Consider the following 72,089-nt stretch of genomic DNA (forward strand, 5'->3'; position numbering starts at 1 on the left):
GGAGTTGTCCCCAGAAATCCTAGCACAGGGTAGCTTTCTCATCTCTGAAAGTTAATGGCCAATTAGTCTCATGGAGGAGCAGTGACTGCTGTGTGCATGGCATCCTACAAGCTCAAAGTAGTCCTCTGTGCATGGAAATAGCCATCTTCTGGTCTAACTAGCAGAGTCCAGCTGAGTTGCAACTATTTACATTTGCATGATTTCAACCTCCATTGGTGCAGAGGTAACATTGGCTCCAGTGGGGATTCTCAGTTGGAGATGAGCTACTCAGTTCGAGGGAGCTCAGACGCAAGCAATTACTTGGTAAGTTGCCTTCATTTCAGTGTTTCTGCTAGCTGCTGGTGAAATACCAGAGGTAGCAACAGAATGAGAACCTTTCTACCATGAATTAAACAGAACAGAGACAGGAAGCCAGCAGAATCTCCACCCTGCAACTTCCTGCCCAATCACCCCCACCTCTGAACACCAACCCACCATCCTGAGATTGCATTAAATTGTACCCATGTCAATTAAAGTCTGTATTAAGTAATACCTGGAATATTAGATTAGTATGTTATGTATGTAATGGAAATTCTAGTTGACAATCACAGGATGGTCAGCACAAAAAGCTATCTAGAATATCGATTACCCAACTACGGAAATATAAATGGTATGAAAGCTAAAAGTCTTTCTCCTGAATTTTTAAGACTGAGCATTATGAAATAGAAATAACACCACTTTGAATTATACAGCAAACTTTATTTTAACCAGCTCCTTATGAACTGGCACTCTTGATAAACCAACAAAAATTATCTACCTCAAATACTGCAAAGTTTTCCATATTATTCCTTCCAACTATTATAACCTTTTAAATTTATTTACTTCAGTGTAAACATACTTGTTCAATTAATTGGCCACATAAAATATCAACAACTGATTCAATTTTGAGTCAAGTTCTCCTCAAATCTGTGATCCCTGCAACGTCCAAGTAATCCGTTGAAGGGAAGAGTGAAAAGGCTGTCTGATGGTAAGTTTCATTTAAGGCAAAGTTGCATTATTAAATGATTTGTGATTTACATAAAGTGTAACAGTAATATGTATACCCCCTGCATTATGCTTATATTATTTGGTGCGTGCTTTTACATTGATTGTGTGGAACTCTTGATTATCCAGCATATTTGAACAATAGGCATGTTCCTAGTCTAATAGATGCTCGGTAATAAGAAGTTTAAGATACATGGTTTTGTTACTGATTTTAATGCTGACTTGAGAATTGAGATCATTCAAATTACAGTGAAACATTGTTGGGTGAATCTAACAAATTGTTAATAAGACAAATAGCAATTATTGTTAAATAAGGCTTGTTGTGCATGATATATTTGAAATTCTGATGTGATAAAATTTGGGATGTTGCATTATAGCAGCGTAAAACTGACACAGAAACAAACAACAGAATCAAAGAGGTAAAATAGGAATCTGTAAAGAGGTAACAATAATGTTATCAAATAATTTGTTTCTCTTGCGTCATATTCTTCAAGTAGAGGTGCAATGTGAAACTGGAAGTTATGAATAAATAAACTACAGAATTTCTAATTCTGTTAAATCTTCAAACCAGTCTTCTGTTTTAAGGGTAATTTGATCTTGACATTTCCATTTTTGGTATTTTAATAAGGTTTAGTGAAATAAAGACCTCAATACCTTACTGAGTTAATGGCTCAGAGTTCAACAGATCAGCATGACCCCATGTGTGATCCTCCTTAATGCTCCATGCTTGCTGCAGTCAATCAGCAGCTTCCAAAGTAGACTGCAGTTGAAATCAATATCTGTAGGCTAAGGTGAAACTAAATAACTTGCTCTGGCACTTCTTAATGAGTCCCCTAGGTATCCCAATGTCTTTTGGGAATGTAGGAATGTTTAAGTGATCCTTTAAGGACTAGCCCCAGCCTTCAAAACATACCACATCCTACAATATTTTCCATGCGTTAGTTAAATTCCCCATTCATGGACATTGTACAATTCAACTATAGTTTGAGTATTCGTATTAAAACAATATTATTTTATGTATTTTCTCATGAGGTGGGAGTATTTCATAGGATGCTACAATGTCGCTGTGCTGACACAGTTCAATACTTAGATTCAAGAGAATCATTTCAAAATAGCTAAGAAAGCACAAAGCAATGAAATGTTTACATCATAAAATACATCTTTATCTGTTAACTTCTGTACAGAGTATACAATAAATAAAACAGCAAAACATGGTTGCAACAGCAGAATAGTCATACAGACCACACACAGATGAGCATGATTAAACAGTTTGTGTCCAGCTAATTCTGATTGGAGCTGCCGGCGTTGGACTAGGGTGGACAAAGTTAAAAATCACACAACACCAGGTTATAGTCCAACAGGTTTAATTGGAAGTACTTCTAAATAAACCTGTTGGACTATAACCTGGTGTTGTGTGATTTTTAACTTCAGCTAATTCAGCATTCCATGAATTTTGAAATATGCAGCTTAACTAACATTCGAAGGTTGTTTCGAGTTTTAGGAACATTCAATTGTTTTATTTAGATACACAAGTTATTGTAGTTTTTTAAAAAACAAAATAAAAAGAGGTTTTGATCTGGTCAGTGTGAAATGATTCAGTTGAAGTAAAATCAAATAATCAAAAGTCTTCTCTGGAAAAGAAACTCAAAGGTTGAAAATGAAAATAAATCTGACAGTACATTGTGATTTTGTTGAATAAAAATTCATGCAAAGTGTTGCAATTCTCAGGAAAGTCTTGGTATTTATCATCTAAAACCTACCTCGGCAGTTGTGAGGTATTTTCAGATGTTTTGAGGTGGTGAAATTTTTTGTACATTTGTTCATGCATTTCTACAAATTTACTTTAAAAATCAGATTTTTTAAAATGAATAAATCTTCTTGAGTTGACTTAACGTCAATAAGAACATGTTCCAAATTATTCATTTGGATGCCCCTGTTGAAGTAAAATCAATTGATTAAGACATGTTAATGGCCCAGATTTTGCAGTAAAGATGATGGGGAGGGAAATATGATCCCTCCCTTTCCAGAGTGCATCAGACGGCAACTTCCCCATGAGACTTCGGATGAATAAAGTTAAAATCAGGACATTTCTGCCTGGTCGGTTCTCCTCCCTGACAGGCGTCACTGCCTCAGTAACTTGTCAAGAGAATCATCATTCAAATATAGGAAAGATGGGCTGTTGTGGCACTTAGCTTCTGGATAACAAACAAATGTACATTAAACAGAAAAAAATAGAGCTTGCCCAATGGAAATGAACATGTGGAAGAGGATTTGGTTAGTGGTAAAAATTGTAGATCAAAGCCATGGAAGATTGGGGTATCCGGAACGGAGGTGATTTAGAATGGAAACAAGCTACTTGAAGAAAACTTACAGAATATACAGGAAATCAGAAGCCAGAGGCAAGTGAGAATAGTGAGAGATTGGAGACCTGAAGCAGTTTGGAGGCCAGAAGCAAGGTCATGTAAGGTTAACACCACAAAGCAATATTGCATCCATGTTAAAATGCTGACAGGCTGACCACTGTGCGGAAGATGAGCTAAAATTAATTTCAGGTTTGCAACAACAGGAAGAACTATTACATATCCCACCTGGGAATAGATGCTACTTTAAACTATGTAAAGAGACTTTCATCAGCAGATTAACAGCATTGCAGTAACAATTGTGTGGTACGAGAAAACTGGAATACCTAATTGGGGTATTCACCTCTGTCCACACAGTAAACATTATAAATCTAATGGGAATACTCAAAGTGGTTTGATACTGTCTCAACATCAGATGGCTTAATGCAATGATACAACTCAGTTGTTCATACAAAAGCTGTTAAGAGAAATTAGGAAAAACAAATCAGGGCAGGACTTATACACTTAATGTTAAAGTCCTAGGGAGTGTTGCTAAACAAAGAGACCTTGGAGTGCTGGTTCATAGTTCCTTGAAAGTAGAGTCGCAGTTAAATAAGATAGTGAAGAAGGCATTTGCCTTGTTTTCCTTTATTGGTCAGAGTATTAAGTATAGGAGTTGGGAGGTCATGCTGTGGCTGTACAGGACATTGGTTAGGCCACTTTTGGAATATTGCGTGCAATTCAGGTCTCCTTCCTATCAGAAAGATGTTGTGAAACTTGAAAGGATTCAGAAAAGATTTACCAGGATGTTGCCAGGGTTGGAGGATTTGAGCTATAGGGAGAGGCTGAACAGGCTGGGGCTGTTTTCCCTGGAACATTGGAGGCTTATAGAGGTTTATAAAATCATGACAGGCATAGATAGGATAGATAGACAAAGCCTTTTCTCTGGGGTGGGAGAGTCCTGAACTAGAAGGCATAGGTTTAAGGTGAGAGGGGAAAGATATAAAAAAGTCCTAAGCAGCAACTTTTTCACACAGAGGGTGGTGGATGAATGGAAAGAGCTGCCCAAGGAAGTGGTGGAGGCTGGTACAATTGCAGCATTTAAAAGACATTTGATGGGTATATGAATAGGAAGGGTTTGGAGGGATATGGACCAAGTGCTGGCAAATGGGACTAGATTAGGTTAGGATATCTAATCAGCTTGAAAGAATTGGACCAAAGGGTCTGTTTCCGTGCAGTACTTCTCTCTTACTCTAGGACTCTAAGAGAATCCAGAGGAATAGGAGAGGAAAGTAGAACTAATTCAGGATGGAGTACAAAGATGGTGCCACATATACAGAAGGCAGGCACAAGTCAGAAAGTAAGTAATTACTTAGTTTTTAGTTACTTGAAAAGAATGATGATATACTGATAATAAAGGTAACATGACAGCTCTGCTTAATCTTCCCATTGTACTTGGAAACAATGTCACCTTACATACAGTAATCAAGTTGACAAATTACTGCATGACTAATTACTGCATAAGAAATTTGCTGTTGTACAGGAAGGCATTCACAGTCATCAAGATTTGTTCTCAGATTTGATGACATTTTAACCCTATAAAAGGTAATTAATAATAAAGCATGTCACATAATTAGTGTGCATATAATCAGCATCTTTACTGCTCACTTGCAACTATATGAAACAATATTTACCAACGTCCAAAAATCACGACCAGAAATAGACCTTCAAACCTGCCTTCTCTTCATGTTGACTGAAGCATTCTAACTGGACACTTGACATTTCCTATGCCCACTACCATGCTGTCCCGTTCCCACCCCCAGGATCTTACCTGCAGCCAAACCATCTCTTCAGGGAAGAGACACATGGAAGAAATAGGGTCAATCAGGGAGAAAATCTGAAGAGCTCCCCATCGCTACCTGCCTTCCCTCCTGAGGAAACCATTGCCGATCCTGTGGATTACTTAATTGCCAATAGAAGGCTGGAAAGCCACACGTTTGTGACAGTGATTTTGGTTTATTGCGGACTCATAAGCACCCAGAAAGTGGCATTTATTTCCTCTGAAAAAAGACTCTTCATCAGCAATGTGTTACCTTGTTATCAATGACACTCTAGACAGGTTCAACCTTCTGAAATTTCAGGGAAGTACCTCAGCTCATCTCAAATTTTCTGCTAAGTCCTGTCTGAAATAAGGGCTTCACCATGGAAAGATTTATAAATATGGAAGGATTTCTGATACATCATAAAAAGGCACAGCCATCAAACAGATGGTGTACTCAACAATTCATTTATTTTTGCATAGTCCTTCAAAATCAGATTAATGAAATCTGGTGAATGCTAATTTTGGTATTGTGTTAATAGCACCAAATTGTGCTGGGGTGGCATGGTGGCTCAGTGGTTAGTGCTGCTGCTGCACAACACTAGGAACCAAGGTTCAATTTCAGTCTCAGGTGACTGTCTGTGTGGAGTTTGTGCATTCTCCCTGTATCTATGTGGGTTTCCTCCCACAATCCAAAAGGTGTGTAGATGGGTTGGCCATAGTATCCAGGGATGTACAACCTATCTGGATTAGCATAGGAAAAGCAGGGTTACAGAGGTGGGATGGGTTGGTATGGATTCAATGGGCCAAATGGACTGCATCCACACTGTGGTGATTCTATATTATATTTCTTTTATACAGCAAGCAGGTCAATAGGAAAATGAAGATAATATTGGCATTTAAGAAATATTTCTGTATGAAGAGTTTCACTATAACACTAATGGATTGAATATACAGGTCTACGAAAGCAAGTCTAAAAGACTGAAAACAATTACAAAATCCATAATTCATCCAGCTTCACTGGAATGGCCATTGTGCAACAAAGGCTCAGCCAGTAAAGGAAATTACTAAGAAGTCATTAACAAAACTGAAAACAAAACTTAATCTAATAACAATAATGAACTCAAATTCTTGTATTCTACATGGGTTCTACACATCAAGGTGTTTTCTGCTGAGCTTCCTCCATACCTAATAATCTTTTGTGTTACAAAATCTATAACACCTGCACCCTTCTGATAGTTACTGTCTATGTAAATATCATTCTGAAGCAATATGCTCTGAAAATAATTGGGTTAGTTCAATTAACAAAACAAGAATTAAAGGCAGTAAGTAACAGCAGTGTCTATTATTAACCATTTATTGAGCCTAAGATGCTGACAGCTTTCTCACGGTGATTATGATCAGGCTGAACAATACAGACACTCCAAGGACTGCAGCAATTACAATGGCGGATATTGCCCCAGGTCCCAGTGATCCTGCAAAACAAAAGGAAGCATCATTTCAGCATAGATGAAACAACATGCCTTTAGTTAGCATCTATCACAGTGTTAGGACACCCCAAAGTGCTTTACAGGCAATGAACAACTTTGGAAACTTTGTCAATGTTGTAATGTAAAAAAGGTGGCAGCCAATTTGTGCATAGAGAACTCTAACAAGTAGCCAAATCATTATGTTTATATGATTTCAGATGTTGATTGAGAGACAAAATATTGGACAGGCCAATCTTCTTAATCTGGGGACATATGGGCATTGGTTTAATACTACATCTAAAAAACAGCACCTCTTACAACGAAGCACTCTTTCAGTTCCACATCACAGTGTTCGCCTCTCTGGGGTTTGGACCCAAAACTCTCTCACTCGGAGTGCTATTCAGTGAGCCCGAGCGGGTACATGGAACAATAATAATGATAAAGCTGTTGGACTTAGAGGATTATTGCATTACTGTTTTTTTCAGTCTTGGCACTGTTATATGAATTACTTTCTCTGACCACCTTCCACTTCTAAGTTGTTTCTTTCGATTTTTGCATCTCCCACCTTGTCAATACTTCTCTGTGATCAACTGATGAGGAGTAAGATTCGAGCAAGCTCAGTTAGAAAGGTTATTTTCATCACTTCAGTACTCTGGAAAGGAATTTGCCCTGGGGGAAAACTGTAAATTCCTTCCCAATTCCAGTTGATAACACACCTAAAGTAATCTCAGCAAAGGCAGTTTCAAGAAGTACTATCTTAATTGGAAACTGTGTCGCCAAATTATTTTCTCCTAAGGCAAATAGAGCAATAGAACTGTACATCATTTTGACAATGTTATTACTCACAGGGAACATGTGCATCATCTTTTTATTGTTGCAATATTATGTATTTGCAATTAGATAACAGTTTTGCAAACCAATCTTAATTAAGCTAACTCTCCTCTACTTGAATCTTCACTGTAATCACCAAATCAAGCGATTTGAAAGATATTGTATTTTTATTACTTATACAGAAAGATCAATAATTTTATTTATTGTGCCATTTATTCATTTATTCTGCAATTAGTACTAAGACTACATTCAAAATTCATTCAGATTCCAGGGATATCTTGTATAGTACTCCAAAACTCTTGGGTCATGATTTACTGCAGGAGTAGACACGGTGGCTGACATGAGCTTGATTTTCCATGGCATATTTAAGAATGTTGCCAATAGTCAGAACTGATGACATTGCAGTCGGAGAAACTGGGCAAACAACTGTATATGTCTCTAACCAAGCTGATTTTGGGGTTGTGAAATTAACAACACAAAGAGACAAGTTTCTATTAGAATGAATGAATTCCAAATGGAATGGAAGAAATATGGAGAGAGAAAAAAAAACTGGATTCAAAGAAAAAAACACAAACATAAAATAAAATAAAAGCCTATTTTTACAATACAAATCTATGATTAAAACATGAATTAGTGAAATTTCAAAGTTTATAAGGTATAATTTCATTGTCGGGGTCGGCATTAACACATATGACATTATTAAACAGTACGTGGGGTGAATTGGACAACCCACCTTTCTTTCATAAGTTCAGTTTATTTCTAACATGGAAGGAGCTTTTTATAGGTTGATATCTGGCTTCATAAAACTAAGCAACATATTTCTGACAGTAACTTTTACATTTCCACTTTAACTTTGCATCTGCTCTTGTCTGAAGCTGCTAAAGCAAAGTTGGAGAAGCCACAGAGGTAGAAGTAGTTAGTCTATATCTATGACATTTGTCCAGAATTAATTGAGCACCATTAACCCCAACGTTATTTTGACAGCAAATTTTGGACTATTATACTCTACTATTTTTTAATTTATTATTCTAGATTACTACCTCATCTTGTAACACCAGAGGTAATTGTACAAATGTACAACTTGCGCTAGATATGTAAATTTGCAAAATTATTCATGTTGATTCTGTGGAAATGTACATGTTGTGCCTTTAACAACAGTAAATCTCTCTAACTGATAGTGTGTTGACAAAACATGATCATTTACAACCTTGATAGTAATAATCGTAGGACCGAGTGTTGCAGAAGCTTAGATTTACACTTCCAAGCCCTGAGGTTGCAACTGCACAGAGTGGTGAAATAAAGTCTTCACCATGTGCTAATCTTTCAGAACCTACGTAAAAATGGTTTAGGGAAATTTTAACAGTTTCCATCAGGTAAAACAGGAAGCACAAACTGTTTCCAATTGAACAGTAAATTAGCAAGATGTTGAAGTGAAGTTAAAAAAGATCACATGAATACTGTAAGGAGTTTTTTTCCCCAAGGTTGAAGTCGAGCCATATTGTTGAATAAATGAAGCAGTTTTTTTTCAATATCTAGTCATTCTAAACCTAAGCTGAGTACTCAGCTTTGGTACTGAATTATCAAAAAAGGAACTGAAATTGATCTTTTCTACTTGCTAACTTTGAAATACACAAACTTACTGTTAATATATTGCAAAAGATTACTGAATTAGATTTGTTACTAAATCCAAACAAAAATTTAGACAAGCTTCTCAGCAAATAATGAGGACTTACAGTACTCCAATTTTAACTAGCACATAATATTTGAATCCCATCAAGGGGTCTCTCAAGATAGCAATAAAAATATTGTGCACATCAAAATATGGGAATGAATGCTAATAGTTTTAGGACAGGAAGAAATAACAGATGGGGAGAACAGAGTGGAATGTGTTCAAGACCACGAAGGAATTTAAACACAAAAATCTGAGTTTTAACGTTGAGGCATTGGATGGCTGGGTACCAAAGGGCCAAGTAAGCATTAACATGAAAGAATGTAGACAGTAGAATTTTGAATGTGCCCTAGGGCCTGAGAGTAACCCAGGGCACCGAATGGTGGCCATCCAAGTAAACATTACAGTAGTCTATCATGGGGCTGGCAAACATTCTGGGCGAGAGTTTCAGTGACAGGTGCACTGGAGCAAATGTGGAGAGGACAAGGCAACAGAGGTTCTGGAGATGGAGATGATTTTGTCTGAAAAGCTTAACTTGGGACCAAATAGCATTCCATGGCTATAAACAGAATGGTTCAACCAGATGTTGTGGTCTGGAAGAGAGAAGGAATTGTTGGCCTGGTGACATGTTTATTCAAAGGGTTGAAGATGATAGCTTCAGTTTACATGTGCCAGCACGTGTGTTTGCGAGAGTGCGGTACTCAACAAGCAAACGCTATTTGAACTATCTGCACCAGAGATTGTATCAGAATTTTTTTTATTAACAGTTACTGATTGAATCCATCCCTAGATCCACATTCGAGACAAGTATCAACACAATCATCTTCAGTTTCATAATTTAACAAGGTCACATCGTAGATGCACTTTTACATGCTGCAATCTGGCAATTTTTTTTAGCTGCTGGCCTAGATAAGATTTGAAACACAGAAGTGAGGTTCCATTAATACAAACTCATGCCCAACCGCAGCAATATGACAATTGGTGCAGCGATGCACTCCATACAGATGTGTGGGCACTGAAACGAAGTGTATTTCATTATGACTGGCATAGTTTACACTACTAGCTGCTCACAGTGTGGTTTCTTTTACATTGGGAAGACCAAACACAATCTGGGTAATTGTTTTGCAGTACACCTTCACTCTGTCTGTACCCACCTGTACAACTTGCTGCTTGTTTGTCATTGTAATTCTGCATTTTAGTCTCATGCTCATTATTCAATCTTCAATTTGAATGCACATTTCAGGAAATCCATCTAATCTTCCATTCAGAAAATTTACAGCCTTTTGGATCAACACTCAGTTATAGAGTCATAGAGGTGATCAGCACTGAAACAGACCCTTTGGTCTATCTTGTCCATGTCTACCAGATATTCCAAATTAATCTAGCCCCATTTACCAGCACTTGGCCTGTATCCCTCTAAACCCTTCCTATTCATATATCAATCCAGATGCCTTTTAAACGTTGTAATTATACCATCCTCCACCACTTCCTCTGGCACCACATTCCATACATACACCAACCTCTGCGTGAAAATGTTGCCCTTTAGGTCTCTTTTAAATCTTTTCCCTCTTACCCTAATATATGCCCTCTAGTTCTGAATTCCTCCACCCCAGAGAAAATAGCTTGATTATTTATCCTATTCATGCCCCTCGTGATTTTATAAACCTCTATAAGATCACTGCTCAGCCTCCCTGTCCACTGTAATTTTTGCCTATTGCCAGTATGTTTCTTGGTTTCGTGCTTTTGGCTTTAGACAGATTAGCTCTTAATTCTACCATTGACACTTACGCTAGACTAATACCTGTCCCTTTACTACAACACCTAACTTTGCTTTTTTTCCCAATGACCTATTTGCCATTTAACCTTTCCATTCTCTAACCTGCCCTTCCTTTTTGTTCTACTTGATCATTCCTCCATTTTTTGAACAGCCTAAAATATTGCTAAAATGTTTCTACCTCTCTTCAGTTCCAAGGAAGTCATATGGGACTTAAAATGTTAATTTTGTATCTCTGTCCTTAGATGCTGAGCTTCCCAAGCATTTTCTATTTCTATTTTGTATTTCCACCATCTGCAGTATCTTAATTTCACTTCTTAATATTGAACATAATCATTGCAAAAAGGAGACATACAGTCAAAGCCATGCATCTTGCACTCATCAGGATAAGGATGCAAGAAAGCAGTCTTGGAAAAGGAATGCTAATTCAAACTACATGAAGAAAGAGCCCTAGTTAGTTTAACCAACTTAAACACAGAAATATAATAAAATACTTAACTGTTTGTAGGTAGACTCTGATTGGTCAAGGTGTTGCCATGGGGAGTAGAGCACAGACTGACATTTTCCCTAACCTTCTTTCCAATGAAAAATATGCAATGTTCATACAAATTCATTTTGCTTATAACAAAGTGGGTCCTATTATATATGGCGTATGTAACTAATAATAATAACTAACCGGGTTTCCTGTGTTACTCGTGGCACAGATCACTGCGGCCCAATGGCAGAATCATACCTAATATTGAACATGATGTTCTGAGTCTTGAAAGCACCGACTTACTGAGCACAATCAGCTTTTTAGATTAGATTCCCTACAGTGTGGAAACAGGCCCTTTGGCCCAACCAGTCCACACCGACCCTCCGAAGAGTAACCCACCCAGACCCATTTCCCTCAGACTAGTGCACCTAACACTATGGGCAATTTAGCATGGCCAATTCACCTGACCTGCACATCTTCGGACTGTGGGAAGAAACCCACGCAGACAGCCGCCTGAGGCTGGAATCGAACCTGGGTTCCTGGTGCTGTGAGGCAGCAATGCTAACCACTGAGCCACTGTGCTGCCCTTGCTGCCTTCTATGAATTTTGAACAGGTTGTGTTGCTACCAGTTGGTAGATGTTTAGCCTGTATACCTGGCATCACACAGGTACTGAAACACATATCACATTACTCATTTATGCTGGATAAAATGTGCTTTTTGGCACGATGGCAGCATCCTATTAGCGGAGATATTCACTTGTGGGCTTACTGCAAGACAGCTAACTTCATGTTTTCTGCAGATGTTTGAGATACCTTCTCCTTCCAAGCAATCTGAGCAAGACTGGGCACCATTCAGGGTCAAAAGTGGCGGCCAGCTGCCCTTTTATGGATATTCATGATACACAGACAGAGATAATTTGATCAGGGTCACAATTATTACACAAGATGGTAACCATGAGAAGTGTTTCTTTGATTAACTGACTATTAATCTCCTACCCCTTGCATACATTTGAAAAGTGAATGACGTTAATGCAACATTGAATCTGCAGCTGCATCAAAGAATGTCCTTGTACAGTTTGATAATCTCTATCCTGTGTTTATATGTTCCACTTCAAGGGTTCAATCAGTTAAGTTCCTTATTCATGATATATCAGTTGAGAAGTTTTCAAATGGGTTCTCTACTACTATCCAATTTCAGCATGTGTTTCACTAGTCGATATACGCACTGAAATTCCTGCTACTCCATGCACTCCAAGATCAGTCTTACTGGCAACCTCATGAATATGGACATAGTCATCCGTTCACCATGTAAGCTTGATGCTAAGTTAGACCACGTGAAAACCACACATGACATCACTTCCACCCCCCACCCCACGGCAGTGCTAACGCCACCCACACAGTGACTTCCGCACCCCCTCCCCCCGCGCCCCCACTACTGCCATTTAACCCCACATGTGAAAACTGTCCTGCTTCATTCCAATTGCATCAGGCAAGGCTCAATCATTCTCAACCAAGATGTGAAGCAGCCACTGTTGAACTGGGATGGACAAAGTTAAAAATCGCACAACACCAGGTTATAGCTCACAATCACCTGATGAAGGAGCGTTGCTCCGAAAGCTAGTGTGCTTCCAATTAAACCTGTTGGACTATAACCTGGTGTTGTGTGATTTTTAACTTTGTACACCCCAGTCCAACACTGGCATCTCCGAATCAGGTTATAGCTCATACTTGGTGCTGGAAATGTGTTGCTGGAAAAGCGCAGCAGGTCAGACAGCATCCAGGGAACAGGAGAATCGACGTTTCGGGCATAAGCCCTTATGCCCGAAACGTCGATTCTCCTGTTCCCTGGATGCTGTCTGACCTGCTGCGCTTTTCCAGCAACACATTTCCAGCTCTGATCTCCAGCATCTGCAGACCTCACTTTCTCCTTCGCTCATACTTCCAAATAAACCTGTTGGACTCTAACCTGGTGTTGTGTGATTCTTAACTTTATCCCCAACCAAACCACACTTGCAAACCTCTGAATGCCAACATTAGATGTGATTCTGCTATTGGGCAACATTTACTAAATAATATAGACCGTGCTAAGAATTAAACAGGAAACAAGTTTAAGTCTACCAGTTGAGCTCACAGTCTGATGTATTAATACATGCTAGAGGCTATATTTATTAATACAGAGGACCCCATTTCATGTAGGCAAAAGGAATTTTAATGTATATTACACATTGTTAATTGGAAAAAGGGGTCAGGAAGACTGCAAATCTCTGCTTTAACCCCCATGGCAACATCTTGACCAATCAGAGTCTACTTTGTTGATTAGCAAATTAAGATTGACAGTTAACTGTTGTGTCTCCAAGCCAATAATAGCCCAACAAGTCAACATTCACTCCTCATGCTAGACAAATTGGTGTTCCTTCTCCAAGACTGGTGTCTTGACTCCTCATCCTGATAAGTGCAAGACATAAAAAAAATTGACTTTGTGTCTCCTGTGTGCATTGTTTGTTTTGCTTTTATTACAACGAATAACCAATTTAAAAAATGTAAACAATGATTTCCTATTCTTACCTCTCTCCACGGGTTCAGAGTCATCTGGAAAATATCCATAATCTGAAGTCATTGAACTGTCTTCTACAGAGTTTCCAGGAGTAACCGTCTCAACCGCACCTGCTCCTGAAGATATCTCCAAGGCTTCGTTAGGAGGGACCAGAACAAGAGGTCCCTGTACTTCTGAAGCGAGACCTGCAAGCCACAGTGTTTTTGCAAATTCAGTTTAACATTTCAAAGATGCAACTTCTCTCAAACCTTCACCTTGCTGAATTGAAAAGTGTCTGCTACCACCGATTTGTACTTGGCAAACATATTTACCTTTATATTTCATTATTATTCAAAAAAAACCTTTACTTATGACACACTGTTTTTAAAAGGAGAAATGTCTCTTTGTAAACAGAGTTGTTTTGATAGGTAGGAACCAGTGTAGAAATTAAGTATCTTGATGTTCATTAAGTTCAAATGCTTACGTCTCAGAATTCCTCATTAGTCATGAAGAGAGTTAATCTCCCTGCACTGAGTGGTAAATTAAAACTTATACTTTCCCCTTTGAATTAATACACATACAGAAGCCTCTGAGCTGGCTCACTGTATTTTTCTAAAAGGAGTTTAATGCATCTGAGCAGCTAATCAAAACACATCAGCAATTAGGTTGCTGAATCCCTTTATCAATTGTACATAGAGTTAATCGTGTAGAATTGCATAAGAGCAGAAACATCCATCCTAAACTACACATGAGCCTCCTCTACACACTCAAGTTCAATAATGGTCCATTCCCCTTTCCCATTAAACCTCCTTTTGAATTCATTAATACAATCTGCCTCACCCACTGTCTGTGTCAATGCATTCCAACTTTCTATTTAAATAAATTCTCTCTCAATTCTTTATTTGACCTGTCAGTGGGTAACTTGGGCCAGGTTTTCTGAACAATGGCAGAATTCCCTTTTATACAATAAAAGAGCTCCAGATTTGTGACAAGATATTCCTGTCAGGGGTCCTTCACAAATGGAGACCCACCCTTCTATTCTGATAGCTCCCTTTTAGGGTAGAAGGGTTGAAGGAAGACAAACCATATCCCTTTCTCACTGCAGTCAGTTGCTGCATTCTGAAATCTATAAAGTTCACCGTCACAGACACTCACTTTGACAGCACCCAAGAAAGGCTGAGTACATTAGGTAACAGCATTTGGAAGGTAGGGTGCCAGGTTGGTAAAGTGCCAAGGATTTAGAAAGCCAGGTGAGTTGAATGACAAGTGGGTAAGTGGGTATGCATGCCAGAGGATGCCAGATAGGCAGGGTGTCAGGGTACAAAATGTGGCAGATGTCAAGAGCAAAGCAGCAAGTTTAACTGAAAAACTATTTGAAACGTTAGCATGGGGCAATGGGCTGAGAGTCCTCCTTATGTGCGATATACATTAATCCATAAGATCTCTTGATAAATCAAATTGTCCTGCAATACCATAAAGTGATGCAGTTTATGTAAGTCAGGTAGTTGTCAGGTATTGGATCTTTTGGGGTTTGGGGTGGGAGGAGGTTGGTATCTGTTCTCGGGCTGGAGGGAGGGCATTAGTCATCGGATGTTGGAACTGCGAGGGGCGAGTGTGGTGGTGATAGAAGGGGCATTGTGTCTGCCAGTGGAGGAAGTTGGTGAAGTCCAGGATTGGGGGACAGAGGAGGGGTGGGCTTAGGTCTGGAGGCATTGGTAAGGTGTCAAGTTCTGCACTGGGGAGGAGCGTGGACATTGGGTCCCAGGTATGGAGGGAGTGGGTTCGGGAGTACAGCATTTTTCAGGTCCTAGGGTAGCACTGGTGTGGCACTCAAGGTCTGGGTGTTAGGGGACTGCAGAAAGTGTCATTTTGAGAGGAGAACAGGTGATGTGAGGTAAGTTTTGGGTCAATTGAATGGTCAGTTGGTGTTTAACATTCTAATACTTCCTGAGTAATTATTAGCTGCAGAAGTCTCTGAATTCTCCAACTTAAGTGAAGAATTTAGAAGGGTTCCTCTGTGTATGTTCTGGTGGGGACTCTATGGGGTCACAATTTGACACTCCCATCTATACCTCAGAATTAAGTGGCCATTGGAAAGTCCAGACCCTTATTGTTATGACTTCATGTTCTGAACTCAACAATTTTAAATAATTCTTCACAACCACCCTACTAAATTCCTTCATTACATTAAGGACCTCTGTCTAGTCTGTCCTAATGCTCTGATTTTGTTTCTAGAGTAAAGAGTTCCTGCCATTCAATCACTCCAAATACTTTCATCCTTTCAGTGACAATGTAAATTGTCCAAAGAATTATTGGCCAAAATTCATCCACTCCAGGAAACATCATTCACACTCTCATACTTGGCAGATGGTGTCAAGCAGTTTGAAATTCTGTTCCTAAGAGCTTAATTTGCTGGTGAACAAACACAATTCTGTCAAGGTGCAGCCCCATTCTGGAGTCAGTCTCCCAGGTCATCCACAACCTTGGTTTCTGATAAAAGTCCCTCACAACCACAATGCTATGTTCACTATATTGTACATAATCTGATGTAAACCACATTTGGAACAATTAGAATTAAAGGAATAAACCATTTTTTCTATGCTACCTATGGTTGATCAAGAAATACACATGAGAAACAGGAAACTGGAAGTCGGATATTCTTATATAGAGTCATACAACACAGAAACAGACACTTTGGTCCAACCAGTCCATGGCCGAACCATAATCCCAAACTTAACTAGTCCCACCTGCCTGCAGTCAACCCACAAATCCTCCACACCTTTCCTATTCATGTAGTTATAAAAATGAATCAAAATAACATCTTATACTACTGAAATGTGATAACTGTACGAAATCTAGAAGTAAATCTAGAAATAAGCCTGGATCTCAAGACCCACACTACTTTTAGTCCACCATTTTAGAATTTGATACATGAAGAGATCTTATGGACTAACGTACATTGCACACAAGGAGGATACTCAGCCCATTACCCTTGTGCTAACTTTTCAGTTTTTCAGTTAGTCTTACTGCTTTGCTCTTTATCATTAGCCACATCTTTGCTGCAGTTCAATCAGTGAGCTGAGAGTGATTTAAAATGATTGCCAACCCTGTATTCCATTCCAATGATCATCCGACAATGATTTGTATAATTCATACAAGAGAAACTGCAATTTAAACCTAAAGAGAATTCAGCTGTCCATCTGTATTCCCAGATCGGATCTATTTTGCAATGTGCTGCAGCTAGGTCTCTATTTCATGCAAATGATTTACATTTACTCAATAATAAAGTTTATACACACATGGACAGCTCTATAGAAATCCTATAGACACTCCTACTCCTTATAGTAGTGGTAAGCAATCATTCATTGTCGAGCACTTTTCTTGCAAGCAAATATATTTGTGGTGCTAATGCATCAATGCATTCAATCTTAATAATGATGACAGTTGCTTTTTAACTGAACGCAATGTGGAAAATAGGTACTTGCTGAATCTTTCACATACATGCAAAGCATTCAGATTGTTCTTTTCTAGTACTGTCTGTCTTAAATAAATGTGAACAGCAAACATGTTAACCACAATAGAACAGAAGCTAAGAAGTCTCCCATCAGAGTACTAACCAGGTCTGACAATTTAGCTGAGATTAAATAAAATGAACTCTCAAAGTATATTACAAGCAACAAGTTGTATTCTGTTATATCTTGACCATATCAGATTATAGTCTGAAGCACTCTCAACATCATGTATCAGCTTTCTTTAAGATGGGTATAGCATAGAGAATATGATTTTCCTGTTAAAAGTAAATCTGGTACAGAAATTGGGTATTGTCAGAAAGTTAAGGTCACGGTGATCATGGGGGACTTCAATATGCAAAAGGACTGGGTGAATAATATTGCCAGTGGATCCAAAGAAAGGGAATTCATTGAATGCTTACAGGATGGCTTTTTGGAACAGCTTGTGATGGAGCCCACAAGCAAGGCTATCCTGGACTTAGTGCTACGTAATGAGCCAGACCTTATAAAAGATCTTAATGTGGTAGACTTCCATCTATAGTTTGAAAGAGAGAAGGCAAAATCAGATGTAATGATGCTACAGTTAAATAAAGGTAATTACAGGGGCATGAGAGAGGAACTGATGAAAATTGACTGGAAGCAGAGCCTAGTGGGGAAGACAGTAGAGCAACATTGGCAGGAGTTTCTGGGTGTAACTGAGGACACAGTACAGATGTTGGAAAAAGAGAGAGCCTATAAAGTGGCCAAGAGCACTGGGAAATCAGAAGATTGGGATGACTACAAAAACAAACACAGAGGATAACAAAGAGAGAAATAAAGAAGGAGAGGATCAAATATGAAGGTAAGTTAGCCACTAATATTAAAAATGATAGCAAAAGTTTCTTTCAATACATAAGAAACAAATGAGGCTGCTCCAAATTGATGCAGGAAGGCTAGTGATGAGAGATAAGGAAATAGCCGAAGAACTTAAGAAATACTTTGTGTTGTGTCAGTCTTCACAGTGGAAGACATGATAAATACCCCAATAATTAAGGAGAGTCAAGGGGTAGAGTTGAGTATGGTAGCAATTACAAAAGAGAAAGTACTTGAAAAGCTAAAAGGACTAAAAATCGATAAATCTCCTGGTCTGGATGGGCTACATGCTAGAGTTCTGATGGAGGAGGCTGAAAAAATAGTGGAGGCGTTGGTTGTAAACTTTCAAAAATCACTGGATCAGGGAAAGTCCCAGATGGTTGGAAAATCGCTGTTGTAATCCCCTTGTTCAAGAAAGGATCGAGACAAAAGATGGAAAATTATAGGCTGATTAACCTAATCTCATTTGTAGGTAAAATTCTAGAATCCATCGTTAAGGATGAGATTTCTAAATGCTTGGAAGTGCAGGGTCGAATTAGAGCAAGTCAGCATGGATTTAGTAAGGGCAGATCATGCCTGACAAACCTGTTAGAATTCATTGAAGAGGTAACAAGTAGGTTAGCCCAGGGAAACCCAATGGATGTTATCTACCTAGACTTCCAAAAGGCCTTTGATAAGATGCCTCACGGGAGGCTGCTGAGTAAGGGGAGGGCCCATGGTGTTCGAGGTGAGCTACTGACATGGATTGAGGATTGGCTGTCTGACAGAAGGCAAAGAGTTGGGATAAAAGGTTCCTTTTCAGAATGGAAGCTAGTGACAAGTCGTGTCCCGCAGGGTTCAGTGTTGGGGCTGCAGTTGTTCACTTTATACATTAATGATCTGGATGAAGGGACTGGGGGCATTTTGGCGAAGTTTGCTGATGATACAAAGTTAGGTGGACAGGCAGGTAGTACTGAGAAGGTGGGGAGGCTACAGAAAAATTTAGATAGTTTAGGAGAGTGGTCCAAAAAATGGCTGATGAATTTCAATGTGAACAAATGCCAGTTCTTGCACTTTGGAAACAAGAACACAGGCATGGACTATTTTCTCAATGGTGAGAAAATTCATAAAGCCAAAGTACAAAGGGATCTGGGAGTGCTAGTGCAGGATTCTCTAAAGGTTGATTTGCAGATTGAGTCCGTGGTTAAGAAAGCAAATGTAATGTTGTCATTTATCTCAAGAAGGTTCGAATGTAAAAGCAGTGATGTGTTACTGAGACTTCATAAAGCTCTGGGCCACATTTGAAACAGTATGGGCTCCACCCCTCAGGAAGGACATACTGGCACTGGAGCGTGCCCAACAGAGATTCACATGGATGATCACTGGAATGGTAGGCCTAACATATGATGAATGGCTGAGGATCCTGGGATTGTATTCATTAGAATTTAGAAGATTGAGGGGAGATCTAATAAAAACTTACAAGATAATGCATGGCTTAGAAAGGGTGGACGCTGGGAAATTGTTTCCATCAGAGGGGAAGACTAGGACCCGTGGGCACAGCTTTAGAATTATAGGGGGTCAATTTAGAATGGAAATGAGGAGACGTCTTCAGCCAGAGTGTGATGGGCCTGTGGAAATCATTGCCACGGAGTGCAGTGGAGGCCGGAACGTTAAATGTCTTCAAGGCAGAGATTGATAAATTCTTAATCTCGCAAGAAATTAAGGGCTACAGGGAGAGTGCAGGTAAGTGGAGTTGAAATGTCCATGAGCCATGATTGAATAGTGCAGTGGACTCAATGGCCGAATGGCCTTACTTCCACTCCTATTTCTTATGGTCTTATATTTTCTGGTTCTTGATGGTGAAATAGTGCCACCTGCTGACATTGCCATGCAATATCATAAAATGGACAGCACATTCTTTCAATACAATGGGGATTGCACAAGCCCACACTGCCAACAGGAGCTTTAGACTATCCAGGTGCAAATGCATTGTGCCATCCTGACTTCCCCACCTTGTTCTTCCATCCTGTAGCCCCACCACCATCCTCTCAACACCAACACCAAACAATGAGCAGAATAAGTCAGATTGCGTTATAAAATAGATCTGCCTGCAAATGTTTAAACAAAACAAAAGTCATTTGAGAAGAACAATGTGCCTCACATTTGTGAATTGATAATATATTGGAATACTAAGGAACTATACTGTCCTGTGCATATTCATGTAAGTACATGTCCATGTTGTCACATGACTTACACTGCACAACAGGCTCTGTACCAATCTAAAAACCTACCATTTCTGCAGCTTGGGGAGATTTGTGAAATACATTCAGTATCAGTTCCAGCATTTGTGTCTAAATATGTTGACTATTTCTAAACTCTAGGAGCTGTAAGATATATCAGAATGTATGTGAGCTAAAACTAAGCATTACAAACAAAATAAATGCTGAATTAGTATGAGAGAGACAACCTGAAACCGTGGTAGAGGGAAAGAGAAAGTCGAAATCATGTGAAAGTGAAATTGCCACCACTAAGGTGATGAATAAGTAGCTTCAACACAGAACAAATTCGCAGACTGATGTTGTGGAGGCTTTTGAAAACTGTAGCCAATAGTGCAAGTTAATATTCAGAACCTTTCTAAGTCAGTGAGGAAGGAAGGCCTTGGTACTCCTTTACTGGGCAGCACAGAAAGGTTTCAGTTGTTTTAGTAGCTGCAGCATACATGAGGCTGATATCTAAAAGCCCAGACAAAACCTTTGAGAAAGTCAGCACATATAAACAGCCAAAGTTAAACCGGAGGAGCAGGAGAATCGATGTTTCGAGTGTGAGCCCTTCATCTGAAATTCCTGACCAGCTGTGCTTTTCCAGTCCTGCACTCTTGACTCTGATCTCTAGCATCTGCAGTCCTCACTTTCTTCAAAGTCAAACCTGGTCCCACTGATACGAATTTCAAAGCCTATGGTAGGAACCAAGTGAGCCTGTAGACATATTATTTACAAGATTGAACAATATTGGGTGGCATGGTGCTTCAGTGGTTAGCATTGCTACCACACAGCACCAGGGACCTGGTTTTGATTCCAACCTCAGACAACTGCCTGTATGGAGTTTGCACATTCTTCCCATTCCTGTGTGGGTTTGCTCTGGTTTCCTCCCACAGTCCAGAGATGTGCAGGTTAGGTGGGTTAGCCATGGGAGGTACAGGGCAGGGGGTGGAGGGAAAATGTTTTCCCTGGTTTGGAATCTATGATCAAGGGACCCAGCTTCATGAAACAAGGAAGACCCTTTTGGACTGAGATTATGAAAGATTTCTTCAAAGGATCGTGACCTTGTGGCATTCTCTACCACAGAAGACTATGGAGGCCAAGTTATTGAATATATTCAGGAAAGAAATGGATAAGCTTTTTTAGATTTGAAGGCATCAAGTGGTATGGGGAGAAAGCAGGAATATGACATTGATATAGAGGATCAGCCTTGATCAGACTGAAGAGAAAAGCAAGATCAAAGGGCCAAGTGGCTTATTCCTGTTCCTAGCCTCTGCTTCTATATTTCTAACAAAGGAAAAACGACGGTGAATGAGTTCCCAAAGGCAGAGCAATAGGGTGAATACCAAAGCTAAGACACCAAATCACGCGATGAACCTGAGGGTACAATAGACAAAAGATCCATACAATTGACGGCAGCACAGTGGCTCAGTGGTTAGCACTGCAGCCTCACAGCACCAAGGTCCCAGGTTCGATTCCAGCCTCGGGCGACTGTCTGTGTGAAGTTTGCAAATTCTCCCTGTGCATGCGTGGGTTTCCTCCGGTTGCTCCAGGTTCCTGTGCTCCACAGTCCAAAGCTGTGCAGGTCAGGTGAATTGGCTATGCTAAATTGCCCATAGTGTTAGGTACATCATTCAGAGAGAAATGGGTCTGGGTGGGTTACTCTTCGGAGGGTCGGTGAGGACTTGTTGGGCTGAAGGGCCTGTTTCCACACTGTAGGGAACCTAATTTAATCTAATCTAAAAAAAACTGTATGAAACATCTGAACACAACAATTCTCTCCCAGAGAAAGTCTGTTTCCCAGGGATCTATTATCTAGTGAATGTAACACTCAAGCAGAGTCACATTAGGTACACTCTCAGCAAGTGATCCTGGGAGTAGTGTGACATGACAAATAAGACAGCACTGATGTATCTGAAGTTACATCTCACTGGAAGCCATAATGTGGAGGTGCCGGTGTTGGACTGGGATGGACAAAGTTAAAAATTATACAACACTAAGTTATAGTTCCTAATGAAGGAGCAGCGCTCCGAAAGCTAGCACTTCCAAATACAACTGTTGGACTTTAACCTGGTGTTGTGTGATTTTTAACTTTATCTCACTGGAAGATAGTGTTCTGTTGTCAGATCCAGAATAATTAGAGCCAAACTATATGGATGGAACTTCGCCAGATGGTATATGAAGGCCACATGGAATGGAGAATTATAAATTCAGAGCCTGATCAGTTCTATACATGACAAATATCATCAAAGAGATATGGTGTCTACACACAACTAAAATACCAGAGATATAGAAATTCACAGCAGAAAGAGAATTTGATTTCAAATATTTCCAGACATTGGGAACTGATCCATACACTATCTAGAATGGTATCACATAGTTGCAATCTATTATTCGAAGTCCTCTTGTATCAACTAGGTGCTTCAACAATCAGGGTCATCAGCATGTTTTGCTTTCAAAGCACGGTTTCCTGGAAGAGAAATAGGAGACAATGGAACCCAATAAATGTTCAGAGAATTTAAGGAATTTGTTGCGCAGCGTGGGTTAAGCATCATTCCCTCATCATCACATGAGCTAAGGGGGCATGGTTTCTCAAAAAACATGTCCAGATGATTGAGACAATCCTCGTACAGTATTGAGAGACAAAGGAGATCCAAACTTTGACTTGTTATTCCAAATATACCACCCATAGAACTAAATACCAGGCAGTCCAAGTTTGCCAAGCAAGATATGTTGTGGGAACAGCCAAGAGAAATAAGACAACTCACAGATATCCCAGTAGAAGGTTACCTCAGATTACAATGGGACCTTGATCAAATGGGCTGAGGAGTGGCAGATGGCATTTAATTTACATAAATGTGGAGAGCTTCAATTTGAAAAAGCACATCAGAGCTGGACTTATACACTTAATGGTAAGGTCCTGGGGAGTATTGTTAAATAAAGAGACCTTGGAATGTAGGTTCACAGTTCCTTGAAAGTGGAGTCGCAGGTAGATAGGATAGTGAAGGCGGTGCAGGGTATGCTTTCTTTTACGGGGCAAAGCACTAAGTATATTGCAGCTGTATAGGACATTGGTTAGTCCACTTTTGAAACACTGCTTGCAATTCTGGTCTTCTTCCTATTGGAAGGATGTTGTGAAACTTAGAGTCATAGAGATGTACAACACAGAAACAACATTTAAAAGACATCTGGATGGGTATATGAATAGGAAAGGTTCAGAGGAATATGGGCCAAGTGCTGGCAAATAGGACTACATTATATTAGGATATCTGGTCAGTATGGATGAGTTGTTTCAGTGCTGATCACCTCTATGACTTCAATAAACATATTAAGTTCTTGCACATGTACTGGATCCAATCCTGTGAATCTAGAATCCAGATAGCGTTGTTGCTCAAGCAGAAACTCCAAAGCTTTGCATCTGACCAAAGAGGTCAGCAGATGAGAGGAAACTGAGTCTGTACTTGACCTACATTCTAGCTGGTAATGAAGAAAAAGTCATCAGCAACACCATTGACAACACATACAAGCAAGACAACATGAACAACACAGCCACCAGACAATGCAAGATCAACAACATTGTTAACATCAGGAGCAAGATATAAAACATCGTCTGAACAGTGTGCCAAATTATCACAAGGGCAGTGTATATTGAATCCACAAATCAGAGGCCCATATCAGACATAATGTTTTTGAGAAAAGAGTACAAAAGACTTTTTAACGCAGTTAGTTTAATTATAAAAGTCAATTGTTAATCTTTCATTTAATCACGAGATGTACAGAAACATTAATGACTGTAACAGTTATATTGATATATCTAAAGCACATATCTCTGGATATGAGGCCATTTTTAATGTAAGCCAAGTTGGTTTTCTTAAGGGATTGAGCACATGACCATGTTCTGGGACTGAGCACATGTGATCACGTTCTGGCACTCATTACTTCCATCAGTTCTGGCACTCCATTACTTCTTCCAAAAGAACCCAAAGACAGGTATCATGTTATTAGACCTCATAGTTGCCTATAATAGAGTGCAGCACACTGGTCTGCTTCTAAACCTGCCCAGAGTCATGAGAGTTATTGAAATGTTCCTTCTCATCAGGTGATTTCCAGTCCAGCTTAGACAAAGAAGAAGTGCATGAAGAAGATTGGCTGATAGACTAACGCCATGGGCTAAATGCTAGCCCCGACACTGTGCAACATACACAGCAACATCCATATCTGACATGTTCCTCTATGCTGTTGACATCAATTGTGCCACTCAAGGTGTTTACTCTTGCTCTCTAGACTAGACTAGACACAGTTGATAAACTATTGTAACCATATGATGTCCCACATTGAACCCCTGTAAAGCCATATCCAGTGCAGTCCATCTCCACGATGTCAGTACCAAAGAATAATCACATATCTACGCTGATGGTCTGAGACTAAAGTAAGATTCCAATCAAACACATGATGGAATGACACTAGCTCTTCAAGGAACAAAGAGCAAATGTCAAAAACAGAAACAACTCAATAACCTAACTTGCTTGATACAAATGAAGTGATGTTTTGCCTCTGGAGATCTGCATTCACTAAATAAATTCAATTGTTAGATAGAGACATTTCTTTTAAATAAAGAGGGATGCTATCTTGCTATGTTATTCAAAATGAATAAGGAACTAAATTGTTATGCATATATATATACACCGAAGTATCCAGAATGCCACATTACTTATTACTACAGTCAGTGTACTGAACAAACAATGTGTCATTCCACAGGACATGGCACGATCTGGAAAATACATTGATGTCAGCTCCTCTATCTGGATAAACAGTGTGATTATTTCAAACTTCTGGAAACATTACAACCATTTTTAGTTGGTAAGACTCACCCGGGGTTGTGTGGGCTAGTAACAGTGATTTGTCTTGAATGGAAAACATTTCTTTTTATAAAAACAAAGGTGAGAGGCATGTTGACTATTTTTCTCCAGATTTCATTTCAAATATGGAATAGAACAGTCTTTGTGGTGTTATGGTCTTAACCATTGTCACTTGTTCTGACAAGGTGAAAGACCCTCAAGTAGGAGTACTGGCATTCGCAAAATAATGGAACTGACCATTTGGAACAAGCTTTTTGACTGTCTACATGAAATAATCTTTTCAGTGGCAGGCAGTACAACTTCTGATGGAGAAAAGATGATCTGCTATACAAATGAAGGCAGTGCAGATCCACAGTCCATAGGAGGGCGAGAGGTGACTTTATAGAGTTTATGAAATCATGAGGGTTATAGATAGGGTGGGGAATTTCAGGACTAGGGGGCACATTTTTTAAGGTGTGAGGAGAGAGATTTTAAAATGAGGGGCAATTTTTTTAGAGAGAGAGTAGTTCGCATGTGGAATGAACTTCCTGAGGAAGTAGTGGATGCAGGCACGGTTATAGCATTTAAAAGACACTTGGATAAATACATGAATAGGCTAGGGATATGGGCCAGGACAGGCAGGTGGGGCTAGTTTAGTTTGGGATTATGATTGGCACGGACTGGTTGGACTGAAGTGACTGTTTCTGTGCTGTATGTTTCTATGACTGTGACTCTATGAAAGAAAATGGTATGACAGGACCACACTTACTAGGCCTTATGTCAGAGGAGGTCATTCAATTCAACGTAGTAGAGTTCAATTCTGATCAGTTCCTTCACTGAGTGACACTAATACTACCAAAGATCAGGTTTGGGAGAAGTGAGGGAGAAGATGGCATAAAGAGATAGCTTTTAACAGAAACCAAGGCAAGAAACTTGAAACATCCAATCCAAGCACTGGTACTCAGCAACAATTGACCCGAAAGTGAACAAGAGCATGACGCAGCTCACTAAAGCTAAGATTATCCACTGGTAGGATGAAAGGTGAACAGACATTACTGAGAAGTGTCACTATTCGCTGGGTTTATGTCTTACATATGCAGAGTGGAACTTAGGAAACTTAGAAAGAAACACTATCAATTCTACACATATGACATCTAGAATATAAATCATTTTGAGAATTGATTAGCAATATGGAGAAAAACCCAGGAGTTTAATTCAGATAAAGGTGAGGTTCTGCGAATCAGGGCAGAACTTATACAACTAATGGTAAGGTCCTGGGGAATGGTGCTGAACAAAGAGACCTTGGAGTGCAGGTTCATAGCTCCTTGGAAGTGGAGTCGCAGGTAGAAAGAGTAATGAAGAAGGCAGGGTTAGAGGGTTTGAGCTATCGGGAGAGGCTGAATACGCTGGGGCTGTTTTCTCTGGAGCATCGGAGGCTGAGGGATGACCTTGTAGAGGTTTATAAAATAATGAGGGGCATAGATAGGAAAAATAGACAAAAGTATTTTTCCCAAGGTAGGGGTGTCCAGAATGAGAGGGCATATGTTTAAGGTGAGGGGGGAATGATTTAAAAGGTACCAAAGAGACAACTTTTTCACAGAGGGTGGTGTGTGTATGGAATGAGCTGCAAGAGGAAGTGGAGGTAGCTGGGAGAATTACAGCATTTAAAAGGCATCTGAATGGGTATATGAATAGGAAGGGTTTAGAAGGATTTGGGCTAAATACTGGCAAATGGGACTAGATTGGGTTAGAGTATCTGGTCAGCATGGACAAGTTGGAGCGAAGGGTTTGTTTCCGTGCTGTACAACTCTATGACTTTGTGACATTTGTTTCCATCTTATAACTGGGACAGAGCAAAGAAAAAGGTCACAAAAAAAAGACCTCTCTTTAGGCACTAATCTTCCTTGTGCTTTCGCCTGGAGGTACCCCACTGTACAAAGGGTAATAAAAGAGAGTCAGAAGGGGAAATTAGCAGATTAGAAATGGACAAAATAATTGCATGCTACTTGGCATGCTATCAGTTTTTCCTTCTTATTTTTAGTGCAGACATGTAAACCGAGTTGTTTATCTGTTTGTTCAGTCCAGCTGCGAACCAGAATGAAAGACTGGGTGACAAAAGCAGGTCTGTCCAAGTTCCTGGCAAAGGTTGTCTAACATCTTGAAGCTAGATTCCTCAGTACAGGCTGGAAACCTCAACATATTTCACACTCACACAGTGGCCATCAGATGCAGAACTAGAAAAACAGAGGCTCAGTTCTGCTGCTCTTGAACTCAGTGTAGCATGAGACGTCTGAAACCAAGAATGTTAAAATTACCAAAGCACAGTTGGTACTTCTATACACTTCCCAAAAGAAAATATACTTACAATATATGCTAGTCTATTTGAGTAAATCAGATTCAACCTGAAGGCTGGAAACATACTAGAATATGTGGGCCCCCTTCCTGTGTATTCAGCTAACCCACATAACCCTTTCTCCAATGATCCACCTCATCCCAAAAAGTCCAAAAGTTTCCCAAACTGCTTTGCTTGTCCCACAGTAAACAGTTTCACCAATGCTAACTTTCAGCAACTTCAATACCCTGACTGTACATTTCAGCCCTTGTTAGACTTCCCGCCAAATAGAGATTTTCCTTTGTACATGGGCTGACGTCTTTATGGGCAACTTGATTTAACCAGATATAACCTCTCAGACAAAAAAAAAATTAGTAAAACATTCTACCAGGCTAGAAATTTCTATTTCCAGGGTTTGTCCTCGCAATAGAAATCTGACGATTATATTTGCGCTGTGTTTGAAGTGATGTGTCAGAAGACAGTATAAAAATTGGTCCATTCCATGCCAGATAATTAAGTATCTATTAAAATATAAAAGCGGCCAAGCATTTGACGGCTCCATTGTGTTACTGCAGGCCATACAGCTGAAAAAGTAGTACTCACAAGGTGAATTTTCATCCCTGAACTTGAATACTACTGAATGGCAAAACACCACTTTTCACTTCTTTGAAAGGTTTTTTTTCCTTGAAACACGACCGGTGAACTGTGAAAATGTTCCTTTTGTATCTTTTCATTTCTCTCTTAAACAGATGGCCCATTATCCAGATGACCTTCTTTCCTCCTGTCCTGAAACTAGCTGTGAAAGATGGAGTCTATCTATACAGATCCTGGGAGCCTCTAGTATCTTAACCATCCCTTTGTTTGAACTTAGACATGGAAATTTTCAAATGCAACTTTGAGTGGTACCTGAGCACCAAAGTTCTTAACACTGAGTTGGCATTAAAAAAAAATTGCCTGAGAGTTTAAAACAGTGATCAAACCAAAGAAAGGCTGAACCTTTTGTTTTAATGCTGTTTCCTAAAGTTTGCAAATCTGATTCACATTCTTTGCATTGGAAAGGTCTTCAGGTCAGGAAAACAATAGCTCGGCAAATCTCCACAAGGACTGTGAATAATGGCTACAGTTATTTTGCAGCTACATGTTTCATAACGTAGTGTGTGAAGTATAACCAACAAATGAAACAATCTACTCACTGCAAATTCCATGCAGATATCTAAGAACATAGCTACAAATAATTGCTACATGTATATGCTTGAAGATCTGTGCTGAGCTCTGCTCTTCAAGTAGCCCAGTGGATAGCACTGTTGTTTCACAATGCAAGGGACCCAGGTTTGATACCACCCTCGGGCGACTGTCTATGTATGGTTTGCACATTCTCCCTGTGTATGCAAGGTCTGGTTTCCTACCATTGTGTAAAGATTAGGTGGATCGTTCATGCTCAGTTGCCCTTAACGCCCAGGCATGTGCAGGCTCGGTGGATCAACCATGGGAAATGCAGAGTTACTGGTGTAGTTTTCCAATATTGACTCTCAAGGATAGAGTAGGGTAAGCCTGAGTCTGGATGGGAAGCTCTTCAGAGAGTCAGTGTGGACTTGATGGGCTGAAAGGCCTGCTTCCACACTGTAGGGATTCTATGATCCTAACACCTCAATTCAATGAAGCAAGGAGTGAGATTCCATTTTCTCCCAATATTAAAATACAGTATTCTGTAAACGTTTAAAGAAAATCAAGCATATTGTTAGGCACATGGGTGGCCCCATCTTGGGCTGGATTTCTATTCATTTGGTGCAAACGCACGACAGCTTCAGATGCTGCTGATCTGCACATGTTCAGGCATCAGGTCAGGGTCAAGTTTAAGAGACTGATGACAGCTTTTGCTTTAATGTGTCCTGAAACTATTCACACATGCATGAAAGTTAAAAATATGATCTACCTGAAATTGTTTGTTAATGTTACCACAGAATCCCTACAGTGTGAAAACAGGCCATTTGGCCCAACAAGTCCACACCAACCCTCTGCAGAGTATCCCACCAGATCCATTCCCCTACCGTATTACTCTACATTTCCCCTGACTAATGCTCCTAACCTACACATCCCTGAAAACCACAGGCAATCAAGCTTGACCAATTCACCAATGCACATCTTTAAGACTGTGGAAGGAAACCAGAGCACCCGGAGGAAACCCATACAGAGATGCAAGCTCCACACTTAACAGTCACCCAGGTTGGAACCTATCCCTGGTGCTGTGAGGCAGCAGTGCTAACCACTGAGCAATCATTTATGATTAGCTTTGAACATCTAAAAAAAATACTTGTACATGCTTTAATGCAGAAATACTATTTTAACCTGTGAAAAGTTATGCCAGTAAATTACTATAAACACTACTGTCACGAAAAGCAAGCACCTGCAGATGCTGCAAATCTGAAATGAAACCAAAAGGTGGTGAAATAATCAATAGATCAGGCAACATCTGTGGAGAGAGAAACAAAGTAAGCATTTCAGTCTGATGGTGTTACATTATACCTGGAAGATATTAGGAAAGTAGTTTTTAAGCAAGTGCAGATCTATAGAAAAAGGGACAAATATAGAACAAAGATGAAATAAAACCAGAAAATACTGGAAGCAATTCAAGAACTTCAAAGAGAAGGAAAGTATGAAACAAGAGGAACATTATGTGCTAGGGTGGAAGGGAGTCGTGATTAAATGACAAAAATGATAATCGTGCAGGGCAAAAGGTAGTGATGACAAATCTAGACAGAATGGAGAAATATAAATGATAACAGCAGAACAGCAGAGGAAAGACACATGTAAACTCTAGCAAAGAGAAGTCTTCTAATGTTCAAGAATGTGACAGGTGAAAGGTAAATAGACCCCATGGCTAAACACTCCATTAAGCCCAGAACCTCCTGTAATTCCAGTGGCTCTGACACAGGGATTCTCTGTGTCTGGCTGAAATAAAAATTGGAGCAGTGGTTAAGGTCTAGCACTTGGCCTTGAAAAAAAAATCATTGCCTGTTTGTAGTTTATTTCCCCACTCCTTGGCCCAATATGCCTTTCAAACACCTCCATCCCCAACCTTCCCAGATCAACCAACAGGTAATTCCATCTAATTTTCAGGTACAGACAATTGGTTGTTTTATCTACGAATGGTACCAGAATGAAGGGTTTTAGATAATAGGAAAATTTAGAGAAATTGAGCTTATTCTCCCTGGAGTAGAGAAGATTAAGAGGTAACTTTATTGAGGTGTTCAAAATTATGAACTGCTTTGATAAAATAAAGAAGGATAATTTGTTCCACTAGTTGATATGTCAGTTAGCAAGGGGTCACAATTTCAAGATTGTCAGCAAGAGAGCTAGAAGTGAAATGAAGAGAAACATTTTTACTCAGAGTTGTTAGGATTTGAAATGCGCTGCCCGAGAGAGTGGTAGAGGGCAGATTCCATAACTTTCAAAAGAAAGCGAAACATACATTTGAAATTGACTAGTTTAGAGGGTGAGAATGGGACTAGTTATGTAGTTCTTTCAGAAGCCTGTATAGTCACAATGAGTCAAATAGTCTCCTGTACTGTAGAATTCTATGGTTCTATGTAACAGATATGATGAACTAAACTTTCAAATTCTTGATGTGTAGGTGTTGGCACATTGACTTGCTATTGGGGCTGTTGTAATTTTCCAATATTAATTCTCAGAATGCGCAGAGCATTGCAAGAGAAACAAAACTGGTACAGTGAGAAAACATCCAATTCCCACATCATTGGCAGCATCAGCTCTCCAAACATCCACGTTGCTTTTCTAACTGCCTGCATTATTATGTAGCATTGAATGGCTGGGACAAAATTCTGCAGCTGTCTCCTAAACAGCACTGCAGAACTACCTACAATAAATGGACTGCAACAGTTCAAGAGGCAGCTCACCACCACTTTTCTCAGGGGCAACTTGGGATGAGCCAGTCATGCCCTCCTCCCTCAAAATAATTTAAAAAATCAAAACACTTTGTATTCAAAGTAAAATAATCAAAACATGGTTTGAAATTGCCTAGAGGTGGCTTGTGGAATGATATGCCACTGTCCTTCAATTATTCAAAGTAGAATTGTTATATTCTGCATAAATGAACAGATGTGGACTTGTTTTTCAGCTTGTTTCACCAATGTCAATTGATGCAGTCATGAATTTTTTAAAAAAGCACCATTCAAGCAACCAACCATTTCTGCTCTCAAAAACACAGGAAAAGGGAAGAGTTGAATCATACCCTTCACATCTGTGTTGGCCAGGCTGAGAAATAAATATAAAACGTGTATAAGTATGAAACACTCCTGGAAAAACTTAAAATTGAAATTGACTTCAAATGTTGCTTTTTATAAATCTTTCTCACAAACTGTCTCTCACTCAGGAACATTCTTACCAAGATTCAGACATTGCTGGGAAGTTAAAAGGCACAAAAGAATCAATGCTGCAAAACAACTCTGTACTCAGGAATAGAGTGTGTGGCCAGTCTATCATTTCCCATTGATCCCCATATATTCTAAAGAACTTTGCTGGCTTGCAACTAGAATGTGTGCCCTTCCTACACAATTTTTTGTACTTCTTGATTTTCTGCTGTGATTAATTCTTTGTTTAGTTAATCAAAATTCCCAATATTATCAATGAAAATTAACTTTACCCACCAAACGAATTTTCAATTATAATAATTGTATCTATATTTTTATAAAATTTTGATTAATAAGATCTATTATGTAGGACATTATGCAACATCCCAAATATCTTCAATATTAGAATAAACCTTCCCTTCTCCTCCAGGTTGAAACTTAATGCTGAATGAGTGTCTTGATAAAGCTTTAGAGAGGAGATGAAATTTGAAGGTGGGCTGGGAGATATATATAGCATTAGGATAAAATCAGAGGAGTCATAGGGTAGAGTAGATGTGTACAATATAAGTCAGACTAACATGGGTTAGTGCGCATATGTGGAAATGCCCATCAGATGGTAACAGCATGGCAGGAGGAACACAAAAATATTTTCTTGATCAGTTTGCAGTCTATTAAGAAAGGAAAAAGTACTGGATCCAATTATTGTGAATGAATTGAGACAGACAGAGACTGCTTCAATGGTGGAGCATTTGGAGAACAGTGATCATAATGGGCCTGCATTTTCTGAACAGTGGTGAAGTAAAGATGAAGACAGCTTCCCAAAAAGATCTAGTGAACTCTGTGCCATGGATTTTTCCTTTACTGTTATTAATTTCATTCTGGCATCGACCATGGTAAATCTCTGGTGTCCTGCCACACTGACATAACAAAGCAAGCTAAGCAGGCAATCATCTGAAAAATCTCACAAACAAAAACCAGGAATAACAAGTAGTTTTATTTATTTACTGTTAACATTCTTACAGGAGGGGAAATAAAGCTTCTGACATATATATGGGATTATAGTAGAAGCTGAAATATTGTAAACTAAAATAGAAATTCTAAACATCCATTAAAGTGTTAGTACTGAATGAAAAAATATGACATTCTATAAATATAAAATTAACTTTCCAGGGCTAGAAAGGTTCTTCAATACCAGTTATAACTCTGTAAAGGTAAAAACACTATTACATCTCATTCAAATACAGTATGCAATAAAAGATAGCTCCTAGAAAGCATGGCAAGGACAACATGAACACAATTGTTTCCCTTTTGTGCTGTTATATTCTACCGTAACATTCTATGTAATGCTCTTTCTCTTTCTTCTTAACCATTCAGAATTTGACAGGCAATGCACATTCAATATTAGCAGGCCAGGGCAGAGCAGATACCATTAAGCATTGCACATGCCATGTAAAGATATGAGCTGAGTAGTTTTCAGTTCCATCTGAAATCAAGTTGTGTCAATCCAGAGATTAAGTTTTATAAAATATCATTTTATGGCAAACTATACTGCATGCACGGTTTGCATACAAGGAGGGTGCATTTAGTTTATGAAGGAGTGAGAATTTAGATTAGTTTTATTTCTTTAATTATATTTCAGAGCAATAGACTTGAGAAATAAGAAAAAAAAAGAACTTCTTCCAACTAAAAAAATATGTTTTTAACTCCAGCTTCAGTCTTCATAGCTTTCCTTCTTTGTGGTTTTCTGTAGCAGCTAATCATTCATGATTATATCAAAGCTGTATTCTGTTCCTATTTGGCCATCATTCCCAGGGCTTTAAATACTTGAGTGAGAAAGTTTAATTCAGGAGAGTTTGAAATATTTCCAAATGGCAATGAAACTGGCAAAACATATCTTCAGCGATGATTCAGATCTGTATTTAAGTTTCTAGCTCAGCTTAATCCCTTGAATTTATTTGAAGATGCTATACAGAAAATCAATGTCACTTTTTTAAAAAATGTACTATAAAATATCAAATAAACTTTTAAAGTCATCTACAGTATTGGGAGTATGGGAGCAATTTTCTCCTGCAGATTTTGTTTAAAGTTAGCCAGTTCATTTCCTCTTAAAAATACCTTTCACAAATACTGTTTTTAAAGGAACTTCTCAGTTTATTAAAGATTGAAATATCTCAATGTAAATTGCTAAAGAATTTTAAAACATATAAGATTTCTAGCTGTGCAATTAATAACTTCCTATGTGTATAAGCAGCTACAAATGTGCACCCAGCCCTAAATCCTGCTGTTGTAAAGCTACTTGCATTGAGTATAGTCTGTGGAGTTGAGATGTAGGTGCCAGAGCAACTGCCTGGAAAAAGATTTTTATTTTTGTGCTCTCTTATGTAACTGTATAATTTCCTGCATTAAGTGAAACATTTACTGTGATCACATGTATATACAAAAAATTATATATTAGAGCTGAGACTATAGGAACCTTGATCAATGCACTAATACAAAAAGAGATCTGAAGATGGTACTAGTTGCATCACCTAGATAATTCAATACATCAGAAATGGAATAATAATCCTACCTGGTAGTGCTATCAGAATGGTGGTCCCTAAAATAGTCCATGGAAGCAGGTTCCAACGTCTGCACTGGGCCATTTTGTTTCGGAGAGTGAAACTATCTGATGTCTTGTGTGGTCAAAGTAGTTTTAAAAAATGTGATCTGGGAGATGCTTGCTTCTGACACATACAAGGGAGCCTTTCTACACTGCACCAAAAAGAGCACTGAGCATCTAAACCCACAACCCTAGCTGAAGCCCACACCTACCACCCACATACCAGACAAGTATGTTGATAAATGAAGTAAAAGGAAATTATGGCATGCTATTTGGCTGATTTCCTACAAAGCTCTTAATATCTTCTCCTCTGGAGTGGTATAGAAGAGATTTCAAGTAGGATTAAACTGAATTATAAATAGTGAATTAATTTAGTTTAATGTCTCCTGTACACAATACTTTTATATTTTACAGTAAACAGTAAGATCACTTGCCTTTCATTACTATCAGCATTAATGCCCTGTGCCCCACATCCTTGCATTACTGTCTTGTGTGCATAATTGACAGAAACATTTAACAATTAACCTGTTCTTGCAACAGTTTGTTTTCTCTTAAAATTGAGAATCAGTGTCATTTAGTGTTTTTCCTTCTTTCATGTAGCTCAGTAACCCATCTAAAGTTGAATGCTAAGAGCTGTTCCTTTACAAACGTCAACAAGCCACATTATTTACATTACCTAAGCTCCAGATACACAAGGATTATTGTAATGCTTATTTTGTACATAAATTGAGCAATATTCACGCATACTAGTGCCATTCTAGTGCTACAAATTATTTTAGTCTCATTTCTAAGCCTGGAGTTTAATTATATTTATGCTACTTGGAAGAGATTTAGTTCTCAGCCTTAAGTTTGTGTATCTTTGGTCTCAAATTGCTAACATGAATAAGTCTCGGGGGTGGAGGGAAATATATAAAAGAACATTTAAGTTTTGCTCTCCACATTTTCAGTTTAGCATTTGCAGGATTATTGTTCAAAACTGTGTTTCAAAATTCCTTTCACCTCCCGCAGATGGGAGATAGGAGAAATAAACGGGTGCTTATAATAGTATCCTCAGTTTCAATTTTCTGTACCAAAGTTTGTTGTACTTTCCTGACCAGTGTTGATTCAGCCCTAAAAACAGATCTATTCTGGCGAGTTGAAACTGAATTTTAATCTCTCTTTAAAGTCTTAGTTAAATACACAGTTGCTGAAAATATAATGATGTTAACATCTTTCTCAGTGGAATGGACCAAAACAGGGAGATAAACGAGCCAGATGCCGTTTCATCATATTCTACCACCCACTTTACCCACCCCACCACTTACCTTGACAGAAACACACAATTTCTTTTTTAATTAAGTTGTGACCTGAGTGAGTGGGGTATCATATGAAAATAGCCTGTTAAAGGCTGAGTTTGTTTTCATCAGAGTTTAGAAGAGTAGGGGTGACTTGATTGAAGTGTATAAAATCTTGAATGGTTTTTAACAAGAAAGATATATAAAGGACGTTTCCTCTTGTGGGTCAATCCGGAGCTAGAGGATGCTGTTTTAAAAATCTGAGCCATGCTTTTAGGACAAAGATGAGGAAATTAATTTTCTGTCGGAAGGTTGAGAGACTTTGGAGCTCTGTTCCCCCGAAGACAGTAGAAGCACGGTAATTGAATATTTTTAAGATGGAAATAGATGGCTTCTGTTACAGACGGTAATGAAAGATTATCTAGAGTAGACAAGAATGTGGAATTCGAAACACAAACAGATCAGCCACCATCTTATCAAATGCTAGAGCAGGCTCAAGGGGCCAAATGATCTACTGTTTCTATTTAATCAGTTCATATGATCAACTTAACAACACAAATAGTCATTTTTAAAATTGCTAAATTAACAATTCACTCAGCCCTTGCTACAGTATTATATTCAATATTATATTCAGACTGTCATTTGCCTGTATTATAATGGGATATTGAATAGTAAGTCAACGAAATTAATAATACCTTTAAAATGCAAATAGACACATATCAACTGAGATTGACAATTTTAATGACGCAAACAAAGATCCAATTGTGTGTGTTAAATTACTGGTGAAACAAGACACTTTTATGTGTAAAACATTAAATTCAACAGATATGACCTCCTAGATCCAGGTCACTGAGTACAAAGAGCAAGAATTGAAACGCAATATAAGGAGGAAGTAATCTCACTGTTTCCAATTTTGATAGCACTTATTAAAATAAAGGCATCTCTTTCTTATACAATTGTGAATGGGTATTATTATGATCCCTGTATAGACTGATCACTTCTAAAAAGAGATTTGAATTCCCAGTTACCAGCTCAAAAGATCACACAAAAAAAACTTATATTTTAAGACGAGTAGTGTAATGAACACAATAAGATCAACATTAAATGAACATGAAGGAAGTTTGACCAGCCATAATCTTACTGAATGGCAGAGCTGGCTTGAGGGATCAGTTGTTCCTGTTCCTATTTCTTATGGCCTTATGGTCTCATTATTTAATAGGCAACTCATACACTAAAGTGCAAGATAGATTAACCAATTACAACCAACAATTTAATGCTGTACATATGCATTGTACTGCATTCTCTGCAGAATAGTAGTCTTTAAAGTAACACAGCCAAAGTTATTCCAAGCTTCGAATGAGCTCACCTCTCCCAGTTTCCCTCCATCATAACATTCAGGGGCCATCAAAAATTGTTTCTCCGAGTTTTGCAAGTCCCAGAACTGATTGCCAGCAGCAAAGCCAATTTTGTTGACCCCTTTAGTTGTATAAGACTCTGGTGCGGCCGCATCTGGAGTATTGTGTGCAGTTTTGGTCACCATACTATAGGAAGGATATGGAGGCACTGGAACGGGTGCAGAGGAGGTTTACCAGGATGTTGCCTGGTATGGTAGGAAGATCGGATGAGGAAAGGCTGAGGCACTTGGGGCTGTTTTCATTGGAGAAAAGAAGGTTTAGGGGTGACTTGATAAGGTGTACAAGATGATTAGGGGTTTAGATAGGGCCGACAGTGAGAATCTTTTTCCACGTATGGAAGGAAGCTGTATTCTTCTATGTTCTTTAATGGGCCATACCAGAGCAAATGAGATATCCCATGTGCTTTTGGGGAAATATTAGGATGACGATCCCTATAGGAACTGGGTTTCACTGACTGGGGATACATGCTGAAGTATATTTCTGGCAATAAATGATCTTGTGATCAATTTATCACATAAGAACAGCAGGTTCACTTCTAATTATATTGTTGAGAGTGTGGTTCAGTTTCAAGCAGAGTTTTTTTAAGAGCTTTTTGGGAGTTTTTTTGGCTTAAAGCAAACTAAAGTGAAGAAAGCAGCTCTTTCAAGAAGGATTCAGTTGAAATTGTGCAGGAAATGTGAAACAAAGTGCAGATCCTTATAGGGGTCGGAGAGATGTGGGGATTAATGAAATCTGTGGCTAAATCAGACAAGAACTGCAATAACATTTTACGTGGCACCTCATTGACTGCCTTGTGGAAATCCAAATACTCTATATTTACTGGTTCCCCCCTAATGCACTGTGCGTGTTATATTCTCAAAAAACAATTTGAGGATGAGCAAATTTGTCAAACATGATTTCTCTTTTACAAAACTATGTTGATGTTGTTTTCATTATGTTTTTCTAGATGTCCTGCTATGCATCTCTCTCTGGTTTTTAACTGAGGTATTATATTGACTATTTTCCTGCCTATTTGAATCCTTCCAGAATCCAGTGAGTTTTGGAATTTTGCGACAAATGCCTGCATGTCAGGTACAGGCCATTAGGTCCTGGTGGCTGGTCTCCTTTGCTCTCAAAAGTTGGTTAAGTAGCTGTCCCTCACGACAGAAACTATTAGATTACCTGTCTATTTATTACCACCCTACTTAACCATTATTTTTGGGGTGTTTATCGTATCATTTACCACGAAGGGATGCATAGTATTGGCTTAAATTATGTCATCTCCATTTCAAATCTCCAGTTACGTCTACCAAGGGGCCCAAACTTACTTCAACCTCATTTGCTTTACATACCAGTATGGTTTTTTGCGGTTTCTTCTTCTATTTCTTGTCAATTTACTTTCATAATAAATTTTCTCCATCTCTATTAGGATTTTAGTCATTGGCTCCTCTTTCCTAAAAAATCCCAATCCTCTGGCCTGCCACTAGTTTTTACTATTTTGTTTGTTTTTGTTTTGGATTGGATACTCTCCTTGACCACCTTTGTTAACCATAGGTGGTTAACCCTCCTCACCAAGTCCCTCTTTTTGACCAGAATAAATTTTCGCTGAACGTTACAAAATAATTGCTTAAACGTCTTCCGCTGCTCATCCAGTGACTTTTTTCTTGCTCCACTTTCGACACCTCTTTCTTCACATCTTTGTAAATTTATTTAAGTTGAGACAACTGGTTTAAGGCCAGAGTTGCTCTGTCTCAAACTGAATTTGAAATTTTACAATGTGGGGATTGTTACCCCTCCAGATCCTTAACTACTATTAGTCGGACCCCATTTCACAGTGGACTAGATTTCTAAGGACTGGCAATCTCACGCAGGTTGCCACTCTGCCTTTCCTTACGAAGGGAGCTCTGCATTTCTGAAAGGTAATTCCACTGGCTCTCTCAGGCACGTGGAGCCATACTTCCATCCTGATAGTTCTTTTGTAGCCTAGAACTGACAGAAGAAGGCAGATCATTCCCCTTTATCACAGCAGCCAACTGCCCTACCTTGGCAGCTTCTGTCAAACCCTAAGTAATCAAGGCAAGTGTGATGTTTGGATACCATGAGGGTAAGGTGCCAGGTAAGTAGGATTCCAGCTGGGGTGTGTGCTAGCTGAAGGGGGCTAGGGTGTCAGATAAATAGGCAAAAGAGAGTACTGCAGATGCTGGAGATCCGAGTCTAGATTAGAGTGGTGCTGGAATAGCACAGCAGGTCAGGCAGCAGTCGAGGAGCAGGATAATTGATGTTTCGGGCAAAAGCCCTTCCTTCACCATCCTCATTCCTGATGAAGGGCTTTTGCCTACAATGCAATTTTCCTGCTCCTTGGATGCTGCCTGACCTACTGTGCTTTTCCAGCACAACTCTAATCTTGTCAGTTAAATAGGAGTAGGTACCAGATTGATCTGCTAGCATCCATGCAGGGGGTAGGGTATCAGGGTGCAAGGTATCATGTGCAAGGATCCCTGAAGGGCTTATGCCCGAAACATCAATTCTCCTGCTCCTTGGATGCTGCCTGGCCTGCTGTTTTTCCAGCACCACATTTTTCAACTCCGCAAGATATCATGGCAAATGATGCTGTGTTTAGAATAGGTTAGGGTGGGTGGGAGAGCCCTGCTCCTTGGATGCTGTCTGACCCGCTGTGCTTTTCCAGCACCATTCTAGACTCTGATTTCCAGCATGTGCAGTCCTCACTTTTACCTGGGTACGACAGCTAGTCAGGAAAGAATATCATGCCCAATGCAGAGGCAAGTTGTGGTTTCATGTCTGGTCCATTCTGGGTTTGTGCCCATAATGACTAGGGGAAAGGGTTGGTGCTAGGGTCCAGGTCAAGTTGGCTCTGGGAGTGTTGGGTCAGATCGGTTTAGAGTGGTATTTGGGTCCCAGGGAAGGAGTCACCTCCCTGATGGTATTACTTCAGAATTTGGGGCGTGTGGGATGGAAGTATGGATTCTGTTTCATAGTTGCTCATGAGTTACCTATGTAATCAATAGTCTAAAATTTCCTGAGTATTTTAATTAATTTCATCACAACCATTCAAGTTCTCCAATTTGAGCAGAAAATGCTGAGTGCTCCATGCACAATTTCCTGATTAAGCTAGGGTTTCCGCAAGGTCCCATGCACAATTTCCATCCACACTGGGATGAAGACTGCCTGGCCAGTGGAAAATTAGGACATTATGGAAATAACTCCACAGAAGCCAGTATCCTGTCAGCAAGACACCCTTTATTTACACATGCATAGTACTTGAAACTCTGTGCTGTACATCTCAATGACTCTGGCCTGGCTTCCTCAGAGCCAGCTTTCAAAGCGAACAGAACTTCAGACGCTCCTGTTTATCTCTTTTTCACACAAAAATGGTGAGTCCTTCCCACACTGATCCAGTTCCTTCAAAGGCAATCAGAACACCTCTGACACTCCTGTTTGTCTTTTTTGTATCCTGTTACCAAGTCACCCTTTACACATGAAGGGTCTTTGACACTGACCCAGCTCCTTCAGAGTGATGCAGTAGTCCTTATTTTGCCCAGCACCCATGTTGTATGCGTGCAGGTGTATGACACAGTGGAGGACACCTTTTTTTCCCTGAACTCCTGATGCTGTTTTTTTTTTTGCTTTACCCCCACACTACCGCTGAACTGCAGTAGTGCTTATTTTTCCCCAGCACGTATGTTGTGTGCAGGTGTGAGACACAGTGGAGGACACTCTTGTTTATATCAGGGAACTCATCCTACGATATCAACTTGGCTGACAATTAAAACCACTACAATTACCTTGGAAATAACTGACTGTTTAAGATAGCAGAATTGTTAGGAATTATGTTCTTTGAGCTTGATGTAGTAAAATTCTTTTCTTTTCAACCTTAAATCTGGTCACTTCATTCTTTTCACAAATACCTGGGTTTTTGCATTCCAAAACAAAAACAGTACTGACTTCTACAGAAATCCAGTATTCTTAAATCTGCACCGGCCCCTCTGTTTGACCAGACAGTAAGCTCCTACCAGCATCCTGCCTAGTGCCTAACAAAGAAAATCCCTCCACTGTCCACATTACTGCTGTTTTCCTCTCTTTCGGGGACTGTATCTGTCTGTTGTCAAAGTCTTTGGCAACAGTTCAGCTGCCTTTTTCATGTCTCCAGATTTACAAAAGAAATTAGCATTTTGCTTTTAAATCGGGTTTCATCTGGAATTCCATTCCAAAGCCAACTGGATCACATGAACTTAATATTGGGCAGAAACTCACATGCCCCCTTCATTCCATGTTACTTTCAAGTAAAAGAGCTTAAATGTAATCATCTTATAAAACCTCACATGCATAACCATGTTAAAACCACCCATAATTGAATATTTTGTATAATGACAAAAGATCAAACTTTATTTTTTAACGATTTGTTGTTCAATAATTAAAGTCTAATTCCCATGTAACCTTACCAACAAGTATTGTCTAAGTTAATAAAAAACCTCATGTCCAGCCATTGCTGAGAGTCTCAGCTTTCAATGTTCCAGTCCACTATTTAGTGTATTGATTGCCGTAGAGTTGTTAATATTTGTTTTAATGGCTAAACGCTATGACTGATGTAACAAGACAGTGGAATTTCTAAAGGTTTGCTGCACAGTCCTGACATACATGTGCCAAAAATGGGCGCAGGCTTGGCTTGTATCCGTGTTAAGACGCTTACTCTGACTTTAAACCAATTGGCTCAAATCTTTACTTAATTTCATAGGATTTCAGTAATTAAAAAAATGGAAAAATGTTAAGAATTTGTCTCAACAATCCAATGCACCATTTGCACTAAAATTGAGGGAGGAAGACAAAAACCAGAGAGGAAATTGGTCCTGTTTTTCATAGGAATGTAGGAAATAAGATCATCATGGTATCAGAGAGTAGGCCATTCAGACCTTCGAGCCCACTCCCCCATTCAATTAAATCATGGCTGATCTTCTATCTCAATGTCAATTTCCAGCACTGTCCCCATATCTATCATCTGAAAAACAAATGATTTTTATGTAATGCTCAGGCCTTTCCGAAATAAACTGATCAATTTTTTTTAAAAAATCATGTGCTGCAGTGACAACAATGAAACATATGAAGTGCAGTCTCGTGAATACATTCTCACTATTGAGCTATGTTCAAGCAGTGAATTCTTAAAACTTGACAAATATTCCAGTAGTTACTATATAAGGTGAGAAAGCTATACAACCGAAGAGTATTATACAATCCCTAATACAATAGGTTTGTATAGGTAAGCAAATGAAAGCAGAGGACAACAGGAAGGACGATGAGAATGAGCTGTTTCCAGGGTAAGAGCTTCTGAAGCTCTTGGATCATTGGTTTTTCAAAGGAAAACAAAGAGCATTGATAGGCAGCATGTGGACCAGCCATGGGGAACAAATGTGGAGTCTAGGAAACACAAACAGACATGGCTGGGGATTAATCACCGAGAAAAATGTCTTCCTGCTGGTGGGGGAAGAATATACAGGAGCGCAACGAGTAGGTGGTTAGGTACAGCTTATGATTATAATCCATCTGAGAATTATTGAAAGACAATCATAGGGATGAGGAACAGTCTTTAGCCTACAACCTAATTACAAGTTTAATGAAGTAGAACCTTGTATTTCTTGTATACAAGGACTTGTATTTTTAGCAACAAAATGCATGTTATGAAGTAAGCCACACAGACTTTTGAAGGAACTTAAGTTATTTAGCTGTTGGTATCTGTTCCACCATTTAAGTGGAGCAAATCACCATCATCTTCTCAAATGCAACTTGGGATGGACAATAGCCATCGGCCCAGCCAGTGACACACATATTCCTTGAGTGAATCTTATAAAAAGGAAAGCTGACTGTACCTTAACACCATCAAGCCACTTATGCTTCATAATCTTTGATACAATTACTAAATCTAATACTCAGTCTTTTAACATTTCAATTGACCCAACATCCATATCCTTATGAGCGTTGGATTCAAATTTCCATCAGCCTTTTTGAAAAATATCTTCTGATTTCACTCCTAAATATCTCCATTTTATGATTATGCCTTCTTGCTCTGAAATATCTGCGAGAGAATTTTTTTTTCTGCACTTACCTGACAAAGTCCCTTTATCATTTTAAACGTCTTAAGTAGATCTCTCGTTAACTTTTTAAGCTTAAGGACAATAAATCAGAAATGCAATCAATCTTCAATTTAACCTAAATCCTGGTGTCATACTAGTGAATCTGCAATATAGTCACATTCTTTTTTTTCAGATTTTGTGTCAAAAAAGAACATAACATCCCATTTTTGAATTACAGCAAGATAAAGACCAGGATCCTATGAGGCATATTTCATATCTTCTACATGTACAGTACATCAGTTTTAATGCTTTATGTTTGATCACTTAATTTATTTTTACTCCTCCCCAGCTAATGGTTTCTCAGCAGTACAAAAATGCCAGGCTTATCTCTCAGCTAATGGCCTCACACTTCATCAGAATGAGTTTCAACTTACAAAGTCCTGGTAATTCATCCAGCCCGTCAGCTTTGCTTTGTAACTTCCAGTTCCTATCTACACAATTTGTTTGTATACAAACTCATCCGAAAACCTGGGTTTAGGAATTGCTATTCATATATCTGCATCATTAGCATTTATGGTGAACAGCTGAGGTCCCAGTTCAAAGTTCCAGTGAAAACAGGAAGAAAAGTGGAAACCCATCAACATGAAAGTCATCTTTATTCTTACTGAATCCCTCTGTTTCCCAAATAATCATTAAAAAATATCAGAAGGTCACCTCCAATTCTCTGTACTAACCTTTGATAATGAGTTTGTGAATAATTACATGGTTAAATATGCAGTCAGAAGATTGACAACGTTGAGATTTCTTCTCACACCAAAGGAATAGAAAGTGCTTTGTAGGTAGGACAAGTCCTACAAGAAGTTCCAGGATTTTGATTCAGTAAGTGAAGGAAAGCCAATATAGCTGCAAGTGAGCATGTTATATTGTAGATGGTGCACTGTTGTGAATTTGAGTTGTTGGTGAACATTTAAGCAAGTGGATAAGGACCAGTCAAGAGGGCTGCTTTGTTCTGGATAGCATCAAGCTTCGAGTGTTCCTGGAGCGGCACTCATCCAGGCAAATGGGAGTATTTCATCACATTTCTGACTTGCGTCATGTAATTAGTGGATAAGCTTTGGGAAGTCAGGAGGTAAGTACACCTAGCCTTTCATCTGCTATTATAAGCACAATCTTTACATGTCTGTTCTAGTGATGTTTCTAGTCATCAGAAACCTCTAGGAGGTTGACCGTGAGTGAATTAACAATGGCAATGTCAGAAAATGTCAAGAAAGGATGGCTAGATTCTCTTTTCTTGGAAATGTTATTGCCTGCAAATTGTGTGGAGATGTTACATTTCACTTATCGCCCCAATTTTGTTATTAGTCCAATTAAATAATTTAAAGGATTATTATTGCAATCATAGTCATGGAGAATTGTTTGTGTTGCACCATAAATCAAATTTAGGTTGACTTCAATAATAAGGGATATGATAAATATTGATAATCTACTGCAGAATGTTAGATAGTAGAATTTAGGTTTTAGTTGCAATTTAAAGGGGTAATCCTTTCAATAAACTGGGGATGTGGTTAGTGCAGAAAAGGTAGAACAGGAGATAGGGCACCACTATTAAGAATGACCATCATGTTCCACCTCCACATCCCACAACACAGCTGCAAAAAGGAACAAAAAGTTAAGATCCTCATAGTTAAAGCAAACCATTTTTGTAATTAAAACTTGACAAGTTGAGCTTTAACACATTGTAGAAAACTACTTATTACATTTTAACAACTTGTAATAATTTGGTAAGAGAATGAACGTAATTAGGGTTGGGGAAATCTTGTCAACTTAATTTAATTTGTGATAGGCATGAGTCAAGTGACAAGTGCACTTAATTTTGTATAAATGTAACTAAATATTGAAACAGACGTAATAAAATGAATCAAAACTTTTGTATCTATTACAGACTCTGATACCATATTCCTTACTCTATCAGAGTCTGCATGTAGAGCTCCACCTAGTGGTGGCTCAGGTCACAAATGTAGCTCAATAGCCACAAGATCTACTAGGTCATAACTGACTTCATGATTCTAAGAGGGGCATGAGTTATAATGTTGCAGCTTAACCCTGGAGATAAAATAAGGAAATTACTATTTGTTGCTCAACGGAGGATTATGCAGTGATTATTTGATTATGGAAAATGAAGGACACAACGGTGTATGAGCATTTGGGAAATAATGACAATACTAAGTATTTTTACATTGATAATAAAATGGGCATTAAGTTAAATGTACTACAGATTAGACAATTTCTTAGTAGATAACTAGTTCTTGGAGCTCTTGTGACACAGTTGTAATGTCCCTGTCTTTGAGTGAGGAGGATTGGGTTCAGATGCTACCTCCTTTAAGTATGCATAATAATATCTTTGAACAAATTGATTAGAAAATATCTAGATAACTTGCCATTCGACACTATCCCAAGGAAAGCCACTGGCATGTTTTGAGACAAAGTTAAAGCTATATGAGAACAGCCTTCTTGGAGGGGTGCCCGATTCTGGAGTACAAGTCTTCAGTACTACAGTCAGCATATTGTCTGAGCCCCATGACTTTGCCGTAAAGCATATCTTGACATCATGTAAAAGATATTGAATTGGTTGAAGCCTGCCATCTGTAACAGTCGCGATTTCAGGGGAGACAGATGATTCAGCCACTGAGAACCTTTGACTGGATACTTTTTTTTTTAAAGACCCTGTTTTATGCGCCAATACTGCTGCAGGAACAAAGAGCTGGGCTAGTCTGAAATGAAGGCGTCCAGTGTGGGGCTTGAACCCACGACAATGAGAATGATTCTTATGCTTTATTGACTGAGCTAGCCAGGCCTTACATTCACAGCATGAGGCCAGCATTTATTGAATCAGTTAAGAATCAACCACATTGCTGTGGGTCTGGAGTCATATGTAGCCCAGACTAGGTAAGGATGGCAGTTTCCTTCCCTAAAGGACATTAGGGAACCAGATGGGTTTTTCGGACAATCAGCAATAGAGTCACTGTCATCATGTTAATTAGACTGTTATTTCCAGACTTTTACTGAACTCAAATTCCACCATCTGCAGGATTCGAACCAGTGTCCTCAGAATATTACCTGGGCCTCTAGATCAACAATCTAGCCATAATATCACTAGGCCATTGTTTGCCCTTGCAACTATTAGAAGCACCGGAAAATAATATGGTAACAACTCAAATAGCTTTACTATGTATCTAATATTTACCATAAAGTAGTTTGATGTCAGAGCAATTTTATCAACTCATGAAGAAAACAGCAATAACTGCAGTGAATCACTCACTTTAAAACTGCAAGAACTGTGGATGCTGTAAAACAGAAACAAAACCAAAAATGGCTGGAAACACTCAGCAGGTCTGGCAGTATCTGTGAAGAGAAATCAGAGTTAATGCTTCGGGTCAGGTAGCCCTTCCTCAGAACCATCAATAACCTCAGAAATTTACTTAGAGATTGAATACAAAGACACGACTGAAATAGTCAACCAAAAATTGACTTTAAAATTAGTCTGCAATACACGTTTAACTCTTTTCATTCCTATGACTGAATAGGATATGCTGAGTTAGCTATGACCTAGACTGACCAACTATGATGCTTAGAAAATACAACTCTATATGCAAACAGTAGTGAGAATCGGAATCTCACAATGTGTTAAAGTGATAAATATGGATCAATTTAAGAGGAAGCTAATCGAGCATTTGAGTGAGAATAGATAGTTACAATTATAGATTTAGTTAATAATACAAATAGTAGAAGGTTCACGTGGAGTATAAACTCGAATGGACTGGGTTAGCTGAATGGCCTGTTTCTATATCATATATCCTATGTTATCATAATTTTCATGCCCACTATAGACATGTCCTATTCATAACTTTAAAGATCAGGTGTACGTAATACAGAATTTTATGGAACATTCCTCTTTAAAAAGTACATTAAAATGCTGCATAAAGCAGCTGCCAATTGTCAAGTGATATCTGTAACTTCCATAAATGTTGAATTAAGCACCATAAATAGTGAGTTAAACACAATATTGGGGAAACTCATGTCAGACAACATCTGTGGAGATAGAAAGTGTTAACATTGAGTCCAGTGTTACCCTTCTTCAGAACAGGCTAGTATCCACCAGTATTTTGCCTTCACATTATACAAAGTTTTGGGGTAAGTTCACAATGAAAACTCAAAATAGCTTTGACTTAGTACATCTGTTCAATAGGGACACTCCATCCATGGTCAGTCAATTAGGAAATTTCTGGAGACATACAAAACTTAAAATGTATGGACTCCAAGACTCAGAAAAAGCTATACAAACACTTCCATCTGCAAACAAAACAAGATAGATATCATCCATGCCTTAAAACTGGGAGACTACAACATTGAGGTCTAAGTCTGTTCATTTTAAAAGACCACCAGTACACAAGACTGTCTTGATAACAAGTGAAAGCAAATCACAGTTGCTGAAAAACCAGAGGGAAGACTACAATAATCCTGATATACAACTCTACCTAGACTACCCTTGCTCAGAGAAAACAGCTTCAATTGGCCTGCAATTCTCATCCAACTTGAATCTAATCTTATTATAAACAAATCCTCTGTACAAAACTTGTAAAAATGCACAATCCTCGAACTGCCTTGTTCATCGTATATCAGTGATGAGATTGATGATGCATTAGAATTTCACAGTGAACAAATAACTTTTGTTATTTAACCATAAATTAGATTAGATTAGATTACATTACAGTGTGGAAACAGGCCCTTCGGCCCAACAAGTCCACACCGACCCGCCGAAGCGCAACCCACCCATACCCCTACATTTACCCCTTACCTAACACTACCGGCAATTTAGCATGGCCAATTCACCTGACCTGCACATCTTTGTGACTTGTGGGAGGAAACCGGGGCACCCGGAGCGTGATTTGCTCCCACGCAGACACGGGGAGAACATGCAAACTCCACACAGTCAGTCGCCTGAGGCGGGAATTGAACCCGGGTCTCTGGCGCTGTGAGGCAGCAGTGCTAACCACTGTGCCTCCCCTAAAGTCACCATAATCCCAGGCTATCCTTTGATTAGAGAGACAGAGGACTGGTGGTGATTTAAACCAGAAGGTCGCCATGCCTCAATGTTGTGTGTGTGTGCGTGTGCGTGCGCGCGCTTGGTTGAGAAGGAGAGCCCTTTGTGGTAATCTCTGTTGGTATGGAAATTGAACCCATGCTGTTGCTACCACTCTGCACCCCCAACTCAGTCATTGAGAAAATTGGGCTCAAAAGTCTTCCAACTCTGCCCGTTGGGGTTTGGGAAGTAGTGAGAAATGTGGCTACTTAACTCATTTAGTTGCTCCCTCTGATGCATGACAATTCACTTCAACTCCAGTATTTTCCAGATCTTTGGGTTTTTTAGGGAGAAGTCAAGCTTGGTTCAAGTTTCTATAAGATATGGTGGAAAAGCATGGAACAGATTTTGAATTGGATGATCATAATTAATATTCAATGAATAGCAAAGCAGGCTTAACTGACTGAATGGAATACTCTGCTCCTATGTTCTGAGGTGAATCATTCTTCTGATGATATTGGGAAAAAAAACATGCCTCCCAGCAGAGACTTAGAAATGGATTTCTCATTGATTAATTCTTCCACCTTCCCAGAGATTTCTCTCTGGAGAGAAGGAGGAAGAGAGGAGACCTGATCAAGGTGTACACAATAATGAGGGGAATAGATAGTCAAAAGCCAGAGACTTTCCCCCAGGGCAGGATTGACTGGTACGAGAAGTCATAGTTTGAAGATATTAGGAGGAAGATATAAAGGAGACGTCAGAGGTAGGTTCTTTACGCAGAGTTGTGAATGCATGGAATGTGTTGCCAGCTGTGGTGGTGAAAGCAGAGTCATTGGGGACATTTATGCGACTGCTGGACATGCACATGGATAGCAATGAGTTGAAGGGTGCGTAGGTTAAGTTACAATATTTTACATTAGGATTAAATCTCGGTACAACATTGTGGACCAAAGGGCCTGTTCTGTGCTATACTTTTCTATTTTCTATGTTCAAATTCTTTTCAGGAATGTATTATGCAGGAGATAATTAAAGGAAACAGGGAAAAAAAAATGTTTACAAGACAGCAACATCACCACTAAACAAGGGACATCAAATGATGTGATGTCAAATTAAAGATCAACATATTGTACTCATAGAAGTCTTTTATTTTTAAAACTTATTTACATTTTAATGAAAATACCAATCTATGATTGTAAATTCATGGAACAAGAGAGCCCAAGGACACAGGGAGAAAACAAAAATCTCTAGCTTTCTTTACACATATTTTTGGCTTGGGAAAAAAGGGCTCTCTCTTACACGGTGAGACTGTTTCAAAGTCTCATCTTCTATATACCATTCCCTCCAACTTGCACAGCAGCTGTATAAAAAACTCAATCCCAACCACTATTACTGGGTCAAAGGAATTACAACTATGTACAACTCAATTTAACTGTACATATCTGAAAAACAAGTCTATGTTCATTGAGACAATATGCCTTTGGCATAATGTATACCTAAGAGGTAAACTGAAATCTGAAAATGCAAACCACTAAAATATTTGATGGTTTATTTTCAAACAGGTTTGCAATTTGTAATACAGTTAAATCCTGATTTTTTTTAAAAGTTCAAACTTCTATAAAAAGAAAAAAAATGAACTGATAGAAAAATAAGAGTCAGCAGGAAATCGGTTCGTCTGGTAAAATTCACTGCTGATTGGAGGGGAAACGTCACAATGGATTGGCTGTATTTTTATGTTTATAAGAAAACATTTGCCTGGATTGGAACAGTATTTACACAGTACCTTTCACACTGAAATGTAACGAAGCACTGAACACAGCAAATTCCTTTTGTAAGTACAATGACTTGTGTTGAACTGGTATTTGTTCTTAAACATTACTATTCAATGTGAAATTCTATGCAAACAAAAAGGAAGGTGTTTGACACATTCAACTAAATAGCAGATATCAGATTTACTTTCATCTGAAGGTGATAGTACAGTAACCTTCAAAATCTGGCAGCAATTAACAGTCTTTGAATAATGTACTTGGTTAAGCAATAATGGTTTCAGGAATAAAGGCATGTGCACATTCAAGAACTTCATTTGAAAGATGAATTTCAAATTAATATAAAAGTATGCGCTGTCATCAGAATCAGAGTGCAGATGTGAGAAAAATGGATAATAAATAAATTAAAGTTTAAGAGGCGATTACTCAGGTACTAACTTCCAAAGTGACTCTCCTTTGTTCCAAGTGTATCTCTCAGTCCTGGATGCATGATCTACTTGTACTTGAACTGCTTCAGAATTTCTACATTCGCTTTCTGTATTTCGTGGAATATACATTTCCTGTCTTTCTGTAGTGACTGCAGTTCAATCCAATAAAAAAATGCATCGCTATGCCATTAGTCTCTTCAAACTGGGGATTCACATCTGAAAATGAGCTTTGAATGAGGGGAAAAAAATCAGGATGCATCCAACATCTGTAAACATATAAAATTCTTTGCCTTGCACAGTTTTATTAATCCAACACTGCAAAACATTTCTAGATAAATACTTGGACACTGCAGCTGCATGTGGTGTTTAGGTGGCTGCCAGTAATGTAGATATCACAAGAGAGTAGATTGAAAACCTGCATACAAATTTTATTGTACAGAATATTTTTCAATGTTTTCAGATTTCAGTTTTTAAATAAATCATGCATTTAAGGAGATGGAATAGTATGCAATGAGAAGACAATTAGTGCACACTCCAATATAGGGTAACAACTGGTGCCCTTCACTCCATATGGGTATTCTAAACATCATCTCAACACGAGTTCCTCTTATAGTCACTTTATTAACAACCTTAATGACTGTAATCAAGATGGCATTGGCTAATATAGAAAACACAAGTTAAGGACCAATAGGGGCATTTGTGGAGATTTTAATGATGCTTCCTTCACCCCACAAGCTGCAAATATTTGCATCTGCATGGGACAAGTATTCATAAAGTGTACAGGTGCATAAAGCAAGCAGAAGGACCACAGGAAGTGTTATGTGGTGAGCTCCAACTTATAGTGCCAGAATGATAGTGGTGGTTGAGGGATTTTGGAGGGGTATGGTTGCTTTGGCAGGGGGGGGGCGGGGGGGGGGTGAGAAGAGAAATGAGAGAGAGGAGGGTCTAAACCTTGTGCTGAAGTCCAAATCTCTTTCTCACCAGCACTTATGCCGCCAAATTTACCTATGCCACTGTGGAGCAGTAGGGAAAGGAGGGAGTGCTGCAAGTGTCTTTTTAAACAAAAACAAACCCAAAGTAATTTGAACAGAATTGAAAAACCATTAAAAATATTGGCTTTAGAAAAGTGACATGAAGAAAGCAGTGACAATAAACAGGATCCACTGCATTTTAATTCCGAATGTACACTAGAGACATGTTCTGTGTATATAACTTGTCAGTCTAATATTTAGCATTATGTTTTTACAGAATCTTATTTTTAAAAAAAAGTGATTCAAAACATGTTTCTCAGAAACTAAAAGAGTCCTTCAGTCACCAAAGGGTCAATTACCCAAGTTCCCTTTCAAAGGGAATCTTCTGTACACCTAAATACAGTAAATAAGTTGCAAATTCAATGTTGCACTATAACTGGTGGCATACAGTACTGCAGCATTTTTTTTTCCATAGCCATCTTTATGTTGCAAAACAAACTTTGATTAGACCAAGATGCTGTAAAAGATTTGATTTTCAACAATTTTAAAATATAACCTGAACAAGAAGTGGGTACAGCCCTTTTAAGAGAAAAAGCTTCTTCCTGGGCAATGGCCTGCACATGCATGTTGAACAGTATCAAACTGAAATTTTTAAAATGTCTCTAGTTACACATTGCAGCCTTCATGCAGCAACTGTATAACAAAGAATACCGTGATTTTTGAATTTCTGGAAATATTTTAACTAACGCTTTGTTTATAACTGCATATTTTATGACAGCTATAGTGTATTCAATATCGCAAATATATTAATTTCAAAAGACTGTACAAGGCCAAAAACATAGTCTAAAATCTCTTTAAAATGGGCTAGACAGAATAGGTGTTATTCTTACAGAAACATATTGGATATCCTTAAAATATCCAAACCACTTTTAATACACCTCAGTACTAAAGCAAGCACTTCAACATGTGTATTATAGAATTAGCTTATAAATACATTACTGACACGATTGTTCTGTAATGTTCAAAGAATGGATGTTAACGTGACCAACATTGAATAGACCAGTTAATCATGTATTCTGAATAAAGTCCAATAATAGTGATAAGGAAACAGGTTTCTATATAACAAAGGGTACTATGTTTAACTGCACCATTAATATTACACAGTGGAAAACGTGATTCAATGCTTGAAAACATGCAGTTTGGTGCAGAGGCTTTTGAAGAGACTGCTCTGTACTTGAAACATGATTGTACTATGTAATGAAGGGCCATGAGAAACAGGTGTGTTGAAGTACAAAGACAGACATGAACTCAAGGTGATAGATTTGTTTTTTTTAATTAACTGATATTGGTTGGTGCATTCAGAATTCATGATTAACAACTCATTTTTTTTTTAAATAAATCAAGCATTTTCTTATGTTCAGTAGTCATCAAGTGTCTCAATTTCTCCCATGTTCAGACGCTCAGATGAAGCATTTACAGAAAAACCTATGGAGAGTGGGGAAAAAAAAGAAAAGGATGATTTCTGTTGACATGAGCATCAAACTAGAAAATAGTTTCTGGCACGTCACTGTTTGCCATTATGGATATTAGGTTGATATTTGAACTATACCCAAGCTAACTCAATAAAAATAGCAAGCTATTCTTAGGCAATTTTAATAAAGATAACACCCAGCATTACTCTATGATATCTGAAATGTGTTGTGTGTGTTACCTGCAGCAACAGTTAAATCCCAGAAAAAAAGTTTAATTTAAATTCTTCATCTGTAGTGAGAAAACAATATCATGCTTTTAAAAAACATACCTAGCATGTCTAATCTGACACTAAACACATGGTCAAAAACTAGTAGAAACATTTTCCGTGTACAGCATATTGCAAATTTAAACAAGACATTATCCTTACTGGATTTATATCTTTTAATTCTCCAGATTTATTTTGAAGTCAGAATTGGAATTCATTCTTAAAGGTCTCAATACATGATATTAAATGCATCTTCATACATGCATGAGTTTCTTAATAAGTATGCATCTTTGCAATAACCAATCCAAAACAGCTAGGTTAAAGAGTATACCTGCTTATTTAATGTCTATTGCAGTAATTGCAAATAAGCATCCATCAAACTACAGACTTCATATAATGCAAGTCAAAATGATAAGTGTTAAGGAAAACTATGAGAAAGATCTATTTAATATTTCAGATCCACAATGCTGCCAAAGTGAATATCATTAACGAGTTATTTATCCCCAATAGGAAACGCATATGGTAATAAGAGTTGTGCTTGCCATCTGGAATAAAAGTGGGAAGAATGAATTTGGCCAATCTGCTAAAAAGGGCTAAATCTGATAGTGCAGAAGTGATTAATGTATCAAATCTAAAGAGGCTGAAAAACAAACGGAATAATGATAACAGGACATTTATCTTAAAACTGGTCTATTCAATTACATTCTCATTTCTTATTTTGGATAAGCCAGGCGTCGGACAGATGTGAGGTCCCAAACCAAGTTATTACAAAATTTAAAGGGAGTTAGTCTGCTCTGTATGAGCACTGCACTCATCCAACAAAGACAGTTCACATATTCAACAATACTTTGGTATAGGTTAACGATTGAGTATTATGTTTTTAGATTAGATTAGACATTAACTCAGCTAAAACCACGCAATGGAAGCAGAAAGCTGATGAGTTTTATTTGTGGAGTCAGAAATGATGACTCGCCCTGTCAGGCGAGAGGATCATCTGAAATATAGAAAAACTGACCCTAGGCACTAGCCTTTATTCTACCTTTCCAGCTTCTATTCATGACCTGGTCTATATCAGTTATTGTGGAACATGGATGTCTTCAGTACGTGCTGCATGTTAATAAGTTTTCTGTGCAATTATAAATTACTGTGTAGAGACTGAAGTTGATACCTAGATAATCAAGAATAGATTTGTGCTTGTATTAACAATATTATTAATCAGTTCACTGAGTTGAGCTTCTGGCCTATTTATTATTTAAATATAGTTATGAACCTCACATCTTATCACCTAAAATGCCAATGCATTCAAGCTAAAGTTAGTTGGTCAATCAAAAATGTGTTTCTGACAATCAGAATGAAATTATAAAAACTCTGCTGCATTTGTTGTTTTTCTTGCTTTCAAAATGGTGCAAAGAAGCAAACTTCAGCAGAGAAGCAGTCGCATCAGGTAATACCAATTAGCCACAACCAGCTGAGAGTCAAGATTTAGTGCAGTATTCTGCTCACATCTAGATCTCACCAAATGTTTTACAACCAATGAGCATAATATTATCTGTGAACTCAAACTCTAGCATTGCTTTGAAAAGTGCATACTAACCTAAAATGCTGGGATCAGCACGTATCATCTTCTGTTTTTTCTTCTTTTTCCCAGACTGCACAGATTCAAAATTAGACTGTTGATTTCTGCTGTGATTTGATGGATAGATAGGCTGTAGGCCTGTATGACTCACCGTCCATGCTGAATCCTGAAGCATTTTGAAAAAAACATGCCGGCACATTAAACAATGTTTAAATTACACACATTCAAAATGCCAATTTTGGTGGTCATCAGCAATAACCCTTTTCATCTTAGATTTTATCCCTTTTGAGACAGTCTAATGTGCAATTTTTGTATATGTTTTGTAAACAACCTATTTCATTTTTTTTCTTTCCATAGAAATGAAAAAGTGGAAAGTTACAGGATTAATGGTACCGAATATTGTTTGTTTAAATCAAGTATTGCCAAAATAAATCACATTATGCTGTCACGTCATAAAACTCTAAAATTGTGAAATTACATTTGCAACTAGTGTGGTATGTTAATTTTACAAACGATTTATTTTGCACGATAAGCATTAAGATTCTGAGAAGTTGCTATCATGAAAACTTCATTTTGAAATGCAACTTGAACTCAATTATAAGAAACAACAACAAACTTCTATTCATACAGCATTTTTCACAACATGGGGACATCCCAAAGCATTTTATAGCAAATGAAGTACTTTGAAGTGCAGGTACTTTCAAAATAAAGGAACAGCAGTTAATTTGAACACAGCGAGTTCCAAAAATAGCAGTAATGATTCTGGAGCAAGTGGGAGCCAAAGTAGGTTAGCAATGATGGAAGAGCTGGTAAAAGGAGTTATATGCAGAATATGACACAGATATAACGAATAACAGATATTTGAGTTGGTTGAAATAGTAGTATAATTGTAGGATCCAAAGGCCAGACGAAAGCTTCGCTGGCAAATGGACTAAGACATAGACAGAAGCACACAGCATTCATGAATTGGAAAGACGTGGCTTAACCAAGAACCAAGGTAAATGAGTGAGCAAAGAGGTGATGGGATACTGGACAGCGTGATTAAGACATGGATAGAGTCGTGGGTAACCTCAAGTAAAACATGGAATAGCAGCAAGAGGTGTGCTGAAGGTAACAAGTGCATGAATGAGGGTTTTGGCAGCAGTTTAACTGAGTCAGGGAAGAATGTGAACAACATGACAAATGTGCAAATAGTTGGTCTTAGTGATTGCATGAATAAGGTTGTAAGTTCATTTCAGGGTCAAATGTGACAAGTTCTGAACAGACTAACTTAAGTTAGTCCAAAAACAATGACTTCAATCTTACCAATATTTTATTGGGGAAAATATTTTCCCAAACAGTAGTCAATCTTACCAATATTTTATTGGGGAAAATATTTTCCCAAACAGTAGTGAAATAATTTAGAAGGACTCCAGTTTGCAGCAGGGTCAGCAAGGAACAATGAAAACAACAGGGAAGCCAATGGAACTCACTGAATAAGGCTAGATGCAAGAATGTGAGGATAGGAATATGCCATTGTTGGAGCCTCTGATTACAATAGGTTTGACAAAAGTTTCACCAAAGTTGGTCAATTGAGAAGAACTGAAGGAGTGAAAGATCAAATATATGAACTGCTAATGGTACACAGTCTCTTCTGCTACATGTGTTTCTTCAATGTGAATTGGCTTTAATGCAATTGAAGAATTTAGACTGTTATTTGTAGAACATAAACTTTCCTTGTGTGTTGGCTGTAATGTAATTCCAGTCCCATTAGTTTAAATGGTACGGTTATTGTGCGATTTTCTTATAACAAGATTGCATGAGAACAGAATTATTGCATTATATCAGAGTCAACTGTATTCAGGAAGTATAATACATAGTCAGAAAATGTCATTTGTGAAAAAGACAGAAGGAATAAAAGAGGAGTTGAAAAGTATAGATGATATGCCAAGATAGAGAGAAAAATGAAGGGCAATTAAACAAATGGTCTCTTCCTTGGCAGACAAGTCTTGAGTGAAGGCAGAAGTGAAAATGCAAGTGCTTAATTACCCATGGCTTCCAGCACGTCCTAAAATTACGGGCATGCATTGGCAAAGCCTGGTAATGGCAAATAGAGACAACTGAATTTGGGTGATAAATGGCACCTGCAGTTGTATGTCTCATACAAGTATATTAGGACAAGTGGATGGAGTGAAGACAGAGTTCAGAACAGATGGTTTGGCTGTTGTTACTGCCATCTTGTGCCATCCTCTCATTCACTACAGATCAGCAAATACCCTATGACATCAGTCATCCAATGAGGCCTCAGTAATACCTATTTTTTTAGATTAGATTAGATTACTTACAGTGTGGAAACAGGCCCTTCGGCCCAATAAGTCCACATCGCCCCGCCGAAGCGCAACCCACCCATACCCCCTACATTTACCCTTTACCTAACACTATGGGCAATTTAGCATGGCCAGTTCACCTGACCTGCATATCTTTGGACTGTGGGAGGAAACCGGAGCACCCGGAGGAAACCCACGCAGACACGGGGAGAACGTGCAAACTCCACACAGTCAGTCGCCTGAGGCGGGAATTGAACCCGGGTCTCTGGAGCTGTGAGACAGCAGTGCTAACCACTGTGCCACCTGGTGCGCTCCACCTTGCCTTCTAGAAAAGATCTCTCTACCATTTCAACTTTAATGAAATGACTAAAATACATTTTCTTTTCTAGATGATACTTAATATATTGTTTTTTTTCTTACATCTTCAAACACTTTTGCTATGGCCTATATATAGCAGTTTCAGGGTATATCTTAGCATCCACATTTCAAAATCTTTCATTCTCCTTCACAGATCTTAACTTAGTCATAGAATCATAGAAATGTACAGAATGGAAACAGACCCTTGGGTCCAACTCGTCCATGCCAACCAGATATCCCAACCCAATCTAGTCCCATCTGCCAGCACCTGGCCCATATCCCTCCAAACCCTTTCTATTTATATACCTATCCAGATGCCTTTGAAGTGTTGTAATTGTACTAGCCTCCACCACTTCAACCCTCTGTGTGAAAAAATTCCCCCCTCATCCTAAAACCTATGCCCTTTAGTTGTGGACTCCCTCACCCCAGGGAAAAGACCTTGTCTATTTACCCTATCCATGCCCCTCAATTTTATAAACCTTTATAAAGGTCACTTGTCAGCCTCCAGGGAAAACAGCCCTCGCCTATGCAACCTCTCCTTATAGCTCAAATCCTCCAACATCTTTGTAAATCTTTTCCGAACTCTTTCAAGTTTCACAACATCTTTCCGATAGGAAGGAGACCAGAATTGCATGCAACATTCCAAAAGTGGCCTAACCAATGTCCTGTACAGCCCCGCAACATGACCTCCCAACTCCTGTACTCAATACTGTGACCAATAAAGGAAAGCATACCAAACACTTTCTTCACTATCCTATCTACCTGTGACTCCACTTTCAAGGAGCTATGAACCTGCACTCCAAGGTCTCTTTGTTCAGCAACACACCCCAGGATCTTACCGTTAAGTGTACAAATCCTGTTAAGATTTGCTTTCCCAAAATGCAACACCTCGCACTTATCTGAATTAAGCTCCATCTGCCACTTCTCAGCCCATTGGCCCATCTGATCAAGATTCCGCTGCAGTCCGAGGTAACCTTCTTCGCTGTCCATTACACCTTCAATTTTGGTGTCATCTGCAAACTTACTAACTATACCTCTTATGCTTGCATCCAAATCATTTATATAAATGACGAAAAGTAGTGGACCCAGCACCAATCCTTGTGGCACTCCATTGGTCTCAGGCTTCCAATATGAAAAACAACCCTCTACCACCACCCTTTGTCTTCTACTTGTGAGCCAGTTCTGTATCCAAATGGCTAGTTCTCCCTGTATTCCGTGAGATCTAAACTTACTAACCAGTCTCCCATGGGGAACCTTGTCGAACGCCTTACTGAAGTCCAGATAGATCATGTCCACCGCTCTGCCCTCATTAATCCTCTCTGTTACTTCTTCAAAAGACTCAATCAAGCTTGTGAGAAATAATTTCCCACACACAAAGCCATGTTGACTATATCTAATTAGCCCTTGCCTTTCCATGTACATCCTACCCCTCAAGATGCCCCACCCAAAGTTTCAAACGCATACAGGCAAGTGTATCGAATGTAGCCCTTTACAATTCTTTCTCTTGTTACAAGCTGAATTGTGTTAACACATTGTTGACCCTTCTGGTTACTGTTATCTTTCTTCTAATTTCTGCATTCCAATTGCCATTTTTGTTGTCAAATGTGTGTGTTCCAGTGTGACACCTTCCTCTAATCTTCACTCTTTCTTCGATGTATACATTTGAATTACCATTAAATGTGAAAGACAAAAACAATCGTTATTTTAAACTTCTCGATATACCTGACCTACGATATTTTGTTGGGCTTTTCCAATTCTCTAAACGGCACTGCGTCGTCAGCATACTAGCATTGATGTTCTCGCCTCCAATTTTAACACCTAATTCTATGAATATAGGCAGCGTCTGATATACAAACATCTGATGTATGAACGCTCATACCGACAAACTACGTTAATATTAAAGATGTTACATGTGAATATTTTCCCATAATTACAAAATGCTATTTTTTATTGTACAGTGTTGTGCCCCACGTTGCGTACAAACCAATTTACGAATGGAACCCATTCATAACAAGTGGTCCCTGGGTTGTGTGTATAGACTGAGTAACCTTGGCAACAGTGCAGTCTTGTATCTCTTTACATGAAACAGGTCTGAATCTTTCTTCAAGTCTAATACTTGCTATTTGGTCCCATCACTGGCTGTGGATAAATCCCTCATGTTTATCATCAACAGAACATTTCAACATATTTAACAACTTTTGGTATCAAACATGATCAAATGCTTTATCATAGCCTATGAAGCACAATGTAAATATTCTTGTCTCACAAACTTGATTGAGTTTTTTGAAGAAGTAACAAAGAAGATTGATGAGGGCAGAGCGGTAGATGTAATCTATATGGACTTTAGTAAGGCGTTCGATAAGGTTCCCCATGGGAGACTGATTAGCAAGGTTAGATCTCATGGAATACAGGGAGAACTAGCCATTTGGATACAGAACTGGCTCAAAGGTAGAAGACAGAGTGTGGTGGCGGAGGGTTGTTTTTCAGACTAGAGGCCTGTGACCACTGGAGTGCCACAAGGACCAGTGCTCGGCCCTCTACGTTTTGTCATTGACATAAAATGATTTGGATGTGAGCATAAGAGGTACAGTTAGCAAGTTTGCAGATGAGACCAAAATTGGAGGTGTAGTGGACAGTGAAGAGGGTTACCTCAGATTACAACAGGATCTGTACCAGATAGGTCAATGGGCTGAAAAGTGGCAGATGGAATTTAATTCAGATAAATGTAAGGTGCTGCATTTTGGGAAAGCAAATCTTAGTAGGATGCATGCACTTAATGGAAAGGTTCTAGGGAATGTTGCTGAACAAAGAGACCTTGGAGTGCAGGCCCATAGCTCCTTGAAAGTAGAGTCGCAAGTAGATAGGATAGTGAAGGCGGCGTTTGGTATGCTTTCCTTTATTTGTCAGAGTATTGAGTATAGGAATTGGGAGGTCATGTTGCGGGGCTGTACAGGACATTGGTTAGGCCACTGTTGGAATATTGCGTGCAATTCTGGTCTCCTTCCTATCGGAAAGATGTTCTGAAACTTGAAAGGGTTCAGAAAAGATTTACAAGGATGTTGCCAGGGTTGGAGGATCTGAGCTACAGGGAGAGGCTGTACAGGCTGGGGCTGTTTTCCCTGGAGCGTCGGAGGCTGTGGGGAGGCTGGTACAATTGCAACATTTAAGAGGCATTTGGATGGTTATATGAATTGGAAGGGTTTGGAGGGATATGGGCCGGGTGCTGGCAGGTGGGACTAGATTGGGTTGGGATATCTGGTCAGCATGGACGGGTTGGACCGAAGGGTCTGTTTCCATGCTGTACATTTCTATGACTCTATACCATATCATGAAGTCCTAAGTATTTAGATAACTGATTAACCATCACTAAAAAGTAATGACTTTTATGTAGACATATTAAACCATACCATTTAAATGTAGTATGTTGTAAACCAACCTGTTGCTGCCGTACTGGCTGCTGTTGCTGTTGGCGTTGTTGGTTGGCTTTCTGTTTGGCACGTCGGTCTAGGAATTGCTTTGCAAAGTCTTTTGTTTCTGGCGTGTCACCAAGGTAAGCTCGGACATAATCATGGACTTCATAAGGAGAGTCAACTTCTTTCAAAAATGAGACAAATGTAGGGACTGTAGAAGAATAAACATGAAAATTAAGTTGATCTTTGGAATAAAATGAGATGCACTCAGTACACATACCATAACATCAACAATGCTATCTCAAAATCCTAAAAAGACTTTTATTCTACCTTCATTTGTCTTTTAGTGGTAGAGGAAGACACTCTTAACCTTTACTTTCAACATGGATTTCTACACCATCCCCTAGAAATATATTCAATAGTAGAATTGTTTTATGCAGATGCAAAAATAAAGTTGATGTTGAAAAAATACTGGCATGTATCTACGCTGGATTTTGACATTTTGCCTCATATTTTGAAAACATTAGAACAATATCCAAATTTGAAAATAGTCAGAATTAAAGGAACAGAAATTAGATTGGGTAGTGCAGAACATGCTAAAAAATAAAAGTTATGCTGTCAATGTTTTTCAGATAGCACTCAAATTTCAAAGAAATCCACATGTATATCGCAGAAGAACTGGGTGTTGATTGCTTGGCAAGTTGTCACCAATTCATCAAGACCATACCATGAAGAATGCACCAATTAACTCCAATCTTTTGTTTACATTCAAACCAAGATAGAAGAATGACAAGGTACTGCCCTGGCGAACATCTCAGAAAAAAATTGTTGCCAAAACTTTTGTATAGTTGAAAGTTGCAAACATGAGTGTAATTTCTCGCAAGCATAACTCAATCGCATTGCAAGTGTGGTTTAAAATGGCTGTTACCATAATTCTTAGTAAGTTGGGATAGCTTAACAAGTGCTGTCCATTTGCAAAGTACATTTTCACCACTGTTGCAGTGGCTTTCAGGCATCAAGACAGTGCTCGCAGTCCTTGAAGTTGGTTCAGCATGGAGCTGCTCAACAGCAAGGCATGGTGCAGTGCACAAATTAAAATTTAAAATTTCTTATTCAGTCAGACAGGGGTAGGTAAAAACAGAACTTAAAGAAAATGCTGATGATTGATGCACTGAACTAGCAGTGATTATTGTCCACTTGGGACAATAATGCACCCTTCATCTACTTCATAGGGAGAGGGGGAGTTGTCATGTTTATTTTGCAAAGCTATTGTGACTTCTTCTAGAATGCACCTATGACTGAAATAAGGAGAAATTTCTTCGATCAGAGCTCTCAATCACTATTCCCTCTAATATTCTTTATGGTTGTGTGCACCTCCAGAGTCTATGCATGGCAGCGACTTCCAGAAACCAAACTCAATGTCATGATTGGCAATTATTGTTGAAAGAACAAAAATGTAACTCTGCAAACTGATTCCTACCATCCAAATTATTGGCTGTGTTGAGAACGTGCAACATCTGTTCACACCATAATGTAAATCCATCTTGTGACTTGTTCACACCCTGAAACAACTTCATTAGCTTTTCCTCCTCTTCGGCCTTTTTATTTGCTTTATTCTGAACTCCATGTGACTTTCTGAAAGAGCACCAAATTATCTTGCATTACATCCTGCATGAAGGAATCACATTTCAAGTATAAAACAGATCAGATTCAAACATGAACTGTGATTTTTCTTCAGGGAGTGGAGATGTGCTGTAACTTCAAATGGAAGGTTGGAGGTGCTATTACATGTGCCAGTTCCATGCAAGTTACAGCAGCTGAGATTTTACAATTCCAGTAATAGTTGGGTACAGCAAATATAAAAATAATCAAACTTTACTCAGGCTGGGGAGAGGGTAGGGCAGTAAGTAATCTAGGAACTTCAGGAAAGTTTGAATTATTGAGCTTCCACAGGACAGCAGCATAACTCAGAAATCAGTCACCCATTCTAAAAGATGATGCAAAACAATTGCAAATTACAAAGAGCACATATCATCACCAATTACCCAAAAGCTTAATTACCAGTGATTCTAGACTAAATGTTACAACCCAAATTTGTACTTCACATTGACCAAAACTGATGAGATTGATCAATAAAAGAGCAGTTAAATACAAAACTACAGTCACAATGTCATGATCAACAAAGTAGACACATTTTCATAGAGACTGAACAAGAGCCTATGAAAAATACAGTTAAATAACTCATGTTTCAGAGTACCTTTTTTTAAAAAAAAACTGCAATATCAGAACAACATTGATTGTTGACAATGGCAAATATAGCACCAGAGAAGTTAAAGTATGAATACTGAAAGAAGAAAGGACTCATTAGAATCTTCTACTATCAAGTGCAGAACTTTACTGAATGCTTATTCAAAGCTTTTAGAATTAAGCAATCTCTTGGATTTGGACAAATTATGAGTGTGCATGTTTATTGTTATCGTAACTGCTGAATTACTTTGAATGTTCAACTAAACAAAACACCAGCCCAAAAGGCTACCCTTATTCAGTCACACCCACAGACACCCCTTTCGCCACAAAATCTTGCAAAAACTTTCCATTTTTGTACAAGGTCGAATGCCAACTCTATTTAGTGAAATAATTATTTCCAGTATTTGAATGATATTACAGTACGATATCAAGTATATCAGGACTTTTCCTGATTAAAATAAGTTGTCCTCTTACCCAGGGTTAGAATTGTTCTTGTTACTTTTGGAGAGCTGGTTTCTTGCTGGAGGACCAACTTCTTTCACAGCCTCATCCCAGAAGCCCACATTTGTGTTCTTGTGGTCTGGAGCACCCCATACACTGCTAATGTCTGTTCCCCACTGGTTGGCAGAACTGGCATTTACTGAACCCCATACAGAAGTAGTGCTAACTGGTAAACTGGAATGCTAAATGAAAGAAAGACAGTGAATAACAGATCTGCTCTTTTCAATATGGAAGACTTTAAAAAACTTATACTGCAAAATACTACATCCATTAAAGTTTCCACATTAATTGAAAAAGCAGGGGGGACAGAGGGAAAAAGCAGAGGAGGAGGGAGGGCGAGAAAGCGGTGAGAGGAGAGGGTGGGAGGGCGAGAAAGCAGTGAGAGGGGAGGGTGAGAAAGCGGTGAGAGGGGAGGGCGAGAAAGCGGTGAGAGGGGAGGGCGAGAAAGCGGTGAGAGGGGAGGGTGGGTGGGCAAGGATGCTGGGAATCAAGTCTTAGAGCTGCACTTGTGATTGATCAACAGCAAGAAATACACAAATTAATAACTCTTTTTGGACATTTATTATACAGGATCTAAAATTTTTGGAAAGCTTGCAAAATTCACCCTTCAACCATTAAATATTATTTCATAATGGAGGCATAATGAAATCTTATTAACATTCATATCATAACACATGGACAATTACATAAATAGAAAGAACGAAAAGTGCAATGCCAGCAACTTTACCAGGAACAACAGAATCCAGGCTAATGATTTAATACAGTTGAACAGTTTCTACCCAGGGAATGTGTATCAGTCAGCTATTTCAACATAATTGCTTTAAATGAGCTCTCATTCTTTTATGCAAGTTGCAAGCACTAAATCTATTAGATTATGGAAAATACTACTTCAATGGATTGAAATGATATACATAGAGAAAGATTTACACAGAAGGTAATTTTAGGGAAAAAAGTAATTGCAATTCAATGGATCATGCTTAGACTTAACTGCTATCGTTAATACCAGTGATCATTCAAATTTACTCAGTACTTTTTCATTTATTAACAGACAAATATTAACTGTACAAAAACAGGAATTCGATCAAATAAAACACTGTAGTGCATATTAATGTTTTTAATCTATCAAAAGAAACTGATAGAAGTTTAAAAAAGTCACATATGTAGTCATTTATTAGGATTTCTCCATAATACGTTAGCAGCTGATTACAGTCGAAGCAATACATTTTAAATATTATAATCTTTTGATGCAAAATGTTCAATTCCACTGAGCTGCTACTCTACAATTCTAAGAATCATGCTCAATACTTTTGCGTGAAAGGTTATTGTTCTGAAACATGAACCCATTATAGATCCTGCTTGAAATGCCTTCCAGTATTTTCTATTTTTATATCAGATTTCCAGCAGCAGTATTTAGTTATTCCACAATAACTGAACTGATTTATTAAAAATGAGCCATTAGTGCTGGAGACATATCTGAGGAATGTAATAGTCAAAAACTAACTGGTCATGCAGCTAATACTGGATGACAAAATAACCTTTGCTCTTTGATAAGGCAAAAGACAGTAGTTGAACAGCCGATCAAAATCAACATGGTTTTACAAGAGGGAAATTTTATTTGACAAATTCATTATCATTTTAAAGCATGTTAATTTACAGAATAGATAAAGCAGGATCAGTAGATGTTGTATATTTTTATTTCCAATAAAGGTACCACACAAAAGGCCAAGAGGTCCATAAAGAGTATCTTAGCATAAAGGACTGATTAAATGACAGGAAGCAGAAGGTTGCCACTTCCAAAACGGCTGTACTCAAAATGCCACAAGGAACAGTGATGGAGGCCTCAACTGTTTACAACTTACATCAATTACTTAGATGAAAAGGCAGAGAACATATCTAAATTTGCTGATGACAAAAATAGGTAACCTGTGGGGAGGGTAGAAAATCTGTAAAGTCACGAAAACAGATTAAGTGAGTGTGCAATGACAGATAGATTATAACATGGAGACGTTTGAAGTTAGTAATTTTTGCTGTAACAGCAACAGGAGGGGTGGGGCGGTGTGTGGATGTTGGATGGGATGCTTGTTGGAGGGTCAGTGATGGGCTCGATGGACCAAATAGCTTGCTTTCACCTGTAGGGGTTCTATGAGCTCACATTTTAGAACAGATGAGGAGAAATCACTTCAGTCAGAAGGTTGTAAAATCTTCAGATTTCTTTTTGGCTGAGGTTTGTGGATGCTTCATCACTGAATATATTTGAAGGCTGAGATAGACACATTTTGATCTTTCAGGGGATCAAAGAATATGGTGGGAAAGTGGATCTGAAGCCCAAGATCAGTCATGATCATATTGAACAACGGAACAGGGTCAATAGGACATGATCTACTCTTGCTTGTTCTTGCGTTTTCGTATTCTAAGCCAGGAACTGTAATTATTATTGGGCTAAATAGGGCCAATATGGTATTTATCTTCAATTTCCACTCATGCCCTCGCTGAGCAAATTTCATCCACAAGATCTATCTCCTACAGCTGAGAACTACATTTGCACTGAATGCTCTGCACAGTATTGTCCCAAATTAATATTTTATCTATTGCTAAAGGTTTGATTACATTATAAATAATGTACTAACTTCAGGTACTGTTCATAACTACAAAAACAGAAATTGTTGGAAAAACTCAGCAGATCTGGCAGCACCTTTGGAGTGAAATCAGAGTTAACATTTTGGATCCAGTGACTCTTCTTCAGAATAGTCACTGGACCTAAAGCGTTAACTGATTTCTCTCCACAGATGCTGTCAGACTTGAGCTTTTCCAACAATTTCAGCTTGTGTTTGACTTCCATCATCTGCGGTTCTTTCGGTATTTTTTTTAATTGTTCATGACTGTTCTGAAATAACTATCATCTAATTATTCACCTAATTGATAGAAGAATGCTTGCTTTATCTGGGAATATTACAGAGAGAGGAGCGTGTTAGGAATGTGGTTTCAAAATTAAGAACGCCCCTGGGTTTGGGATCATGAAGATCCCAGCACCAGGCTTGTAAGATAGGACCTTTGAAGTGCATTTCCAAGTTAAAGAATTAAGGGAAAAAAATCAGAGAAACTGAGAAGGAAAGGGAAAGACAAGCAGCAGATAGCAAGGCAAACAAACAGCCTTTCAGATGTTAGATTTATAAACAGAAGCACTACCTTCGGGATTAAACAGGAAGATCTTACAAATAAACAAGCAACAGTGTCAGTTACTTGCAGCACTTAAATAAGAGACAAGTGAGTCAGTAAACATTTCAGGAGAAAGTAACTCAACATGCAGCTGTAACTTTGAATGGATGTTTAAAGCTGAATATATTTAAGGGATTTAGAATAACCCAAAATACAGACAATTTGCTGAACTTATTCAGAAACTTCAGGAAGAAAAGGCCTAGGACTTATGGTCCACATCGAAAGGTTATAAGAGGTTGCTGCTGAGATAGTGAATACACTGCTGAGACTTTCCTAAAGACACCACACAAAATGTTAATTGGCAAGTTCAGTGTTCGAGTTGGAAGCAATGTATTAGCATGGATCGAGGATTAGTTAGCAGATAAGTAGTAGGGATAAACTGAGAATTTACAAATTGGTAGAACAGGAACTTAGGAACAATAGTAGACCATTCAGCCCCTCAAGCGTTTTCCATTGTTCAACGAGATCATGGTTGATCTGCAGCCTTATTCCAAATACCTTCCCTTTGCCCATACCTTTGTTTAACTAAAATTGCTTTCTTTCAGATTTTGATTTAACTGATTAAACATTAACTGCCATTTGTGAAGAGGTCAAAACATCTACCACCCTTTTGTGTGCAGAGGTTTCCTAACATTTCTCCTGAATGGTCTTGCCCTCATACTTAAGACACTCTCCCCAAGTTCTCGAATCACCACTACTGACAATAGTTTATGAACCTTGTCTTTTCCTGTTAATATCTTAAAGTCTACGATCAGATCACCCTTTAACCTTCAAGTCCAGGTATCATGTTTGCAAATCTGTGTTGTATTTCCTCCAAGTCGAATGTATCCTTCCTAAGATGCGATGAACCACAATGAACCGTATGGTATACGCCTGTTCCTATTCCCAAGTTTTATCTTCATTAGTATGAATAACAAAACTTGATAAATCGTTTCTATATATAGTTGTCATTGGACAGCGATGAGAAACCCTTGCAGAATATGCACCCGCATTTCTGTCAGCTCTTCCCAGGATAATCCAATGACACACAGTACTTTGTTTAAATATCCATTTTTTCCTTAGCTCTATTGTCCATATAATATAGCACAACTGCGTCAATTTGTTGGGCACACTTTTCCCCATTATAATTACTTCTATTAAGCTATTCTTCTCACAATACTCACGTGGTTCCGCTCTGATCCTATTCGCTTAGTTGATGCTTCCTCTCTTTTCATTGTTACAGCATTCTTAAACGATGATTCCTCATGACAAGCAGAGAGATTAAGCTTTACTGCTGCTGACTTATTTTGGTATGCAAGGAGAGGGGAAAAAATGAGAGAGAAAAAGCTATGTAATTAGGAACTCTCACAGTGCAATACTTTATTATAAACAATTAAACTCAAGAGTCTTTGATTCACATTGAATGCCACAAACCAGGTGAAAACAATAGAACAGAATTTCAAGAGTACTGCTTTCTGTCTCCTGCTGTAATTTCGGCAGAAACCACAGATTAATAGTTTCAGACTCCAGACATGACTATTTAACCCAAGTTATAAAAAGCATCATAGAATCACACAACTCTCTCCTGAAATTCCAGAAAAAATACTGAATATAAATTTAATACTCAATATTTTATGTGCATGCTGAACAGGAGATGTGGGTGAAGTTAAAGCATTTTTTCCACAAGTATTTCAGGTGTTGGAGAACAGAAATTGGTATCAGAAAGACATGAATCCATAAGAATTGAATGGAGTTAAGTTAAATTAGAGACAATGGTACAGATTGATAATATTCCCATACTTCATTGCAACAGCTATATTGATAGCAAAATAATGAAAGCATGCTTGATTCTTAACATGAAGTTTAATGAGGAATATTTAAATTAGAAATTGAAGGTCAACTTTGAGAATATGTGCAAACTAGATAAGAAATGATAGATTTCAATTTTCTTCTATCACAAATTCTTTCAGGAATACAAAACTTAGTGAGAAATATTTGTTTAGCTTTCATATAGATGATAGTATCTCAGATTAGAGAAAGTCACAGGTGTGACAAAACAAACGTCAAACTCAAAAGTCTGAGTAGGTGGATGAGTGAAATTGGTACCAATTGGTCTAATTGGTAGACTTCTATATCCAATAAAGGTGATCTCACTCTGGAGATACATCTAACTGGTATTATTTCATTTTTTCCCCCAAGTTTTCTCCTCCGAGTATTAAACCACTTCTTAAAAGCTATCAATTTGGTTTAGACAACTCTTTCCAAAAAGGTAACACTTTTGAAAAGCCCTTTGTGATAATCAAGCTCTTATTCTTATAATTACAGACTCTCAACATTACGATTACTTGGCTAAATTATGCAACAAGAAATAGCTTGACAGGAGGAAAATAACTAACAAGCAGACACAGGTGGAATTCTGCACTTCAAGAACAGCAGAGTATATACAAAACTGATTGTACTAACAGAATGTCTTTTGCTACAATGTTACTGACAAGTTTGTTATGAAGTACGTGGAAAATATCTTTCTCAGAGGAATCTTAGTACAGAGCTTAAACTATATACTTGATTGTTTGGGATCTAGTGGCAGCGATTTACCAAAGTCATACACTGCTCTATCAAGCAGTAAGAATTAGACTTATTTCGATTATCATTAGACTTATTTCTATTATCGCAAGGCACCAATGTCTCAGTCAAACATTTCCCCATGGTGAGGAATAAAGTTATCGGAGGTAGGAGAATACTAGTTGACTTTCTGTAGGGTCTCAGTGCATTTCCCACATTAGCTCCTGATGATGAAACTTAAGTTGTGACAAATGTATTTTCTTGCCCTATTTTTCCTTATGATTTTGTGTTTGGAAATTACAGTATTTTTTGCAAATGTACAGTAATTTCTGAACAGAAAATCACAAGGAAAAATACTCAAGATGTTTTCTGCAGTTAAAATCGATTTTATTTGGATAAATTGTATATTATAGAAGTGTGGCAATCGACTAAGACCTACTCTTGGGAAATAAGGCAGGGAAGGCGACTGAGGTGTCAGTGGGGGAGCACTTTGGGGCCAGCAACCATAATTCTATCTGATTTAAAATAATGATGGAAAAGGATAGTCCAGATCTAAAAGTTGAAGTTCTAAATTGGAGAAAGGCCAATTTTGACGGTATTAGGCAAGAACTTTTGAAAGCTGATTGGGGGCACATGTTTGCAGGTCAAGGGACGGCTCGAAAATGGGAAGCCTTCAGAAATGAGATATCCCTGTCAGGGTGAAAGGAAAGGCTGGTAGATATAGGGAATGCTGGATGACTAAAGAAATTGAGGGTTTGGTTAAGAAAAAGAAGGAAGCATATGTAAGGTATAGACCGGATAGATCGAGTGAATTCTTAGAAGAGTATAGGCAGTAGGAGTATACTTAAGAGGGAAATCAGAAGGGCAAAAAGGGGACATGAGATAGCTTTGGCAAATAGAATTAAGGAGAATCCAAAGAGTTTTTACAAATACATTAAGGACAAAAGGGTAACTAGGGAGAGAACAGGGCCCCTCAAAGATCAGTAAGGTGGCAAGGCGGACTTTGTGTGGAGCTGCAGAAAATAGGGGGAGATACTAAATGAGTATTTTGCATCAGTATTTACTGTGGAAAAGAATATGGAAGATATAGACTGTAGGGAAATAGATGGCGACATCTTGCAAAATCTCTATATTACAGAGGAGGAAGTGCAGGATATCTTGAAATGAGAGGCGCTGCATTTTGGGAAAGCAAATCTTAGTAGGATGCATGCACTTAATGGTAAGGTCCTAGGGAGTGCTGCTGAACAAAGAGACCTTGGAGTGCAGGTTCGTCGCTCCTTGAAAGTGGAGTTGAATGTAGATAGGATAGTGAAGCGTCATTTGGTATGCTTTCCTTTATTGGTCACAGTATTGAGTACAGGAGTTGGGAGGTCATGTTGCAGATGTACAGGACATTGTTGGAATATTGCGAGCAATTCTGGTCTCCTGAGAAAGATGTTGTGAAACTTGAAAGGATTCAGAAAAGATTTACAAGGATGTTGCCAGGGTTGGAGGATTTGAGCTATAGGGAGAGGCTGAACAGGCTGGGACTGTTTTCCCTAGAGCGTCGGAGGCTGAGGGGTGACCTTATAGAGGTTTACAAAATTATGAGGGGCATGGATAGGGTAAATAGGCAAAGTCTTTTCCCTGGGTTCGGGGAGTCCAGAACTAGAGGGCATAGGTTTAGGTGAGAGGGGAAAGATATAAAAGAGATCTAAAGGGCTAACTTTTTCACGCAGAGGGTGATACGTGTATGGAATGAGCTGCCAGAGGATGTTGGGAGGCTGGTACAATTGCAACATTTAAGAGGCATTTGGATGGGTATACGAATAGGAAGGGTTTGTAGGGATATGGGCCGGGTGCTGGCAGGTGGGATTAGATTGGGTTGGCATATCTGGTCAGCATGGACGGGTTGGACCGAAGGGTCTGTTTCTATGCTGTACATCTCTAGGTTGACAGCTCGATGCCAACTAATTTTTTTCCAAAAGTAATTAAATCATTTTAAATATTCAACTCTTCTACTATTAGTCTTAACTAAATCATGACCAACTTCTGACTTTTTGAGCCAGGTTTTCAGCTAATTTAAAAAAAAGCTAGCATTAAAAAAACACACACCCTACACACCAATTATTTATTTAGAATACTTACTGCTCTTGTCTGTGTCTTGTTCTCCTGTTGTTTTTGCATTTGCTTGAACTCCTCTTGCTGTATCTCCAGAAGTGATTTGGTAGTGACTGAAGGTTTGGGAATATTTCCCCATCCTGACAGTTTCTGCTGTTGATTTTGTTGTTGCAAAATTTTCATCAAATCCTGTTGCTGCCGCCGTTGCTATTGGTAAGTAAAACACAACCAAGTATTGACTAAAATTTTTACAAAACTGTCACCCTGATTTGGTCTCAACTGGACTGCTGCAGCCAGCTCTGGATGCCAGACTTTAGGAAAGGCATAAATGAGTTAAGAGGGAACATGGCAAAGATTCATGACAACGATCCCAGAAATGAAATTCAGTTACTAGAAAGGCTGGCAAAGTTTGGATTGTTTTTCTTGAATTGAAGATG

At 38.6% G+C, this 72,089-nt stretch overlaps 2 protein-coding genes across 2 annotated transcripts in view; both read right to left on the bottom strand.

Moving 5' to 3' along the window:
* Positions 1 to 6,522: 6,522 nt before the first annotated feature.
* On the bottom strand, positions 6,523 to 36,510 carry LOC122556291 (protein SNORC-like). The gene is made up of 3 exons (XM_043702919.1): positions 34,638 to 36,510; positions 13,966 to 14,139; positions 6,523 to 6,656 (listed from the first exon to the last, which is right to left on the bottom strand). Exons 1-3 carry the CDS (start codon positions 34,708 to 34,710, stop codon positions 6,547 to 6,549), a joined length of 357 nt encoding a protein of 118 aa, XP_043558854.1. The 5' UTR covers positions 34,711 to 36,510; the 3' UTR covers positions 6,523 to 6,546.
* Positions 36,511 to 51,751: 15,241 nt separating this feature from the next.
* Positions 51,752 to 72,089, bottom strand: part of gigyf2 (GRB10 interacting GYF protein 2) — a 173,146-nt gene continuing 152,808 nt past the window's right edge. The window contains exons 25-31 of the mRNA XM_043702938.1: positions 71,680 to 71,859; positions 68,175 to 68,291; positions 63,769 to 63,977; positions 62,528 to 62,682; positions 61,074 to 61,258; positions 54,993 to 55,140; positions 51,752 to 53,145 (exon numbers count right to left, since the gene is read on the bottom strand). Coding sequence (XP_043558873.1) covers positions 53,078 to 53,145; positions 54,993 to 55,140; positions 61,074 to 61,258; positions 62,528 to 62,682; positions 63,769 to 63,977; positions 68,175 to 68,291; positions 71,680 to 71,859 — 1,062 coding nt within the window. The 3' untranslated portion in view covers positions 51,752 to 53,077. The remainder of the gene's footprint in view (positions 53,146 to 54,992; positions 55,141 to 61,073; positions 61,259 to 62,527; positions 62,683 to 63,768; positions 63,978 to 68,174; positions 68,292 to 71,679; positions 71,860 to 72,089) is intronic.

This window comes from Chiloscyllium plagiosum, chromosome 13 (genome assembly GCF_004010195.1).
Source record: "Chiloscyllium plagiosum isolate BGI_BamShark_2017 chromosome 13, ASM401019v2, whole genome shotgun sequence".
In the NCBI taxonomy this organism is placed as follows: domain Eukaryota; kingdom Metazoa; phylum Chordata; class Chondrichthyes; order Orectolobiformes; family Hemiscylliidae; genus Chiloscyllium; species Chiloscyllium plagiosum.

Coding starts and splice junctions, on each gene's coding strand:
- LOC122556291 (XM_043702919.1), bottom strand. CDS start 34,710: ATGGCCCAGTGCAGACGTTGGAACCTGCTTCCATGGACTATTTTAGGG. Junction 14,140..34,637: donor CATTCTGATAGCACTACCAG/GTAGGATTATTA, acceptor TGTGGCTTGCAG/GTCTCGCTTCAGAAGTACAG. Junction 6,657..13,965: donor CTCTGAACCCGTGGAGAGAG/GTAAGAATAGGA, acceptor TTTGTTTTGCAG/GATCACTGGGACCTGGGGCA.